We start from the raw sequence: 67,745 nt of genomic DNA, 5'->3' as shown, positions 1-67,745 counted from the left end.
GAAGGGTACATGCCGTTCCGGATCTTTTCCTTCTTTTGGGATCCCATTCTTCCTTTCACAATTCATTGCAAGAGAAATTGTTGAGCTCAGTGAGCGAGGATGAAACATGTCAATCTCGGCTCTCAACTTAGACTTTAGACCTACCACATACTTTCTGCATTGATCTCGCTCATTAACTTTCTCCAAGGATTGTAATTGGATCAACGTTTGCCAAAATCTATCAGTATATGTGGAGATTGTTTCCTTATCGAACTACCCGAAAGTATCCCATTGTTTCTAGCTTTTGCTTTGAAATGTGAGGGAAGGAAATCTCTCTTGATGAACTTTTGAAAAGACTTCCAAGATTTTGGTCGCCTTTTACTATGCTTAGTGATGTTCCACCAAAGTGCAGCACTCTCTACTAAATGATTTGCAGCACATTTAATCTTATCTTTTTCAAAAAATTTCTCCCCTGAAAATTAATCATCTAGTTGACTACTGATCCAAGACAAGTGTGGCTTTGACTGTCCTAATAATAGTATCATCATCAGAATCATCATCAGATGACTCATCATCAGATGAATGTCTCTTCCTTTTGTTACCATTGATTTTCTTTTCCAATCTCTCCCTATGCTCATGCTCATCAGCAGCTAACTGTGCCTGAAGTGTATCTAACTGCTCTTGGAGCTGCTCTTGGAGCATGGGTGGTTGTGGCTAATGTGCCATGATAATGCAATAAATACAAATAAAGTGGAGCGGAGAAAAATAAGGATACTAAGTGTATGAGAATTAAACGGATGAAAAAGTGTGATTCGAGTGTATGATAAGAAATGGATGGCAGAAGATACTAAGTGTCTGAAATATAAAGCAAAAGAAATCACTTATCTCGCTCTTTGATCAGAGGTGAAAAGGACTAGAGTGGGAGATATGTGACCGATGATGTCGCTCATAGTCGTTTTGCGCTCGACTGATCTCTAATTAATTGCTCGGTGATTCGTGGTTCCAATCACCTTCTTGATTCAAGCGTTCAGAATTGGCATTGATCTTCACCTTGTTGAGCTCCGATCGCTAATAGGAGCCTCGTAGCTTGCTGAATTTTCATCTTCTTCTTTCTCTTTTATACGGCCTCGCTGGTCGATGGAGTGGCTTAGCACTTGAGTTGTGGGTCGCCAAATGGAAGAGAGTCTTCTTGAGTTGGCCTTTAGAACGCTTTTTCTCTTCTTCTTTTTTTTAATTATAAAATAAATAAATGAAGCCTTTGAACCTTTGATGCAAGGTTAGGAAGAGAAATGATAATGCGGGCGGCGGCTATACAGAGGTCTCCCCAAGACTTTGCACAGTCGAAGGGGTGCTCGAACCCTCAGCCTTCTTCCACGTACTCGAAGCACCAACCACTGAGCCAAGAGCAGTGGCACGAAATCTATCGCTATCTGCGTCCACACGACTCCACAGAGGTCCAAGGCTTGGAGGCGATCTAACTACTGGTCTTGGTCAGAGGGTACTCAGAATTTCGGAGTCCGTGATGACATGGTGGGCATGCTGACAGAGAAAAGACTCCCAAGTCCCAATTTTCCAAAGGTGGCAACTGACTGCACGATCCCTCGCTAGTGCTGATGCGAATACAAACAGATGGGAGCGAGCAACTATGGCTATTGTCCCTGCACTCTGTGAATAAATGCGCAAACTGAGAAGAGCCTTCCAAAGTCTAGACAGATGGCCTTCGCTGCTACCGCTGCGTAGTCTAACCAAAGAGGCTACCAAAAGTGGCTGCTGTGCGGGCATCAATTCTGAGAAGGCGTCAGCATGAAGGATGGTGTGTTAATAGCTTGCATTATTATTTTTCTTTTTTTTTAATTGTCTCAATCATCAGTAGGTACTAATGAAATAGCTCGTAATCCCTCGTTCAATCGAGATGACGTGATTGGTCGAGGGCACCACCGAATAATTCCGTATAACCTGTGTGCATTAAACTCTCCTAGTGACCCTCAAGCCTTCGTTCAAATTTTGATGCAGAGCTTCCCCTCTCCAAACCTTAGAGTGTACCAAAGCTCTGATACCACTGAAACCAAAAAGCCATCTTCTTTCACAAATTCACCACCTAATCAATTGGAGAAGAAGAAACACAAACACAATCACACTATGAAAGCGACAGCAGAATGGGTACAATCTCCCCCCCTAGATGAGTGGCTCACGCTTCCTCATCTAGAGTATTTATGATATTTCATAAAAGCACCAAGGAGCCAAAATTATCCCTCTCATCCAAAAATGAGGGATTTGCTTTACATAGCCATCTTAGGGCCCAAAAATGAATTATGTCCACAAAATATACTGCTCAAACTTGCAATAATAAAACAAATACAAAATTGGCCCATGGCCATTTATAATGCGCTGTGCGACACCTTGATCAGTACCCTCGCACTAACTCCAATCCTCGCTATGAGTTCCATCACCTGTACTCAAGCCGCCAATTACATTAGTTATTAACAATCGATTGAACGAATCACCGAATCAACTGATCCCAACATAACCGCGCTCAAAGCACAATAATCAAGCACAACACCAATGACACTAGCGACATCAGTATTAACATGGAATCACCCACAATACCGATCATCTAGCATGGCGAAACATAAGCTAGTCAGGCATCCCCAACTAACCACACAAAGTATCCACTAGGACCCCCACCGCGTCCGGTGCACTCCTATGGAGTACTTTGCCATAGTCACACTCGACTCAAAATAATAATGTCCAAAGCAAGATATATCATAAATATAATTTCCGTAACAGAATGGTACATGAAAATAAGGATTATTTGATATGAACTAGGTGGTTGTCTCTGTTTGGTTGTTAAATTAATGGTGGTTCAACAATTTAGTGCATTAAGTGGTCAATTTTTATGTAGATGACCATGCATTGTGCTCTTGCAAGCACCACACTACTGACAATTTGACAAATTTCTATATGTGCATAAGTGTATGCATGCCCAACACATGCATATCCACACATGCATACATCTATACCATACATGCATTAATGCATGCATACATCCATATATAGACATACACAAATCCATGCCTAAAAATATAAGTCTTCTACATTGTGTTAGTTAGTAGATGGTTAGCTAGTAGTGTAGTAGATGACACTTATATGAACCTATGAGTGTGATGGTAATAACACAACATCCATGTCTCATCCATGATTGATAGTTTGGTTCTATTTTGTAGAGCTTTTAAATTTGATATCTAAGGTAATGCTCACAAGTACTTGTACTCGCTTGCTATTCTCACAAAGGACTAAACCCACCCTTGTCTGTTTTTGCCTCGTAACTCACTCTCATCTCCCTCTCGCTTCTCTTCTCACTTCCTCCCCTTTTCCTCTCCCTCATATAGTTGTGTAGTAGCCCATCCCCCACTCTTCTCCTCTCCTCTCCTTCCCCTCTTCCCTTGACTCCTTCCCCTTCATGTCATTCTCCATCCCTACTCTCTCTCTCTCTCTCTCTCTCTCTCCCTCCCTCCCTCATATGTCCATATTTGTTCAAGACCCTTTCCTCGACGAAGACACCATTGTTCATGGAGAGTCTACAAAGTCTTGTTGTTAGATGGAGCACTAAGTGAACGCTTATCTTCCCCCTCCCATTTTTCAAGAGATCTAAGAGGGTCAATGGCACAAAGGTGCAATGCTAACTCTCACCTACAAAGTTTAATGTTTTGGGGTTCTTATCATTAAGACTGACATTCTCATATAAAGACTACTTTGCTAACAACCTATGACTAGGAGATCCCTTCAAAGATGATCTCATCATGGTAAGTCTTCCCCTAGTTTTGTGTTGGTCCATGTAAATCCTTGAAATTATCTTACATGATTGGCACATCATTCAAGCAACAGGATGAGCTTAACATTGGAGATGGAGCATTATCTGAGGGTACTAACAAAGATGCTACTCTGTGCAACAAAGAGGAGCCTGGGATGACTCATTGGATAGTATAGTATTTTCTTTCTCTTCCACAACAATCAAATCTTATATGCAAAATCATGAAAATTCAAAAATAACCTCACTATTAAAGGGAAGTCTAGTGATTCATCTATTCATAATACAGAGCATTCATCTAGAGAGATTGAAAAAGAAATTTATTATTTAAATTATGCTCCCATAAGTACTCTTCCTGTGGTGAAGGAGTTGGTTCCTCTACCCTTGTCTTTTCTAGTGCCTCCGGCTCCTTACTCTTCTCAGCTTGCTTCTCTTTACCATGATTGTTGCGGGCATGGCAATCTTTTATAAAGTGTCTGCCCAAACCACAAAGAAAACATGAGTTCGGGATATTCGTATAGAACACCTTTTGTATTAGTTCAGACCCGTCACTATCAAGCAACCGGATGGCATTGGGAGGATCTATAGACAAGTCCATAAGAACACACACTAGCGGATTTCCTCTAGGACTTATGAATCTCTCCGTTTCTAATCCTAGAAATTGGCAAAGAGGGAGATAGAGCACTTCCAACTGAGGAAAGAGCGACAGGGGAAGGTCTAGAAACTCTACCCAAATGGGCGCTTTAGTAGGCAGAGGTAAGTTTGGATTGAACAAAGGTTCCCACAACTAGACAGAGAGGGGTTGGGTTCCTGATCATCCACGTGCCTTTCTGCACAACTTCTGTCACCATTTTTGCCTTCTCAAAAATAAAGACGATATATCAGTTCCTCAGGAAGCGAATGCTTGTGATATTTAGTCCTTTGCGCGGCCAGAAATTCCTAATCCATCCCTCTAGGAACATCGCAGGAGGACGAGGGCCATGAATGTAACAACAACTGCATAGGAACATAGCCATTTGGTTGTTTCATTTAGCATTCCATTGTGGGCCTTCATTGTCGGAAGCTTACCTTTGAGAGTGCTTCCACCTGTGCTAGCGAGCTTCTCTGCCGGTCCTGTGCTGGAGGTTACGTTTGGCCCTCGTGGTGAGCTGTTCCCACGCGGTTTGCTTTGGGGCTTGTGGCACTTTGAAGACGCTCCTTCCTCCACCTTGAATAGCTCCAACATAGGAGCCTCTCTACACGTCTTGCATGGATGCCCTTGCTTGGGCCTGCTGCACTGGATCTTGTCGTGGAGCTCCATTGGGTTGGCGTGTTGTTTTGATACTGATAAGGTGACTCCTTTAGACTTTTCTATTGTTTTTTTTCCTGAGAACGACGGAAAGCTGTCGGGGGCAGATTTGAAAGCGCTTAGTAGTTCTCTGATAGCTGCTATTCCATCGGCGTTTTGCATGTCACTATCCTCCACTTGGAATGTGAAGCCCATTGTTGTACCATCTTTTGCATTTTCTTTGGTTCGATCAAGAGCTTGCATGATGAGGTCTATCTTACTGTTGTCTTCATGATTCAGGGCTGGCAACTTTAGTTCACTAGAGAAGAGGGGGATTACTTTAGCAGGGTGAGCTCCTGCCCTATCTCTGCCGGGGGAGGCTTTGTCACCGTCATCGCTAGGGGGCACCCTATCCCTACCGCCATCTCTAGAGGACACCATCCTTTCTTCACTATTTTGAAAAGCTTTTATTGACATTAGATTATTAGTATTTAATATTTTAATTTTGTGTATATTGTGAGTGTCATTGTTCGTTACATTGAAGTTTAAATGCTATTGTTTGTGGAGGAAAAAAAAACAAAAGTACAAGGAGGAAATAGAAAAAAATGGTAAAAGAAAGGAGACAAGAGATGGAAACGGGAAAAAGACCTCGTATTATGCATTGGAGCCTTTTTTGTTTGTCTTTTGTTTTAAAAGCAAACCTGCACATGAAATAGAAACTTTAAAGGTAGGCTACCAATGTAAACATACGATAGCAAATCCGAATGATAATCAGTAGAAGATCAAATGTAAGCAAAAAGGGGCCGAAATTTCCTCGACAGTCAGAATACTTCAAGTGCATGTACATACTAAAGGAACTCACAAGACACACCTTTGATGTCTACCATGATTATGTTACATAAATGCGAAGGAAACATAAATGGCCGTTGCATGTGGAGTCCAACCATAGATCTATGATGATTTATAGAGCTATGACAACTACCATTAGGTTCTCGTTCACACACTCGTTCACACACCACCAAACCAAAAACCCTTTTCCAAAATACCTTCATCTTGTAATAACGAAGTCTCTCAAAAGAGAAATTCCACTTGCAAGACACATCCATTCGTCACAAATCTGTCAGAGAAACCATGCGAAATCATCATGAGAGGATCTCCTAAATCTTCTGCAAGCGAAACCATACAGAACTTGCACCATTCCACAAACTATGTCAGTGTACCTTCAATATATAGGAAGAAGATATATGCTCATCATGTCACACACTTTAGAGAATGAAGATGCCATAGCGCTTTTTGTAACATGCCACGTCGAGCAACATACGAGAAGGTGAATATCTCATGCATCACATGCAAGAAGGAGAAGCCATGAGACGTCGTGCCTCGTCCATGAATGAACCTGCAAGCCCCCCAGAGCATCTGAATTGAAGTCACGAGCTGCTGCTACAAGACATGAATGTGCCATTGGAGATGCTGAAGATGGAAGGCAGGCAAGAGGGAGGGCTGCCGGGAGCTGCAAAAGAAGGTGTAGGATTCCCTTATGATGAACCCTAACCTTCTCTACTAACCTCACTTACCCTAGCTAACCACCTAAAATACCTTATCACTAACCCTAAACTTCTCTACTAGCTACACTTACTACTAACTAGCCACTTAAACTATATTTACCACTTAACACACACTTAAACAAGTCATAATCAAACATCTACAAAACTGACACATTCCATAAGCTCCTTGAAGGGCCAAAAAGTAAGAGTGAGATTTTTTTTTCCCACACCCATGGTCCTATTGAGGGGCACACCACACGAGGTCTCTCAACTCACACACGCCACACACCCCCGGTCAGACAGTAGACCATGCCTCTAATTGAGGACTAATGCATAGCAAGAATTGTGGTGTGTGTGTGATATAAATAAATAAATAAACATATATATATATATATCTCTCTCTCTCTCTCTATATATATACGAGAGAGAGAGAGAGAGAGAGAGAGAGAGAGAGAAAATGTATAGCTGAGGGCTCTGCATCTGTTTTTACTGCAATGACAACATCTTTATGACCATCATTTGTACGCAAACGATGAGGGCTTCAGGAGCTCTTGTCAGTGGTGCTGTTGAACACGAGTCTGCTAAGCCAGCTTTTCACCCTCAAAGATTGCGGGCTTTCGTTGTGGCTGCTGTTCTTACCGTTTTCACCAGCTCACAGGTATCCCGACTTGCTGTATTGTGCCCCCGGCCATGGTCTGTTGCTTCCTTAGGTTGGGAGTTTTTCTGTATCGGCCTAGAAATAGACGACGGCTTCTAACCTTCGTTTCTCGGCTTCAGTGATGACTTGCTTCTAAGCCGGCAGATTTTGCAGAAGTTGGGTTTTGCGAATTGTATTTCACATCGAACTAAATTCTGTAGACTCAATATTTTTGAATGATGCCGTAGCTGTGCAATTCACGTTCTGCCGGCAGCTTATTTCAGCACCTGCATGGCAAAAAGATAACTATAACAAATGTCTGCCTTTTCGGGATTGGTGTTCTTGTAAGAATAAGACAAGCTGGAATACATCATATTCATACACCCCATGTAGGGGAACTTAGGACACCCCTAAAGAAAAAACTATACGAAAAGTGATTCTAGTAGAGTAGCTGGGCATGTCTAAGTTTGAAGGGATGTTAGGTGTGTGGACCCTATCCAGACTCTACCATAAGTGAACGAATGGGGCTAGCTTCTTTGAAGCCTTGATGTCTCTCTTAGCTGTCCTCTGCCCTTCGGTTTGCTCTATGGGTCTCCCTTGTGGATGCTGTGAAGCAGTGAGACACCGTGAAATAGTCTGGAGAGAGAGAGAGAGAAAGAGATAGAAAGAGATGGAAAGTCTCCCACGACCTTTGTTGAAAACTAGAACACTTGTCAACACACCAACAAAACAGTCGCAAACCCTGTGACGTTGCCAAAACACTCGATCAAGCAACTACCAGTTACTAAAATTCAAATAAAATCTCAGCCCTATTGTGCATCCACAAGAAGCATGCTGAATTCTTTTAGGAAATTAATACTGGATGATCATAAATTTTATCATGCTCATCTACCTTGACACTATTAGGAAAGCGCCTTGCCAATTCTTCTTTGTGTATGTGCACTGCTAGTTTTGAATCTCTACAACCGGCTGTTGCTGCAACCAAATCCTCCTTTTTAGTTACCATGATTCATGACCCAACAAAATCTGAGCGCATATATTGCTTGCACAGTTTGCAACCGATTTGCCTTTCCTCTGTGCCGTCCCATCTCTTTCATTAAATAGCTTCTTAAGGCACTTCCTTTTTCATTTGAAGCTCAACCTGAATCCCTTACGTCCTTTCTCACCTTTCCATCGACGTCTTCTCTTTTGTTTTTCCTAATATTCTCAACCTGGCCCAGATTTTTGCCATTTCTCCTGCTTGTAGTGGTAGAAGTGAATATCCTTTAATCCTACATGCACGCATGAATACCAAGCATGGGCCTCATATAGGCCAGGAGGGCTGCCTGCAATCAGCAGTCTGTGGTAGGGGCTTTGGTAGGTTGGCTGACAGACTGGCTGTTCAGATCTGGTAAAAATTCTAGCGTAATCTAGCACTATCAAAAGGCCGTGCCTCCTTATTGGGACACAAGTCAGTAAATCGTGTAGTTTAGTCTGCAGCATTCCCTCAGCGTTCTAGGGTACGACTTGGTGCAGTCCTGCAGCTTCTAGGAGAGCTCAAGTGAGTGCATAGGAAGGAGTGTAAGATCTCATGGTTGAGCGGTTTGCAAGAGATACACTGTTATTTTGGAGAGCTTTCTACAACAGTAGGAGCAGCAAACAGTTGACTAAGGAGTGCCATACTTGGCTGTACCAGACAGCAACTAGTGTGCTGCTATGGTGCACGTTTTGTACTTGATATAATCTATCTATATGTGAGTTTACTATGTGTGCCATCTTTCCAGATGTGAAGATACGTGCTTCAACATTGTTTCAGAGCTAGGGAGGTGAATTCCTTGATAAAGCCCAGGTAGTCTGATGCAGATGGATTAGTTGATAGGGAGGATTCTGAGTTCTCAAAGAAAGATCAAAGGGATATGGATGGTGACCTAATTAAAACTTTGTGTCGGAGATCAGGAAGCCAAATGATCATGAGAGATGTGAAGATACTGCTTCAACATTGTTTCAGAGCTAGGGAGGTGAATTCCTTGATAAAGCTCAGGTAGTCTGATGCAGATGGATTGGTTGATAGGGAGGATTCTGAGTTCTCAAAGAAAGATCAAAGGGATATGGATGGTGACCTAATTAAAACTTTGTGTCGGAGATCAGGAAGCCAAAAGATCATGAGGGATTACAAGTAACCTTGGTGGGCTCAGGAATTGAACCTGAGTCGAGCATTGTTCCAGAGGCCACTGGGAGTAGTTCTTGAGCTTCTGGAAAGGGACCAGTCAGTGAGATCTATGTGCAGCAGCTGCAAGGATCTCACTTTAGAGGTTTCAAGGATCAAGGTTGGCACTTAGGGCTGCGAGCTTGTCCAAGATTAGGGCTGGCTGTGGGCTGAAATATGCCCAGCCATAGGCCCATGTAATGGGCATATTGGCCGGAAGAGTCGCAGCAGCAAAGAGGCACCTGGAGCAGGGCCTTATATAGGCCTGGAGAGCTGCCTGCAGTCAGCAAGAGACTCCTATAGTTGGCAGTCCTGTTAGAAATGACCCAACGAGTGTGGTGTGGGGTGTGGAATATCACAAACTTCTTAAACTTATGTGCGTAGAATAGATGTGCAGACTCATCAATAGACAATGAACCAGCTAGATAAAGAAACCACCAAAATAATACATTTCCGTCTGTCATGTGCATGGATTGGTATCTGACGTGTACTGGGTACACAAGACTAGCTCAGGTAGCTTGGGGAGGCTTAGAGCTAGGCCGGCTTGATTCTCGGGTTGAATGGCAAGGGTACGAACTGGTTAGAGGTCTTCGCTATTTTTGGCGCTTGGGGCCCGAGTCTATAAAAGGGGCCTAGGGGTTCAGTTCTCAGAGAACTGATGGGAGCAAGTTCCGTTCCCAGGTGCTAGGTCTGATCCTGGATTGAGTCGCGGACGCGCGTCTGCATCTTAGCGTAGCCCAAGGCCCAGTGGCAGATCCCAGGCTTCACAGCGCCACCTGGTGGTATGGGACACCAGGCTGGTTTGATGATTGGGTGTTCGTGCCAGTAGCTCAGCTCGTGGCTCGGAGGGGACATCTCCTGATTCGGGATCACATCCCGTAGATGTCATGGTTAGGTGGTGAGCAGCCTGCTCAGTTTCTCACGTTGTGTGTGTTTGTTTTGCAGATCAAGGGTTTCAGGAGTGCTGGGATGTGTCAGTTGGTATCAGAGCCAGCTCCTGAGGTAGGAATTTCTGATGTGAATACTTTGGACGATTTCTTCCTCCAGGTATGCCCTAAAATTCGAAATTTGCTGCTGCAAATTCTGGTTGGTTCATGGGTTATCTGGGTGGTCAGGATGTAGGGAAAAGGTAGGAGAAAGAGAGAGTGTGTTTCGAATTTGCTGAAGGGCTTAGGTGAGAGAGGGATGAGCGTCGCTGGGAGAGAGCGAAGGTGCAGGTAGGAGAGGCGATAGAGGAGCTGAGTGGCAGGCGTGCAGATTGTGGCTGGTCAGGGCTGCGTGGGGGTAGAGAACGCAGAGGCATGAGGTTGTGTGGTGCGCCATGGCTGGAAGGAGTTTCGGCCAGGGCAGAGTGATGCGCAAGGGGCTGGAACAGGGTGCGGCTACTCTGTGGGAGGTGATGCTTTTTTCGAAAAAGCACCACCCTCCAAAGTTGGGAGGGTGAGCTTTTCTGGGAAGCAGGGCTTCCTAGATTAGCCGCCCTATTCCCTATATAGCTTGGCAAGGTCTCAAGCTCAGCCATAGCTTTGTGCGAGAAGCCCACCTTGCCCATCATCGTTGATTGCGCCATCAGGATTCCGTACACCTGCGTCAGGCTGTCGTACAACCCGCGCCAGCTGCCATACACCTGCGTCAGCAACCGTACGGATTGTGTCAGCATCCGTACAGATCGCGTCAGCAACCGTACAGTCCACGTCAGCAACCGTACTGTTTGCGTCAACTGTATGGCTAGAAGGAGGATTCCGTACAGTACGGATTACTGCAGATTTTCGTACACTGCAGCCTGCAGCGAATTCAGCAAGAGGAAGACTCCGGGTTTATTGCGCCCGCGGTTCGCCAGTTTCCAGCATCTTCTTTCGTCATCATCTCTTGGGACGGTTTTTCTCTGCTCCACTCTCCTTTCAGCTTCGATTCCCTCAGTTATTTCGCTCAGTTTATATTCGTTCAAATCAGATTTCAAATATGTCTGATCCTGCAAATCCCGAGTTCACCATGGGAGATCAGGATTTGGATTACACTCTTGTGGGAGAGGAAGACCAAGGTCTTTATGACGATTCGATTACGAAGAAGGCCTTCAGTGAATTCACCATTGCTCTGGATGGAAAATTCGAGCAGGTTAATGCGAATCAAACGGGGTTGACACAACAACTCCAAGGGATTCAGGCGACTCTCACCCTTCTGGCTAGCACTGTGCAGGCACTCACGCATGTGGATGCCATGGCTTCAGTGCTAGGCCCGAACATAACTCCAGACCCTTTTTCGGGAGATCAAAAGTCTCGAACTAAGGAGGTTGTTGACACTTGGTTACAGAAGTGGCAGGTACACTTCCAGTTCCACCCATACCCAGATGAAAAGAAAATACAGCTTGCAGCCGGATTCATGTCAGGAAAGGCGTTGCTATGGTGGAAGGAACTCCAACCTAAGCCGGATACATGGATAGATTTCGAAGGGGTCTTCAGGAAGGAGTTCCTGAAGAAGGAGGACGATTATGATATCGTTGGCAAGCTTAAAGCCCTCGATATGTCAAAGCTGAACTTGTCATTTGAAGTTTATCTTCAAAGGTTTCGAGATCTGCAGACCAGGGCCACAAAGATGGATCCAGTGACCTTGTTAGGTTTCTTTGTGGATGGTTTGCCAGATTCGTACAAGTTGCAAATCAAGAACAACAAATGTACAACGTTGCAAGAGGCCATGAATTACGCGCGTATTTATGATGATACCATGGCCGGTGCAAAAGCAACTACAGTTTCCGACACGAGTGGAAAGAACAAACGGAAGTTCTTTCAGCCTACGACTGGTACCGGGGAGACGAAGTCTACGGACAACGCCTCCAAGAAAAACTTGACTCAGGCAAAGAATGGTCGAGCCCGTTTCCTTCGCACATTGAAGCTTAAGAAAGAAGGACGTTGCTTCTATTGCGAGGAGCGGGGCCACACCAAGAATGAATGTCCAAAGCGCAAGAATCAAAAGTTAGTGCTTGGATCGAAGCTCCAAGCGGGTCCATGTACCAAAACCAAGGGAGCGAACCAAGTTTCGATGACAGGTATTTCTGTAAATGTCATTACCTGCCCACTTTATTGTAATTGCACTTTCAATACTTCGTTGTTTGGTTCCCATGATCTTTTCCGAGTTTATGGAGAAGTTATGGACCAACAGGTTCACATTCTCTTTGATCCGGGCAGCTCTCACAACTTTGTTAATTATAAATTTGTGCAGAAGATGGGGCTGTCCACAGTACCTAGCGATCACACCTATGAGGTGCAGCTTCCAGCTGGGAAGCAGTTTTGGGATCGCAAGGTTGAAGCGCTTCCTATTCGGATTCAAGCTTACACAGGGGCTCTTACGTGTTATGTTATGCACCTGGAGCATGTAGACTTGTTAATCGGAATAGAGTGGTTTAAAACCCACAATATTTAGATTGGATGGACGGAGCATACACTTTCTTTTGTAGATAAGGATACCCAATTTTGTATTCAGTGTGATAAAATTCCCTCTTCTCAGGGACCTATTGTATCTGCGATGCAGCTTCGGAATATATTAAACACTTCTCATTATGATGTCTATCAGTGTGTTTTGATTCCGCTTTCTTCATTTGTTGTCTTTGTAATTAACAAAAATGATTTAAGTGTGTTTGAACACCGTGATGTATTCCCTACTCACCTGCCGGAAGGTTTACCTCCAGAACGGGCAGTAGATCATCACATAGACTTAGTCCCAGGGGCTCAACCTATTAGTGTACCACCTTATAGGATGAGCCAGCTAGAGGAGGATGAGTTAGCCACCCAGCTACAGGATTACCTGAATATGGGCTATATTCGCCCAAGTAAATCACCTTGGGGGGCACCTGTCCTCTTAAGAAAGAAGAAAGACTCTACATGGAGAATGTGTATAGATTATAAACGATTAAATAAAGTGACAATTAAGAATCGATATCCTCTACCTCGTTCCGATGATTTGATAGACCGTTTGGCCGGAGCGAAGTATTTCACTAAGATTGATTTGCGTACGGGTTATCACCAAATCCGTATCTATGCTAAACACATAGATAGAACCGCATTCCGAACTAGGTATGGTCATTACGAGTTTCTTGTCTTACGTTTTGGTTTGACCAATGCTCCTGCTACTTTTCAGCAGATGATGAACGATTTGTTTCGGGATTATCTGGGCAAATTTGTTGTAGTGTTCTTAGATGACATCTTGGTATATAGTGGAACGCTTGAGGATCACATAGGACACCTCCGGATTGCCTTAGTTATTCTAAGACAGCATAAGCTCTATGCCAAGATGAGTAAATGTGACTTCTTTATGAAGGAGATCATTTACTTAGGACACAAGATTTCTTCTGAAGGTATTAGCATTGATCTGGATCGTATCCAGAAGGTTTTAGAATGGCCTATCCCTCAGACTGTGAAACAACTTCGTTCTTTCCTAGGATTTACGGTATTTCTACGGAAGTGCGTGCGTGATTATTCACATATCACGGCACCCCTGATAAACATATTGAAAGGTCGTGGACGCAGGTCTACCCAGCCGATCTCTTGGAATGATGCATTGAACAAGGCTTTTGAAACCTTGAAGTTTTCTATCAAGGAAGCACCCGTTCTTGCATTACCCGATCCTACCCGGCCTTATATTTTAGAGGCCGATGCGAGTGATTATGCGATTGGGGCAGCTCTATTCCAAGAGGGCAGACCTGTAGCTTTCGAGAGTAAGAAGCTAGACGACACCCAATATCGTTGGCCCACACTAAAAAAGGAACTTTATGCTGTAGTATATGCTCTTAAGGTTTGGAGACACTACTTGTATGGTTCAAAGTTCCTTGTATTGACTGATCATCAGTCAATTAAGTATGTGTGTGATGGATAAGAATCGCGGGGACGAAAAGCTAGATGGGCAGAATTAATGCAAGATTTTGATTTTGAAATACGTTATCGTAAGGGTTCGTTGAATAGTGTGGCGGATGCCTTAAGTTGTGTTAAGTTTGTAAATGCTCTGTCATTTACGGAAATATCCTCAGACCTATTTCAATCCTTGAGAGGGCTATACGCAACTGATAGTCATTTCAGTTCTTATTGGCAGAGAGTCGAGGATGGGAGCTCCATGGTTGACCAAGACTCAGGGATTGTGCCACCTACGGTACAGGCGGCAGGAGGTCAGTGGATGATTAGGAACGGCTTGCTGTTCCGCAATGAAAAGATTTGTGTGCCAGATGTTCTAGACCTTAAATCCAAGATTCTCTAGGAGTGTCATGATGCTCCTAGTGCTGGACATCCAGGTATACATAGGACTCTGTCTCTTGTGAAGCATATCTTTTATTGGCCTAAGATGCGTGCATTTATTGAGAACTATGTAGTAGGTTGCCGGGTTTGTCAGGTTACTAAGGCAGAACGCCTTAGAAGCGCAGGCTTATTACAGCCATTACAGATTCCAGGTAATAAATGGGAAAGTATTTCCATGGATTTTATTACTGGTTTGCCTCGAACGCGCAAGGGTCATGACTCCATTTGGGTCATAGTCGACCGTTTGACAAAAATGGCTAGATTCTTACCTACTAGAACAACTATTTCAGCTGTCCAGTTGGCTCACGAGTTTGTAAATCACTTGTTTAAGATGTATGGTTTGCCATCTGACATAGTCATGACATAGTCAGTGACAGGGACTCAAAGTTTACAAGTAACTTTTGGACACTTGTTTTTGAGAAGTTAGAAACTACTCTAAGTATCAGATCATGCACAGTCCGATGGCAGTACGGAGAAGGTTAACCAGTTGGTTGAAGACATGCTTCGGGCATATGTATCTAAGAGACAGTCTTCATGGGAAGATTATCTACCTATGATAGAATTTGCTTACAACAGTGCAAAGCATTCTAGTACTGGTTACAGTCCTTTTATGCTTATGTACGGGTTTCAACCTAAGTCACCAGTTATGGTTGGATTAAAAGGAATTCAAAATGATGTTGCTAAGAACTTCTTGCTAGACATGCAGGAAATGTTGCAGTTTGCCAAGGAGTCTATTAAAAGTGCCCAAGATCGGGACATATTTTATGCTAATAGACATCGTTCACCTAGAGAGTTCTCTGAAGGAACGATGGTATATTTGCGAATTCCTAAGGAATCCAAGAGCTTAAGTACTGGTTTGGTTCCGAAATTATCCCCCAGATACTGTGGCTTATTCAAGGTCATTAAAAGAATTGGACCAGTTGCATCTCGACTAGAATTGCCTCCTGATGTTAAAGTCCATCCAGTCTTTCATGTCAGTAGACTGAAAGAAGTCTTGGGTGCGGATGATCAACTTGTTTCTCCTCATGAGATAATAGAAGTTACAGATTTGACTTTTATTCCACACGAACCTGAGTGTATTCTTGAATTTCGTGACAGACAGATTCATAATCGATCTATCACGGAATACAAGATCAAGTGGAAGGATCGTGTTGAGGAGGATGCAACATGGGAGACATTACAAAACCTCAGAGAACATTTCCAAGTTTTTTAGCAAACTCAGGAGTGAGTTCTTAGAGGAGGGGGAGTATGTCATGTGCATGGATTGGTATCTGACGTGTACTGGGTACACAAGACTAGCTCAGGTAGCCTGGGGAGGCTTAGAGCTAGGCAGGCTTGATTCTCGGGTTGAATGGCAAGGGTACGAACCAATTAGAGGTCTTCGCTATTTTTGGCGCTTGGGGCCCGAGTCTATAAAAGGGACCCAGGGGTTTAGTTCTTAGAGAGCCGATGGGAGCAAGTTCCGTTCCCAGGTGCTAGGTTTGATCCTAGATTGAGTCGCGGACGCGCGCCTGCATCTTAGCGTAGCCCAAGGCCCAGTGGCAGATCCCAGGCTTCACAGCGCCACTTGGTGGTATGGGACACCAGGCTGGTTTGGATCTGATTGGGTGTTCGTGCCAGTAGCTCAGCTCGTGGCTTGGAGGGGACATCTCCTGATTCGGGATCACATCCCGTAGATGTCATGGTTGGGTGGTGAGCAGCCTGCTCAGTTTCTCACGTTGTGTGTGTTTGTTTTGCAGATCAGGGGTTTCAGGAGTGCTGGGATGTGTCACCGTCCAAAGCTATGGACACAAGATAGATCCAGAGTCCCATCAATGGTGTGGTCCTCTGATCTTACGACAAGGTACTCCTCCTATCTGCTTGCTATCTCTAGACTTGAGCCTGCGTGCTCCACCTGGAGCGTAAGTAGACTTTCCGCGTCCAAAGATCTTCTCCACCTTGCTGTCTGGAAACCAGCCTAGGTGGGCTGCCACTCAAGCTCAGTCTGCAGCTCCTTCAGGGTCACCTTCACCTCCTGTGGATAGGCCCAAGGTTAGCCTTCTTGCTGCTCCTGTCTGCCGTCAGAGGGCTGCTCCAGATGGCCAACCTGGTTGGCTTGCTGGCCGACTTGGTTCAGCCCTATATAAGGGCCTTTGTGGTGCCCGTTTGGGCTGCTGCCTTTGGCACTGTGGGAGCCTCTTGCAGGCCCTTTGCCTGCCCAATGCCCCCCGCCTTCTTGCAGCCCTTGTGCTGCCCTCTGCAGGCTTCCTTTGGCCTGCCATGCTTCGCCATGTGCCAGCTCTGCAGGTGCCTTTTGCTGCGCCACATGCAGCCTCTGTCCCGCCTCCTGTGCGCCTCTGTTAGGGGCCTGTTCCAGCCCGTACATGCACGCCTTGGGTCCCTCTCCACCATGGGTCTCCTGCCCACAAGACAGCCAAGATGCTGTCTGTGGCAGGCCATTACATATCTGGTCCACCCCCCCGATGCACTCCTCATTTGGGGGCTCACAGATGGGGAGGCAACCATTCCAACAAGTCCCGCAGACCGCAGTAGGCAGTCGGTGGTAGGAGCATGGTCAGGTCGGCTAACTGACTGCAGTAGGCAGTCAGTGGTAGGAGCATGGTCAGGTTGGCTAACAGACTGCTTTCAGCCAGTTTGTGGATCTTGTCAGCCAGATCTAGGGTTATCTAGTCCTATAAAATGGCTCCCTTGGGGTAGCAGAAGTCAGCTCATTCTGCAGCATTCCCTCAGCATTCTAGGGCACTAATTGGTGCAGACCTATGGTCTGTAGCATAGCACAAGTGAGTGCGTAGAAGGGAGCAGAAGAGCTCAACCATGAGCAACTGAAGTCTGCAAGAGATAAGATGTTGTATTGGAAAGAGCTCCCCAGCAGTAGGACAAGCAAACACTGCGCGAAGGAGTGCCATACTTTACTGTACCAAACATCGTCTTTCTAAACATATTTGCTAGCTTCATATCAAATTTGTTACGGAGTCCATCTGGAATGTCCAAAGCATATAAATTGCATACAAATTTAGAAAGTCCAAGGCATGCAAATCGCATGATCCAGTAAAGAGGAAGCTGATAATCATCACTGATGAGAGTCATTATACTTTGATCAGCCTACATTAGTTTTAGTGCTTATTCCGTCTTATACTCTAGTTATTTAAAGGATTACTTTTACCCACGCATTCAGACAGTGAGCAGTCTTGGATAAGAGGGGAACGAGGGAACTGCATCAGCTGTTCTGGCCCTTACTAAAGGGCAAATGCATGAAGACAGAGAATGGGAAAATTTCATTGTGAGGCTGTTCTGGTCCTTTCTAAAGGGCAAATGCATGAAGACAGAGAATGGGAAAACATCATTGTGAGGCAGGAGGGTGGGTATGTCAATGGGATCTAAAGTGGAAAAGAGATGTAGCAGTACACATTTGGGTTTTCTGGGTTGACAGCTGTGGTTGAATGTAGCCTTTTTAAAAAGCATGTCTCTTGACACGTTTTCTTGCATTGTTGACGTGATTCCTCTTCTACTCTCATAGCTTTACTGCTCTGCTATTCCTACATCTTTGCGTTGGTCCTTCTATATTGTCAATAACTGAAGGTCTTAAGTCCTCATCTATGCCTTACACCTTGTCCTTACTTTTTTGCCTTCTGGTAGTCCTTCATTTGCAAAATGTCACATGGCCCTTCAATTCCTTTTGTTTTCCAATCTTCCTGTTTAAATCATAATTGTCCCCATCTCGATTCCAACCTCCTAAGATGTGTGTATAATTATCCTACGGTCTGACATATGCGTGCTTGCTTTTTATGTTTTAAAACTTGTCAGCAAGGATTCAAGTCTTTAAAATTGAACCACATATATGGATAAAGAGGGTTATATCCCTTTGGATATGTTTGTTCACGGGTTGTGTGCAGAAGCTTGATTCCCACTTAGAGGGTGCCATGATGTGTTGTTTTGCTTAGTTTGTACTTTTGCATCTTCTTTTGTGGGTCTTTGTGATAGTAAACAAGGGCAATAATCTTGTAGCCTATGTTGTATCATATTCCTGACGCTAAATTTTTGTCTGCGCAGGGAATTTTAACAACTCTTTCTCAAAGTGGAGGGGGCTACAAGTATGATTATGGAACTATTCCCTTTCTGGCAGAATTGCTCAAGGTTGGATTTTTTACAAGCTTAAAAATTTTTGCTTTTTTAAAGGGATGGGTGTTCTGATACATTCTAGATAGTATGGATTTATGGCTGGTGTCAAAAGTACCCTAAGTACTTATAAGTTCTTCTGTACTGTAATGTCTTTGTCCTGGTTTAACTTTTGTGCTTCTATTTAAAATCTGATTTGCTTTGCAGTTGACAGTAAGTGCATTTCTGTTGTGGCGAGGGAAGGAGGCTGCTTCTGTTCGAAGCACAGTGGACTGGAAGACCCTTCGTCTATATCCCATTCCTTCTATCATCTACCTTATTCACAACAATGTGCAATTTGCTACCCTAACCTACGTGGATACTTCAACTTATCAGATTATGGGAAATTTGAAGATTGTTACCACTGGTATACTCTTCAGGTGCTTCATTAAAATTAGTAAATTGATTTCATGTGGCATTTACTCTAGAAAGAAAGCTCTTCTCATCTATGAAATTGTGTGTTAATTTAAAAGTACACTCACATGGCTACCCCCCTTAGTGAAAGTTAAAATTTAAGCCTAAATCTAATGAAATTGAGCTGGTGCTAATATGAATATTAATTAACCATTATTCATCTTAGAAGTTAGGCATAGTCGCACAAATGCCTTAATGTCATAAAACTAGCTATGATTAATAAACATGGTCGGTTTTCTATTCCTTTGAGGACATGAATATTGTGGTCTGATTCATAACGATGTGCTTGGTATGTACCTGATGTGCTTTCAGGTGGAAGTCCATGGAGTAAAGTAAGATAGAACAGTAGAAATAACTTTTCTTTTGGGAGGGGGAGAGAGAAAGAAAGAAATATTAACGTCTTCTGGAGGCCTCATGGGCCTATGCAACAAAGTACACTAAAAAATAGTATCTCATTCCAGCCACACCATGGGCTTACACATTGATGGGTGCTATACTACGAAACTCAAAATCCACAACGCAATAATCCTGATCCTGAAATTGCAAAGCTAACTCGTCCTCCTCAAGCTGGGTCATCCTATAAGGTGGAATACTAATAGGTTGAGCCCTAGGAACTAAATCTATGCGATGATCTACTGTCCTTTCGGGAGGTAAACCTTCTGGGAGTTGTGTAGGGAATACATCAACAAAATCATTTAACAACGTTCTCAATTCTCGTTGTTCAAACGTGCTTAACTTATTTTGTTATTAACTGAAACAACAAATGAAGAAGGCGGAATCATAACAAACTGATACACATCATAATGAGAAGTGTTTAATATATTCCAAAGCTGCATCGCAGATACAATAGGTCCCTGAGAAGAGGGAATATCATCACATTTAATATAAATTGGGGTATCTTTATCCAAAAAAGAGAGAGTATGATCTTTCCATCCGATCTGAATATCGTGGGTTTTACACCACTCTATTCCGATCAACAAGTCCACATGTTCCAAGTGCATAACATAGCACATAAGAGTATCTGTGTAGTCTTGAATCCAGAGAGAAAGATCGTCGATTTTACGATCCCAAAACTGCTTCCCAGCTGGAAGCTGCACCTCGTAGGTGTGATGGACAGCCCCAACTTCTGCACAAGTTTGTCATTAACAACATTGTGAGAGCTGCCCGGGTCAAAGGGAATGTGAACTTGTTTGTCCCTCACCATAAGCTCGGACAAGGTCATGGGGGCCAACGAATTATTAAAAGTGCAATTACATTAAAGTGGACAAGTAATGGCATTTACAAAAATACCTGTCATCCAGGCTTGGTTGGCTCCTTTAGCTTTGGTTCCTTCGCCTGCTTGGAGCTTTCAATGCCTGTTTCTTTTTTTGCGCTTAGGACAATCGTTCCTTGTGTGGCTCTGCTCCTCACAAAGAAAACAACGTCCTTCTTTCTTGAAGTTAAGGGTGTGTAAGAAACGGGCTTTACCATTCTTTGTCTGAGTCAAATTCTTCTTGAAAGCATTGTTAACTGACTTCGACTCCCTTGTACTAGAAGTTGACTAGAAGAACTTCCTCTTGTTCTTCCCACTCGTATTAGAAGTAGTGGTTCCCTTTGCGCTGGCCATTGTATCATCATATATCTGCGCATAATTCATGGCCTCTTGCAAAGTTTTACATTTATTGTTATTGATCTGGAGTTTATAGGAATTAGGTAATTTATCCACAAAGAATCCCAATAAAGTCACATGGTCCATCTTTATAGCTCTATCATATCAACCATGAGTAAATCGTGGCAGAGAAAAAAGGGCACTGAAAATTGAATTCGGAGGAGAGAGCAATCTAGGAAAGAGGAAACAAGGGTTGGGTTCGAGATTTCAACCAAGCAGCAAATTAGGGACTTCCACAGGAATGATGAAAGAAAGGAATGGGCAAGGCTTGATCATGTCATCACAGGGCCTTCCTAATGCAACATTTCACCCCTCTCTTGGGATGCATTAATATCCTTTGCCCCTAGGCACATTCCTTCCATTAGGCCCTTAGCCTTAGATCCACCTAGTCTGGTGCTATCAATCCTCACCTAGGACCTTGACATTAATTCCCTCCCGATCATTTACATGAAGCGCAAACAAATATATATATTACAAATATAGATACTTTAAGGGAAATGTCGACTTATTCTTCTGAGGTCATGCTACCTCGGCTGGAGCGTAACATTCCTTCCCTCTTCAGACATCAGCGTCCTCGATGATAAAGTCTGGGAACACTCTCCGCAATTGGTATATGGATTCCCAGGTAGCTTCGGATAGAGGCTGACCATGCCATGCAACCAACACCGTGGGTATCTTCCGTTCGTATTTGCATCGTTCCTCGGTCCAGGATTCTTGTTGGTTTGCGCCTCGCATTATCCTCTATCTCCTGAAACAAAACCACACCTTCGATTAGTGAGTCACCTGTATGTAAAAATTTCTTTAAGTGCGAAACATGAAAAACCGGGTGCACCTTACACCCCTGTGGCAATTCTAATTTATAGGCTACCTTGCCTACTCTCTTTAGAATTAACCACGGTCCACAGTATCGAGGTGATAACTTAGCACACTCTCCTGAAGTCAACGACTTCGAGTGCGAAGGAACTCTGAGAAAAACTTTTTCTCCTTCCTTAAATACTCTTATAGATTGGTTCTTATCCGCATACACCTTGGCTCTATTCATAGCCTGGCGGATATTAGCTCTCGCAAGTGCTAGCATCTCCCGCATCTGAACCACAAAGTTCGCGGCACTAGGCACTTTCTGAGGTATTCCAACTATAGTTGGATTTGTTGGTCTATAACCATAGTTCAGCTCAAACGAACTGAACCTGGTAGAGGAATGTTTTTTATCATTGTAGGCAAACTCTAATTATGGCAACCACTTGCCCCATGTATGTTGCCTCAATGACACATATGCCCTCAGCATATCCTCTAAAGTCTGGTTGACTCTTTTCGTTTGACCATCCGTCTCAGGATGATCCCCACTACTCATTCCCAACTCAGTCCTTAGTGTCTCAAATACCGCTGTCCAAAAATGACCGGTAAATTTGACATCTCTGTCTGACACTATGGATCTAGGCAATCCATGCAGACGAAATATATGTCTAATAAACAAATCCGCCACTTTCGGGGCACTAACAGACTCTCTAGTCGGAATGAAGTGAGCCATCTTGGTTAGACGATCAACCACCACAAGGATAGAATCATACCCTCCTTGTGTTGTAGGCAGCCCTACAATAAAGTCCATGGAAATACTCTCCCACTTACTTAATGGTATTTCCAAGGGCTGTAAAAGTCCGGGTGGCTTCACCCGCTCGGCCTTACTTACCTGACACGAGAAACACCGTGTCACATATTCATGAATATGCTTTTTCATCTTTGGCCAAAAGAAATCTCGCTTCACAAGATCATATGTCTTCTCGACTCCTGGATGTCCTGCACACGGGCTATCATGGCACTGTCGAATGACTCTCTGCCTGAGATCATTCTGACTAGGTACTACAACCTTGCCATTTCTTTCTAGCATACCATCCCTTATGGTATATCTTGCATATGTTTGGCCTTTTCTGGATGCCAGGTCATCCTTTTCATTTTCCCCGGGTTTTAACACATGAGCCTTAGGCCATAAGCTCTGGACAAACTCATCCATCTTTTGAGTTTCTCTAATCTCGGTCATTAGAGCACTCTCTAATACCGTGAAACTCATATTGTGCATAATGCGAGACAATGCATTAGCAATCTTATTATCCTTCCCTCTTCGGTACCGAATCGTTAAATTAAACTCTTGCATGAGCTCTGCCCACCTAGCTTGGCGGCCCCTTAAGTCAGGTTGTTTACAAAAATGTTTCAGAGTATCATGGTCCACATCCACATAAAATTCTGAACCATACAAATAATGCCTCCATGTTTTCAAAGCATGGATAACAGCATACAACTCCAATTCATGAGTTGGCCAATTCCTTTGAGAGGGAGAAAGCTTCTTGCTTTCAAAGGCTACTGGCCTTCCCTATATAAAAGGTACTTTATCTGAGGTCAGATCAGTCAATGGCGATACTATTTCGGAATATCCCTTGATATGCCTTCTATAAAACTGGACAAACCCCAAGAATGATCGCAACGCGGTCAGACTCTGAGGGATTGGCCAAGTTAGTATCGCAGCCACTTTCTTCGGATCCATTTCTACCCCCTGTGGAGTAATTATGAACCCTAAATATTCAAGCCTAACCATACACAGTATAGTTTTCTTTTTATTTACATAAAGACTGGCTTTCCTCAAAGTACTGAACACTATTCTCAAGTGTTCACGATGTTCAGTAATACTTTTACTGAATATTAGAATAACGTCAATAAAATGTACTATAAACTTTCCGATATACGGACGTAGTAAATCGTTCATAAGCATGACGAATGTCGCTGGAGGATTGGTAAGTCCGAAGGGCATTACCAAAAACTCATAATGACCAAACCTGCTTGTGAAAGCGGTTTTATGCACATCCTCGGCTCTAATCCGGATCTGATGGTAGCCACACTTAAGATCTATCTTGCTGAAAATCATGGCTCCATGTAATGCATCTAGCAAATCATCAATCCGAGCCATCGGATACCTGTGCTTAGCAGTGATATTATTCAATGCTCTGTAATCTATATAGAGGCGAAACGTATCATCCTTTTTCTTCTTTAATATCACTGGCGAAGCAAAAGGTGAGAAACTTGGTTGAATCTGCCCCAACTTGAGGTATTCTTCCAGTTGTCTACGCACCTCAGTCTCTTCAGTAAAACTCATTCTATAGGGAGGTCTATTTACAGGTTCTGCCCCCGGAATCAGTTCAATCTTATGCTGAACATTCCGCACTGGAGGTAACCCATAAGGTAGTTCATCCCTAAAACATTCAGAGAACTCCTCTGTTATAAGATTAGCCAGCTTGGCCATCTCACCACTTTGCGTAACATCAGTGCTAGCCGAAGAATCATCAACCGGCTCTACCGATGTGGTGCAAAGAAATAAAAACTCTTCTTGAGCTTTTCGGATTTCCATCACGGAAACCAACGGTCCCTGAGGTATATCTTTCTCACCTCGCAAGACATAAAGCAGATCATTCATCTTGAATTGATAAAGGTGCTTTTTCCAATCAATGGTTGGATTCTTCCTAGAATGCCACGCCATACCCAGGGCTATATCTGCATAAGCAAGCTTGGTCATTTCAAAATCAAGCTTCTCAGCATAGTCCTGAATACGAAGCTCCAACTTGGTAACCCTTTGGTCCCATACTTCAGTTGAACTTCCATCTGCCATCCTGACTGTATACGCATAGTTAGATGGACTCGTCTTTAATTTCAGCCTCTTCACGAGCTTGGAGTTAATCACATTGTGAGTTGACGCCGAGTCAAACAACACAATGACATCATGATTGGCCACTTGCCCTTTCATTTTAATTAACTCCGTATCATTAAAGGCTGTATATCCCATTGCTGCGGGCTTAGATAGGATGTTATCAGGTGCACTTGTTACTAGCTTAGCAACAGACACACATAACAAACAAGGTACTAACCTCTGAGAAGATCCCGCTAGTTGAATCTGCATCTCTTCCGCTCTGGGACTTCCCTCCATCTCCACGTCGCATTCTGAGATCACCATCTCAGCCATCCGACGATCTTTGTTACGTGGACAATCCTTCCACTGATGAGGCTGAAGGCAACCAAAACATAAGCCTTCTCTCCTCGCTTTTTCCCTTTGTTCTGGGTTTAAGGGAGACTTAGACCAAGCCCGGGCTGCCATTGGGGTTACTTTCCTTTTCACTCCAATGGTGGTACTTGGTTTAGGAGTTTCAGCCGGTTTCGCCTGCTTGGCTTGACCACTCGGCTGAGAACCACTCCCTCTACTAATCCATTTCTTCTTAAACCAAGATTTCTTCGGATACTTATACTGGGTTCCGACCTGTGCAAACCCACTTGGCCTGCTGCCCTTGGCATCTTCATAGTTCAGGGCTATGGCTATTGCATCATCTAACGTGTTCGCATACTTAGCCTGGACTTCCATTTTTATTCGATCATTCAATCCAAATATGAAATCTTTCACTTGGATTGATTGAGGCAGGGGTTCATCAACCTTCATTACACTCTATCGAAACTTATCAGTGTATTCTGCCACCGATAAATTTCTCCGATGAGGGTTCCTATATTGATCCCAAGCTTGGGATGCTTCGTCAGGAGGTAAGAAGTGTTTCCTGAATTCTCTTTTAAACCCCTCCCAGGTAGTGGATGCTATACCATCTTTTTGTTGTTTAATCCACCACTGATCTGCTGCCTCATTAAACATGTGGGTGGCCTCACGGATCTTCTTGATGTCATTTCTGATTTCACAAATGGCGAACGCCTCGTCCCATTTGTGTAACCAGGTCTCAGTGACATCGGAACTACGGTCGTTCATCCGACCAGAATACTTTTCCGGTCTGTAATTGGCAATATTTGGTACTTTAGCGTTCCTAGGCTCGACCGTATGGACACTAGACTCCGGTTCCATTGGAGCCTTTCCCTTCTCCTCTCGAGAAGGTTTGGCAGACATACTGTGTATCGCTCTCCTAAGTTCAGACTGCCCTGCATTGGCGTGTAACTGCTGCGCTAATAACTGTTGCAAAGCATCCTCAAGCAATGCAATCCTGCCAGATAAGGTATGAGCTACTGGGCGCGACACCTGCTGGGTTGGCCGGACTCCTGACTCACCAGGGTCCCTCCTGGAAGCCCCTTCTTCTGCTTCCATTTAGTTGAATGGGTGTTTTGTTTTGTTTTGTTTTTTTTTAAAAACACCGCTAGAAAACTGTATTTACAACTGACACAATTCAAGGTACTGGCACTCTGACACAATTCCCTATACTAGGGAATTCCTGCAATCCCAGATTCACACTAATTAAGCATTTGATACATGCATATATCTCAAACAGCGCTTTTTCTTATCCTAGGGAAGCTCTTGCAAACTAACTCTGACTGAAGCACATAGGCATAATCTCAAGCATAATCTGTCCTTGCTACAGCATCAAAGCTTCATGCAGGCTAATCACTTACGAGATCCTGTTAATGAAAGTAGAGCATCAACCGACTAAATCAAGAAAAAAACACGGAATTGATGGAGGTCAAAGAGAGCTCCCTGGTCATCAACGATTTCGTCACAGCCTTCTTGGATCCATGCAAATCCAACCAACAGTCTCCCGCACTGTCTACACAATCCCACTGCATGCACGACCCAGGGAAAGGCATTCAGCTTCGCCCTCGCTGTCCAAGTCCTAAATACGTGGCCAGCTGCTCGTCGACTAGGGCTCCACGTTGAGCGAATCACATCGAAGGCCTCCCTTACCAAGCCTTCATTCCGTCGGAGACCCTTCGCCTACGTTCTCTGGCTACGGGTCGCCCATCCACAAATCTCCTCGAAGATGCACACGAGCCACCACGTTGTTCTGCGTCACCTCTGCGCTCCAAGCCTGTCGTCCACTCCAAAATTCAACGATTTCGTCCGTCCTTCAGAATCGCTTTGTTCAGACCGTAACTGGCGAAATGTTCTCTGCAAAGTCTGCCCACATTTTCGCTCTGTCACTAACGAGACGATCTTTCTCTCTTGTATTTCGTCACTCACGGGCTATTTGTGTTGAAGGGTCTCCCCGTTCATGAGCTATTGTTACGCCCATCGTAGACCACGGGCAGCGCCAACCTTCCGTCGTAGACCACGGCAGCGCCAATCCCGTCACCCGTCGCAGGTCAACGTCGATCCTGTCTGTCCATCGCGTGGAGGTCACGAGTAACCGAATTGCTCCACGTTCCTAGTACTTCACGCATCCCACAGGCTTCGCCTAACACCCCGCAATCTCCTGGAGGCAGTGCAGGATGATCACTGAACAGACACGTCGTCTGTCAGATCGAAATCCGTCCCCTCTCTATCTCCTAGCCTTGAGCTCTGATACCAATTGTTAGGCACTACATCTATTTCCTACTGCAGATCACGGGAGCAACACCAATTCTTTCCTCCCGGCCAACCTTGCTAAAGCATACGAGCTGACAGAGAATTACGAATCAGAAAAACATATGTGAATCACACATTCTCTTCTCTCTCTAGCTTCAACAAGCCCCATCTCCCTAGATGGATCTAGATGCCACATGTCATCATCACAGGGCCTTCCTAATGCAACATTTCACCCCTCTCTTGGGATGCATTAATATCCTTTGCCCCTAGGCACATTCCTTGCATTAGGCCCTTAGCCTTAGATCCACCTAGTTTGGTGCTATCAACCCTCACCTAGGACCTTGACATTAATTCCCTCCCGATCATTTACATGAAGCGCAAACAAATATATATATTACAAATATAGATCCTTTAAGGGAAATGTCGACTGATTCTTCTGAGGTCATGCTACCTCGGCTAGAGCGTAACAACTTGACACACCTAACTAGAACCTTCTAGCACACCTACACTCACACACTTCTTGCAGGGACTCAAAGCCCATAGGCACACACACACACACATCAATTTGCCCCTTCAAGGACTTGGTTGAGTTTTCAGGGTTTGGTGAGTTGTGATTTTGCTACTGCAATTTCTTTTTGCCATAAGCTATTGGTTGGCCTCGTGTGCCGTCTCTTTCTTGGTTCACAGGTGCCCAGGCAGTGCTACATGAGTCATTCTTTGGTTGGGTACTTTGCTGATTTTATTTTGGAGCTTTGAAAAGCTTTGTGAATGTCATCTAGAAACCACTCAAAGAGAGTGCAGCTGGGGTGTAGTGTGATTGCATCTAGAGAGCCAATGGAATTGCACTCGGAAAAGAGAATGCCTTTGGATTGAGCCTATGGGTTAAGTGCACTTATGTGATGGTGTTCTATGCTTGAAAGCCTTGCGAAGGCTCAGTGAATTGGGGCTGCGTGCTCAGTTGCAGGGAAGGTCTCCCAGATGCAACTTGTAATCATTTTACTGTGAAATATAAAGAAATACCGAAAGGGGCGCCACAGTGTTTGAGGCCAATCGGATGCACTTGTCTATGTTCGTTGAGCAGGGGCATTCTAGCCTCCATGCCTTTTTCAGTGGTTTTGTTTGTGAACAAATGGGTAAATGCCAAATGGTGATCATGCAATGATTAATGGTTGTGATATATGCTTTGTGAGCTGTAAATAAGTGCTGAAGTGATTAAAGGTTTAGTTCCATTGCCCTCTGTGTGATTAGAGGCCGGTTTCAACGTCTACATATAGGAGGAGTTGAATTAGCGAGCCAACGAGAGAGCACCTTGCTTCCCCTAGTGTCCCAATGAAATTCTCGAGCTGATCTAGGTAGAGGCTAAACAAGGTTGGTGACAATGGACAACCTTGTTTGACCCCAAAGTGCTCATGATTATCTTTAATTACCTTGCACCCGTTCGGAGCATGCTTGAGACGCTCTCATAGAGTGCCATGACTACATAAATGATCAAGAAAGTACATAAATGATCTCTTGACCATACCTTAGCTTGTGCAACTATTCTACGAGGCGAGCTCTCGGCACTGTATCAAAAGCTTTGGAGAATTCCAAAAAGTAGCAATAAACCCTTCGTCTCGGTGCTCTAGCCTCCTTAATGACACCTGAGTGTGAGTATGTGATCTAGAGTTGTGTGATTGGCCAGGAAGCCTACGTGTCCCTCGGCACTGAGTCCTTGGAGCTTTGCAAACCGGATAATCTTTGTGTTGAGCACTCATGCATAATCTTGGACATGACATGTCCAATCATAATGGTCTTGTAGTTTTTGGGGCTCTTGGGATCCTCTACCTTGTGAATGTGATTGATGGTTTTAAGGGTCCATGTGTAGGGAAACTGGTGTAAACCTCTCCAAGCCTATGAATAAAACTACTTGCTCCAGCTCTTGTGCACGTAGGTGATGAACTTCAATGACGAGCTACTCTCAGGCCTTAGGTGAAAGTTGGTGTGCCTGATGAATGTTATGGGGTATCTTATTTGGATGGGTTATGAAGGAGTGGTATGGGGACATCTAGGAGATAGCGGAGGTGAGTCTGATTGTAGAGGGGAAGGGTGGCTGGCTAAGGGGTAGGGGTGACAAGAAAGAGGAGTACTAAAGCATGTTGAGGCCGTCGTTGATGCCGACTCCGATGTCAATGTCGATATTGGTGTTGGTGCTTCTGCCACCGCCAAGGGTGGTGACGAGGATGATGATGATGATGACGGTGTTGCTGATGATGATGATGCTGAAGTATAGCGGAGGTTAGTCTGATTGTAGAGGGGAAGGGTGGCTGGCTAAGGGGTAGGGGTGACAAGAAAGAGGAGTACTAAAGCATGTTGAGGCCGTCGTTGATGCCGACTCCGATGTCAATGTCGATATTGGTGTTGGTGCTTCTGCCACCGCCAAGGGTGGTGATGAGGATGATGATGATGATGACGATGTTGCTGATGATGATGATGCTGAAGTTGAGGCTGAGGCTGAAGCTGCTGAGGCAGAGGCCGTGGTGGCTGCCTTCTATATAGCCATGCTATCTGTTTGCAAACCACTACACTTGTGGCGGTTGTTGATGTCATCGATCTCTCCTTTCCGTAGCTGTTTGAGCTGCTGATTTTTTTGCTTCTTTTCTTCCTCCTTGTCTCCTCTTTTTCCTTATTCCATGGTGCTTTGATTGTGCTGTTTTCTTGATTTTTCCTTCAGTTAGAGAGGAAGCAAGGGCCCGACCCTATTCGTACTTAATAGAAGTCCTTTTCATGAAAAAGAAGAAGAAGAAGCAAGGGCCCATTGCCCTTCCTTCCCATCGTTGTCTTTCTGCTTCTTGGGCTGAAAGGTGAGAGGCCTTTCTTTGAGTGGAATAATCTCTCAATAACCTTTCAAAAGCCTTAAATAGCACCCTCGGTTTCCGTGTCTCCCATGCATCAATCCAAGCATTAGGTGCATTAATAAATGGTCCTCAATAACCCCAACCTGCCCTTCGAACCACGTTCCAAAAGTCCTTTCTTGTTTCCCATTATGAGAGGTAAATGTCCCAGTTTAAGGGCACATTCACACCTGGGGGTGGGTGGATGACCCCATTGGGGTGCCCGTTGGAAGCAACGGGAGAAATCCCAAGATGGCCTTCCTTGTGTCTGCCTCTCTTCTTACCTCGAAAGGTCCCTTCTCAGCCTCATGCCCTGCACGTCGAAATGACCCGAGTGCAGTAGAGCAAAACTGACCTGACGAAGGAGGCGGGCTGAGCAGAGCAGAAATCAAGCAGAACCTGAGCCTGCAGTAAGCCGAAATGCAGCAGGACATCAGCCTGCAGCAGAGGGGAAATGCAGGAGGGCTGATCAAATGCGGAACGGAGGGGCTGAGATGTGAAAATGCATGCTTGGGTGGAACGCGATCAAGAACGCTGGAGGGGGGGGGGGGTTGGTGTTAGAAATGAAATCCCACTAGAGGGTATCCCGTAGCGGAAGACTGGTAGATGGGCCCAGGAATTACATGCGGAAGTGTTTCAGTACGGAATCAAACTCTTTACTTGTGTATACTTCACAACCATAGATGTGTGTGCAGGCCAGTAAATAGACAGTGCATCCAAGACGGATATAGAATCCACAATGATATATTTCAGTCCAAAAAACTGGACACAATACAAAAGAGATGCAGATTCCCACCAAACCGTGGTCCTCCAATCTTACCAAAGCTCTCCTACTATCTGCTTGGCACCTCTAGATCTCTGAGCTCGCGTGCTTCTCTGAGCTTATGTAGACACTCTGTCCAATGATCCTTCCACCTTGCTGCCCGAGTGGTCAGCCTAGATGGGCAGCACTTCAAGCTTAGCTTGCAGCACCTTTGTCCCTTCTTCACCTCCTGAATATTGGCCCAAGGGAGGCAAAAGGCTTTAATCTTTCATATAAAGCCTTAATCAAGGCTTTCCTTCAATCCCTCCGCGTGAGAGGCCGCTGTTTAGGCTGTCTTATCTGCCTCTTTTCGATTGATATGTTGCTCGTCTCTTCCTTCCCCTCTATATAGTTGCGCGGGGCAGAAAGTAACTTCTGGAATCGGGCCCTCTGGAAACTTCTCGAAACCTGGGGAATCAATCTTTGACCTTCGCATGTCCCTATCCCTCCTATGCCCACGCCTTGTAAAAACTAATTAACGTATTTTATTTTTGGGAACATCGTGGGCACCTATTATCTGCTTCTCTGAAGGCTGCTCCAAGTGATGCCAATGGAGGCCCAAGGCCCCCTTTTATAGGCCACAAGACCCTTCCCAACAAAAAACGACAAGCCAGCCCTTAGTGGGCTGATTGGAATCCCCCTACCAGCCGACTGTTCTATGAATGCCCCAAAGGGCTCCCATTTGAGGGCTCTTGCTGGCCCACCTGGCCATGTAATTCAGCTCCGTTCTCTGCCCCAAATCCAGCCTAAGTCTGCCAAACAGCCACACCTCCATCCTGCTGCAGTCCTGCCTCCTGCCGGGCCCCTTCCGGCTTCTGGATCTGCTCTAGACCAGCCCGTACATGCTGAGATAGATGTCTATACAGATGCTGATGTCATCCCTGTCTCATCGCAGCCTCTCTCTTCTGTAAACCTTGCACAGATCCTTTCCATCTGTGGACAGCCTCTGGAAATATGACCAACTCTAATCCAACAGGTGGGATGGCTGCAGAGGGAGGTGTGAAAACCCTGGAGAGGGGGCAGGCATGGGGGGAGAGCTGCAGGGCATGGAGGGAGAGAGCTGGGCGGAGAGAGGGAGAGAGCTGAGGCAGGGGTGAAGGCAGGGAGGGATGGAGCTGTGGGGAGGCAGAGCGGGTGGTGCTGCAGGGCAGGCAGAGAAGTTTATTAATGTCTGTACAGAAGGCCAAAACAGAGAGAGAGAGAGAGAGAGAGAGAGAGAGAGAGAGAGAGAGAGAGAGAGAGATTTGTGTTCGAAGCATTGGAAATCAAATATCTCATCCTTTGTCTTGTTTGTTTTTCATACTCTTGTAGGATGTTTTTAAAGAGGAGGCTATCATATCTCCAGTGGATGGCCATTGTATTACTAATGATTGGCACAACCACTAGTCAGGTAATTCGCGTATGTTTTGCAAGTACCACAGACGAGGCCTAAATGAAGCATGATGTTTATTACTCTTTTAAGGATTTTCACTTTCACAAAAGGCTTAAATGGAGCATGATGCTTATTAGACAAAAGAGGCCTATAAATTTTCCAAGGCACTTTTTAATGCAAGTTGTTTTGTACAGATTAAAGGTTGTGGAGAAACAGATTGTGAGAGATTGTTCTTGGCCCCACTTGAAGGATACGTTTTGGGGATTGTGTCAGCTTTCCTTTCGGCGTTAGCAGGTGTTTACACCGAGTTTCTTATGAAGAGGAATGATGACTCGCTGTACTGGCAAAATGTCCAGCTGTATTCGTGAGTATATCTTCATTGCATGCTTTTCTTTGATGAGATCTATCAGTATGACTGTCACGTGGTCTGTCTGTGTTTGAAGTAGTATATGCTTGCAAACCTATTTAGAACCACGGTGATTGGGCAATGCAAATATTTTATTAGGTGCTAATATCTGGGATGTGAGATACTTTTATGTGATTAAGTGGCAGGACCTGATTTTGTTACAGTGACAGCATAAATTATTAATGGATGTGGCTTTTATTGGCCAATTTGCAAGCCATTTAACCAACAAGATGATGTGATTTTGCTGTCATCTTTTCGCTTGATTGGATGTCCTTTTTATTAATTCCTTGGCATTTTATGGTGTTGGCTTGGACTGTGTGTTTTTGTTCTTGTGGATCTTCACACGTCTTAGGTGGCTCCACTTTGATTTCTTATTGGGCTTCCTCCTTTTTTACCATTGTTTAAGTAAGTGCCAACTTCTTGTCATCATCATCATCATCTTATGTTTCTTTGTTCTCTCTTCTTTTGTCGTAAAAAATGAAAAATGAAGGCACCTTTATCAGATCAGGGCTTGCTCATGTGGTTGCATAAAACCTGAGAGCTTGTAGCCTGCGCTTTGCTCTAGCACGTGACCATCACCGTCCCCCTCTCCTTCCACCTTCCCGCCGCTCCCTTCTTTGCTTGTCTATTTTGCTTCTTTGGCCGTACCTTCCTTTGCCCATGTAGGTCCTCATCCCATTTGTTGGCATTTTCTTCTCCTCTTGGCCTTGCCTTAGGGTCGGTCTTTGGCTTGGCTTGGACGTCGCCCCACCCCGCCTTCCCCCCTTCTTCTTCCCTTTTTCCTCCTTTTGCTGCTAGTACATGATTGCGCAAGCTTATGCTGATGATTCATTCTTCACTCCAATGAACACAAAATCTGATCTCTTTCTCAACTCATGAGTGCTGCATCCTTGTATGGAATAGTTGATGGCTTGCAGGTAAACTTTCAAAAGTCCAAGCTTCTGCCTTTGCATGCTAAGGATTGGCGTAGCTCTTTGTGGCTGGGCAAAATTGTTTTGCCCAACTAGCTTGTTTGTCATCTTGCCTATCCTATGGGATGGACCATCACTCCCCGTCATCAAATAGATTGGGTACTTGCAAAGCTCAAGAAGAAACTAGAATATCGGAAGTTAGCCACTTGGCCTCTTCATGTCCGACTCCGAATTGTACAATCAACTTTGGTGGCCTACAGTTTTTCTTGCCTTTGATGATGTTTGACAAAAAAGACATTACTTCTTTCATGTCCACTCTTATGGAGACTTTTTGGTGCTCAAAGCATGGCCATAAGGGTATCAGACTACTCTCTATTGAGCATAAAGATGCACGGTGGCTTGAACATTTTAAATATTCACATCCATATTTTGGCTCATAAAGGAAAAATGATGCTGCATTTTTTACCGGGTGATCAGCCTTGGGCTGCCATGATGTGTCACCTACTTTCACAGTTGATGACTCTTTTGGGCATTGGCATCCCACTCCATGGGACTTCATTCTTGGCTATATTGATGGCATGGTAAAGGTTGTCCTTTTGTACCTTACATCACCAGGGTTCTGCTACCCGCCCCTTACATCTAGCTGATATCTCTGTGGCTGGTTTATACAGGGTTTTTATGCCGCAATCCTTGGATTTCACATCATGCAAATCAGCTTTGGTCTTTGAATCGTAATGCCAAATGGTAGCGTAAAAATTCCCGCAGCTCTGGTCCTGCAAACTCTCTCTTCGTCAACAGGTTTTCCTATGGCGAGTGATGCTTGGTGTAATTTCTTTTGGCCAACTCTTGGCACGTAGGCATATTGCTCTTGCTCTATGTCACATGTGTTTTGCTCCCATGGAATCCTTGCTCCATCTTTTTTGGAATTGCCCTGTCACCCGTGTTGGAGACCAAGCTTTGATAGGGTCATGTCTAAGGGGGGGCTGGTAAGACTTTGCCATGTGCCAGAAATGCAAGAGTACATCTTATCACGCCATGCAATGCGGTTTTGGCTCTTTCTCATGGCGGTTTGGTCTTGATTCAAGGTGAGATGATTGGAGCGATTCTTGCAGCTGATTTTTTCATGGCGGTGTTGCCCGACGTCTACTCTATTTGTTCGATGGCTCGGTGTTCTTTTGTGTGCAAGTTTTGCTCTCTTTTATTCGTGGAATACAAAGCTTGAGTTTATTGTCTTCCTCTTGAGCACTTTCAAGTTTCATTATCTTGTGTGTTTCAGCAACCTGTGACTTCCTACATTTCTTCAGCAGCACCTCTAGGACTGCTTTCCCACTGCTTGCTTTGGCAAGCTTTTTTGGATCTTCGGCATTTACCCACGGAGGGCGGAGTTTGATCTTTTTTCCACATGGGTTCAATATTGGGCACTTTGGACTCTGTGGAAAGACAGGAACTACCGACTCTTTTGAGAGCCTACTTCTTCCATGTTCTACAATTTCCAGATGTTACTCCGGCAATCCTTTTATGACTGCTTGTTTGTTCGTCAGATAGATTACCTTGTCTTCCAATGAAAATGTCTGATCTTGTATTTCCTGATCTCCACTTTGGGGACAGCCTCTTGTAATATAAAAATACATGGATTTTGCCCACAAACAAAAAATTGTGTCACAATCATGTGAGAGCTCGCAAGGCTACTCTTTTGCTTACTTTTCTTGAGCAGCATCAGCCATGGGCAGGGCACTTATGCTCTCTTGCTTGTTTGCTTCGCTTCGTTTTGATGCATTTGGACAGTGGATTCCTCCTCTATCTGATGTTATCTTTGGGCAGCTACATGGTTTCATTCCTGGTTGCCCATTTTCTACTCGTCTGCTTCATGATTGGCAGCTTCTTCTAGAACATCCACGTTGGTCAAGCCGTCCCCAGATCCCGGAAATACACACTGCTTGTAGAGTATTCATTGGAGCCTTGTCTTTGATCCACTGTTGGCTCATCTTCAGGCTAGAAAGGCTTACTTTCTACATTGACTGGGTATTTCCATGGTGGATGATATGGTGGATGATAGGGGTCTTACTCTTTCTTTTTCACAGGCCAGGAGACAATTTTCTTTGGGTATGCATCACAGGCCTATCTACCGTATTCTCACTACCAAGCTGCTTCCTTTTCAGCCAGTTCCCCGTTTGTTTACCAATTATTGTCTTATGGATTGGAGATTTGATCGAGGCATTCCGGGTTATTCTACTTTCTCCTTTGCAGATCTTACTACCAAGAAAGCTTACCATCTTCTTCTACCACAGCCATGGATTCAAGAGCGTAGTCACTTGGTGGAAGGCAAGTCTTTACTGTATTTGGAATGGTAAGCTCTCGCTTCAAACAGAGGCTTTTCTTATGACGGTGTTTGGTTGGCGCTTTACTAGTGGAGTCTTTCTTGGCTGCCGGGGGCATTACTTCTTTGCATTGTCCATCTTATTCGCATCCGAGGGAGACAGTCTTGCATCTACTCTGGACTTGCCCGATTGCCCCTGATTTTCTTTCAAGATTGGGGACTTATTTTCGTGCCCGATTTCCTAGTAGTTCATTTTGGTTGTTTGGGAGATATATGTCAGACAATCCATTGTGGATGTTTGTCATTTCTTGTGCTCCTCCCTGCATTGCTCCCTTCATGATGCGCTTTTCATGGGAGATCTTCATGCGGCCCAGCTAGAAGTGTTCTTTCACTGTTTTAAGCTTTGTTGTACTAGTTGTTCTTTATTGGAGCAGCTACAATATGTTTTCTTTAAAGTTTTTTAAGCATATGAGTAGTAGCTGTCTCACTTTGAGACAGCTATGAATGTACATTCTTCTTAGTGAAAGGTTCTTTTACCCCCCCAAAAAAATGAATGTGTGTGTGTGTGTAAAGGAGGCATTGTGCAATTGTGGTTGGAGATCTAGTTGAGGGTGTCTTCCTTCTTCCTTGAGCATTTGGCTTGCCCAAGCTTTTCATGCATAGCCCAAGATTGAGCACTAGTTTCCCTGGGTGTCATCTTTGAGTAGCCCAAATACCTTGTTATCGTCGACAGAGACCTTTCCGTCTCCACCACCTTCTCCAACTTCAACCTTACCGATTACCTGCACATGACCACCTTCACTCTTCCTCTCTTGTCTTCAACACTCTCCGCAGAGTGGAAGATTATATAAAAGTTTTCCTAGAAATCACATGGCGCTAATTGAAATCTCACTCCTTTCCTTAATGTGTACACAAGTGAATGTAGAGAGATAGACATAGACGTCGATCCTTGAACAGTGCAACAATAGTGTAGAACAACAGATCATGTATTATAGATTGCTCCAAACAAATGGACAAAACAAACGGGGGTGGTCAGTGTGCCACCATCTAGCAGACAATGTACTTCCTCGATGCGGACCCCAGACCACCCGAAACTGTCATCTACCTCCTCCTGGCACCTTCAATCTCTGTCAGCCTGCTTGCTCTCCTGCAGCTTCAGTGGGCTGCATAGGGAGGCTGCTTCTCTTCTGATGAAGACCTGTAGACTGAGTGCTCCACCGAGCTTGATCTTGTAAACCTTCTGTGTGCAGTGTACTGCTCTTCACCTGTAGGTGGTCTGCTGACTGTACTGCCTGAATCCTTGGTGATCCTGGCCTCTCTGCTGCCCTGGTAGACAGCCAGTAGTAGGGGCTATCTTGAATGTATCTCTCCTTCCTGCTGCTGGACGTGCAGCCAAAACTGAGGCACTAGAAGGCCCAATCACTGGAATGAATAGACTCCCTCTGCTGACTCCGTACTGGTCTGTTGTCCTTTGCATGTCCTACTGCAGCATCTAAGCTTGCTGCCTACACGGTAGCCTACATGCTGCCCATCTGGCATTCCTCTCTTTTCTCTCTCTCTCTCTCTCTCCCCCTGCTGCTACACCCCCCCCATGTCCTCCTCATATGGGGGCTCATAGGTGGGGAGGTGACCATGGCAATCCCTATAGAGATAGATGAGATACTTAGCTAGACTAGACATGAATACTCTTTATGGTCTTAGGGAAGGTTCATTATACAAACTGAAATAAGAAGAGCACAAGTACAGGCGGAGGGGAAGAAAAATGTGTAATCACCTTGCTCATGGCAGTTCTCCACCATGCAAGGCCCTATATCATACTATCCATGTCTGAATTGTGGGTTCCAGCCTCCAGGTTCACATCTGTACTTTAATTTGTTGATATGATGTAATCTATAAAAATCAAATTTCCTCTCTCAAAAAAAAAGAGAGATCAGAAAAAAAGTGCAAGATTTGTTGGAAAGAGGACCATTTGTTGTATCAGTTTCTCTCTAGTGTTGTTCATTTAGGAAGAGGAGGGCTTTTATGATTGTATACTGTTAAATCACATCAAATTTAAGAATTAATTTTGATACCACATGTTGGTAATATTTTAGACCGCTTGAGATGTGCATTCTTTTTCAGCAAATTTACCTTAAGAGCTGATACTATCATGCTTGTGCTCGAGGATGTACATAACCCTTTCGGACAACTTGTGGTGTGATTGGAAATTTTGTAATGCCATTTTCTTCATAAGTGCTCTTATCACATTTTCTTAAATGATCAAGCATAAAGACCATCTTATTACGATTCCAATGCCTCTCATGATAATTTTTTATGTAGGTTTATTTTTGGCCAAGTTGATCCTACAAAGATTAAGCCTATAGTTGAATGGCTTACTCCATGTGAAGTGCAAGATGTAATATCATTTCTTGGAATCTATCATTAGAATTTGACACTTTCTTGAGCACTTTGCTCTGCTACTCCATGAACTGAGCAAGGAAGGGGTTGTATTTGTACGGACTGATGCAGGAAGGAGCATTCCAAGCTCTGAAAAAGGATGTAAGCTCTGAATGAGTGTCGACAACTCCAGATCTGTCAAAGTCATATCCAGTCGAGACAGATGCATATGGTTGATGCAAGATAATCATGCAGCTGTTTATGCTTATGAAAAAATGAGCTAAAGGACTCTGAAACGAATTACAATATATATAAGAAAGAACTCCTTGACATCACCCATGCCTTGAAATTTTGGAAGCACTATCTTTTGGGTGCTGAGTCTCTTGTACACAGTCATCACTGAAGTCTTCTGTAGTTCCTCTCTTGGGGAGACTCTAGATTCGGCAAGGTCTAGCTAAGGAATGGGAACTAAAAATAATCTGTACTTCAATCTCTTGTCTAGAAGTCAATCAGTCAACATCCAACCCCTGAGAAATTCTAAAGTAGCCATGTATTTTTACTGTTCACTAGAAATCCATTCAAGCCAAGGATATATGCTCTAATCTGGGCAATGATCTGCTACTGCATCCTGTATTCCATCTAGCCTAGAGTACTATCTACCACTTGCTGCTGCTGCAATAACAGTGCTTCCTCTGCCTTGTTGCTGTCGTGACCTAAAGGTCAGGCTTTTGTCATTTTCAAATGGTTGGTGCAGCACTCTATTTCATGCTGCTGCTATAATAAATTTTCTTGCCCTCTTGTACCCACCACAAACTGTGCCAGATGATAGGACATGTGCTGGTATGCCTACGTTTGAAAAGCATGACTTCAGTAAGTCCTTGGTGGGATATGTCCAGCTGTTGAGACCTGAGACAGAATTCCATCTTCACATCCTCTTCACATCCTTCTGTTTTAAGCATGCCATAGTAATGTCACATCTCTGCTTACTCTGTGAACTGGCTATTTTCCATTTTAGAGCAGTTTTTGAATATTATGAGCTCAGGTATTATTGCTTTTCGTACTGCCACTGAGACAGCTAGTACTCCGAATATTGAGTGAGAGAAGAAAGCAGAGGAACTTCTCCATACTTCAACATGCATTGCATTGAAACATGATGTAGTGCCCCAGAATCTTCTTTGTATTTTTGCAAATCTAACATGGTCTTGCTAGAGTCGGCTCTTTCATCAAGCCCAAGTCTGGTGTAATGTCTCCAATCCTTACTATAGGTTTGTTTCATTTAAGATTCACTCATGCATTGGTGAACTTTATTTGGCATTCTTGATCCTCTGGCCTAGCCCTCTCTTATAGTCCCTATGTGTTTCATGTGCTCTCGCTGTGTTCATAGTAGATGACTACACCTATGACTGTCTTGGGGTCGGTGGGTTTCTCCTTCACAAAGCATAAATCTAGGTCACTATCCCATCTTTTATTGACTGGCTCATTTTGACGAGGTTATGTTTAAGTTTTTCTTAAAGAACTGAGCACTTTTACTGAGACCACAAAGAAGATTCGAACCAGGGTTCAATTTTACTCCACGAAGAGAGTTTGTTTCTTACTTATATCATTGTAGAACCTGCTCCTGCCTCATTGCCATAGTGCCTTTGAACGAAAACCTTCTTTAGGGATAATCTATTAGAGTTTCTACTTGTGCAAAATTTGGAGCTCACTGTTATCAGGAGTGTAAGTAGATAGCTTTACCCTTTCCTTTTTAGCTACTCTCGTCAGTCCCCTTACTCTAAACAAGTGAAGTGTTTTCGTTTCTTAAACCAGACAATCCATTTTATAGTGCCAAGCATAGGACTGTTTCAAGGCTTTGGATCATTTGCATAGACATGGTCAAGGACATAAATCACATGCTATACAAAGCATCATCTATGTAACCTGGCTCTCAGTGCTTGTGATGATGGCGGGGGTTGGAAGGAAAGTATTGAGAGTTGGCAGTGTTCATTTCGTTTTAGTAACCTACTCATGTTTCCCTCATAGTCCTTTAAGGAAATTTAAGTATCATATTACTTTCTGTGGCTTTTGGGCACAGGACTCTTTTAGTTGACTTCTAAGCCCACCTCAGGGCTTGCCATAGGTGGGTGATATTACCTAGTTGCTTTGGATTTTCAACTTTGGCTCAATTGAAGTTTTTTCCTTAGACCGTCAATCTCTCGGCCAGGATATATCGTCTAGATAGTTCCCCACGTATTTCATGCATTTCATGCACTGGACTTACAGATTGATGTTCCACGAGCTTTTATAGCAGCCTCTATTTGTCGGCTTCTGGGGCACACATGCATGAATTATTCAGATTAACTAGTTTTTCCCAAATGGCAGGTTTGGCGTTCTCTTCAATTTTTTGAGGCTATGGCTCGAAGGTGGTTGGCACAAAATTTGGAGCCTCTTTGATGGTTATGGCATTGTCACATGGCTTGTAGTTTTTAATTTGGGCTGCACTGGCCTCCTTGTTTCATGGATCATGAAGTATGCGGATAACATTGTGAAGGTTGGTTTGTCAATGTCTCCTTCACATCTAGAGTTGAACAAATTGAAGGAAGATACTAGGACTAAAGTGGGTACGGTGTGCATCTTTCTTTTAGGTTTTATGGTGAGAACCTTTCTCCTTTCCTTTCTCATCTTCAAGAAATTTTAGTTCTAATGCTTTCTATGACCAGGTATATGCGACTTCCATGGCAATGCTTCTTACCATGATTTTGTCAATATATTTGTTCAATTTCAAGCCTTCTTTACAGGTCAGTTTTTTCATAACATTATTTTCTTTCAATTTAGAGTTTTCTGTTGCATTCTTATGGATATTTAGATATGTGTGTGTGTGTGTGTGTATTCAGAGAATATTTCCAATATTTTAAATGATATATTTTATAAAACAAGAGAAACAAGGGATTCGTTCAATATTACTTTTGGTTTATTTCTTCTAACTTTAATATGTTCTGATGGTGACAGCTTTTTTTAGGAATAATGATATGTACAATGTCGTTACAAATGTATTTCACGCCACCACAAATGCTGTTGGATATGCCTGTGCAACCGAAAGACACAAACCAACAATTAAAATCTGTAATTGTAGATAATGCCACAGGGAATCAACGGCACTAGAATTTTCTTTCTACGTGATTGTAATGTGCCTTAATTTAAGTCTTCAACTGCTGACATCATCAGATTGAGACATCAAAAGTTCAAGAATTTTAGTTTGTTTAGTGGAAAAAGTTTTCCCTTTTGATATTTAGAAAAGTCTGTCAAAATGAAAAATTGGGTTGAAGCATAATCGCACCATACGTGACCATAGTTGCAACTAACTCTTCATTTTAGGCAAACGTTTTCTAGAAACATGTTTGCAAACTGTAACCTGCAAATTCAGGGCTTAGTTGAGCATTGAACACTCTACATGAATTCCACCCTCCGCATGGTGAATCACAGGCTTTACCCCCACTTAATCTTTAATGACGTTTTACAATCATATTAGCATTTAGGGTGAGGTTTTCTTTCTATGCTATACTTTGAAGATAGGAACCTTGGTTGTATGGGAGTTTATAGTGCAATACAAGGCTGATAACACAAGTCATCAATGCCCATTCTGCTGTTCTTAGATGAGACATATTTTTCAATTGCAAGCCTTGAATCTGAGAAATCAAACTTGAAAGGTTGCATGTTTTCTAATCCCAAAAAGTAAAAAAACAAAGCTATGTGTGATTCTTAAATTTACCAGCTGGAAAGAAAAGAAATATTATATGAACTACATGTATTGTGATATGTCCAGCCTTGTTTCACCTAGGATCAGCATGAAATGTTTTCAAACTTTTGTACGTTGCTTGCAACTGTGTACATGATCATATGTTTGCTTGCAACTATGCTAGATGAAGATGATGGACTGATAAATGTGGAATTTTATCAAGAGGCACTTTAGTTTGGGTGCGATTCGTAATTCGTTAGGAATATATTGATTGGAAATAGGTCAAATCTCATGTGGAGTTAAGGACTAACATGTCAATACGTACAGGAAATACAAAACTTTTTAGTGCAATAGGATATAGCAAATGTACTATCACAAAAAGAGAGAACAATAGACACTCGTTTTTCGATTCAAATCAGATGATACTAGATGTTACTGAATCTATTTCTGAACTTTTGAGAAGGGGCTCAGGTTGCTAAGTAGTTGGTAAAAAATAGAGAGCAGATATTTTCAAATTGTGGCTTAATAATCGATGCTATGTATGGCTTTGTAAGCAATGCGTTAGGTTCAATAGAAGGTATTACTTCTCTAAAGGGAGGGTTCCTAGAAGATTTTAGAATTAGAATAAGCACACAAAATTGTTGATAGCATTCCCTCATACTACATGCAATTAGGCAACCACATCATTAAGCTCCTTAGTATGGGTCACTTGTGATCTAACATATTTCAATAGTGTGGCCATTGTAAGGACTCAGAATCTTTCTCAATTAGTACCTTTTAGAGGATTTTATTGGTTGTCCATTGAGCTTGGGAAGTCAATGTTTTATCCTAGCATATTTTGTCCAATAGAGACACCCTCTTTTTCTTTTTGGTTTCTTGTGATAACTTTCTATAGGAGATTGATAGATAAAGGTCGTGATAATTAAGGATTCATAAAAATTATTCAATTCTTGTGTTAAACATGGAACCTTATATAGTGAACATCTAAGTATGAGCACAAATTAAAATAAGATAAGGCATACTAATATTAAACTTTTTTTTCACAAAATAGGTGTATGTGGCAACTGTACACACCCTCTTGCTATTTTGCACTTAGCCACCAATTCCATCAAGGTTTGGACAAGAAGGTCCATTTGAAAATGGATAGTTTTTCCATAGCCCCTTACCTCGATAACCTTATATGTCCTACTGACTTGTAGACTTTCACTTCACATTTTAAGCAAACCTTAATGTCTCCCAATCTACATAAAGATTCCCAAGGAGTTTATTTGTTGGACATGAGAGATTATACCTTTGAAGTACTCCTTAGACCAGTCACACCATGCCCTTGGTATGCTGGAATGCAGTTCTACAGCTATGATCACCAATCATATTGTATTGTTGAATGACTTAAGGCGATTGAGAGAGAGGTGCATACATGAGATGTCTACGTGTATACTATATTGCAATTTCGCATATATGATCACCAACCCTATGGGGTGAGAGAGACGAGTGCACAAGAGATGACTAATTGTATGTTATGCTGTATTCTAAAGAAACTAGAATATATTTAAGTTCATATTTTAGGGTTAGGATTAGGATTATGATTTATCCCATGAACCTTTCAGTTTATACCATGCGCAACACCCCCTCTTAATTGCATTTACAAGTTGTGGAATGTAAAGTAAAAAATATGCTCTAAAAATAGAAAACCAAAAAAATTCGAAATTGTGACGAATCCTCAAACCTCGAGGGCCTCTCTTGCGCTAGTCCACCCAGCCACGGATTCCTTCGAGTCACATCAACTTACTTTCTTTTTTCAGTTCCTTCTGGAATCCTCCCTCCTAGCCTAGTGCTTGCCAATGGTGCTCTCTTGAGTGCCATGTGTCCATTTGGACCTTAGAGTCTCTATGCCCATTTAGGCCCTACTGATGCACTCCGTATTGCTGCAAGCACTATCGTGCCCTCTGGTTTCCTGCTTCACCGTAACCACACTAGATAATACTGGGATTACGGCTGACGTAACATTCCCTTCCCCTTAAGAATGGTTTATGTCCTCGAAAACAAAATTGGGAAGCTTCCTCTGGAGACTGGTTACCTTTTCCCATGTTGAACTCTCTTCAGATCTATCTTTCCACTTAACCAGATATTCTTTCCATATAGTCTGTCGCGTTCTTTTTTCTTGCGTATCAAAAATTTTTTTGGTTCATGTGGTAAAGATGATAAGTTCAACGAGGACTTCATTTCCAATGAGATTATCATCAGCTCCTAATTTTCTTTTTAGCCTACTAACATGAAAAACTGGATGTACTCTACATCCCTCAGGTAAGGCTAATTTGTAAGTAAGTTCTCCAATCCTCTTAAGTATTGTGAATGGTCCACAATACCTAGGGGACAACTTCGGACATTTACCTGTTTTTAGAGATTCTGAAGATTCAGGTACCTTAAGGTAGACTTTCTCATTTACTTCAAACTCCAACGAGAAAGTCTTTGGCCGCTTGAACCTTCTCTTTTTCAAGTCCCACTGTCATTGGGGCTCTAGGTTGAAATCCATACATAATCATGAATGGACTAAAACCTGTAGCTGAATGTTTGGCACTGTTATATGCAAATTCTATTATGGGCAAATACTGTTTCCAATTAGTTTTCCGTTTATTTACATATGCTCGAAGCATATCCTCAATGATTTGATTGACCCTTTCAGTTTGACCATCACTCTGTGGATGATCCACGGTGCTCATATTCAATGAAGTTTCCAACCTCTTAAACACAGTTCTCCAAAAATGGCTATTAAATTTGCTATCCCGATCACTAACAATACCGGTTGGTAACCCATACAATCTATAGATATGCTCCACAAATAGCCTAGCTAATTCTGGAGTTTTAACATCTTCACTGACAGGAATAAATTGAGCCATCTTGGTCAATCGATCCACAATTACCCACACAGAGTTGTGCCCCCTCTGTGTTCTAGGTAGTCCCACAATGAAATCCATGGAGATACTTTCCCATTTACCAGATGGAATCTCCAATGGGTGTAGGAGACCTCCTACCTTAAGGCGTTCAACCTTATTGACCTGGCATTTTTGGCACTTCAATACATAATCTTGGACGTCCTTACCTATTCCAGGCCAAAAGAATTGTCTTTTCAGAAGTTCATATGTCTTCTGAATTACCGGGTGTCCAGCACTCGGACTATCATGACATTCAAAAAGAATTTGGCGCCTAATGTCATTATCATCCAGGACACATACTCTGCCCTTATAGAGTAGGTAGCCATCTTTAATAGTATATTTTATCCACTTGAGTCCTTTATCACCAACCTGTGGTGTGTCGCCATTTCCATGCGACTCCTCAGTGAAAGCCTCTCGATTAGTTGGATCCCTGTTTTTAATTGCTTTCCATATTTCAGAGAAGTGAGGATCAAATTCACATTTTCCTTTTAAGAACTCTAGGAAATCATTATGAAATTGAGTAAAACTCAATTCATTAACAATTGGCATTCGGCTAAGAGAGTCTGCTACCACATTAAACTTCCCTTTCCTATATGTCAACTGTATATCAAACTCTTGCATTAACTCAGCCCAAGCTCTGGCTGATTACAAATCCATTTAATGCTTTCTTGATCAAAGATGATCTCAAATTTTGCACCATATAAATAGTGCCTCCACTTCTTTAAAGCATAGACTATAGCATATAGTTCCTTCTCATATGCCGAGTAATTCCGTTGGGCACGATCTAGCTTTTTGCTTTCAAAAGCTACTGGTCAACCCTTTTGTATAAGTAATGCACATTTCTCACAAGAGATCTATGGAACTCAACCAGAAGATCCTAGCCACTATAGTTACCTTTAATTTTTCAAAACTTCTCTTTTGAGGTTCATCCCATATGAAGGTGCTTCCCTTTCCCTTAAGCTGGTCCGTCATCGGAACAGCAATCTTAGCATAATCTTGGATGAATTTCCTATAGAATCCTGACAAACCTAAGAATATCTGTAATTCTTCTAGATTTGTAGGATGTGGCCATTCCAATATGGCCCTTACTTTGTCAGGGTCCATACGAACCCCTTCTTGGGATATTATATGTCCCAAGTATTTCACTTCTTTTGCAAAGAATTCACATTTGGATTCTTTTGCAAAGAGTGAATTATCTCTAAGCAGTTGGAACACTTTTTGCAAATGTTCCAAATGTTTTTTTCTGGTTTTACTATAAGGATATCGTCTAGAAATACTACAGCAAATTTTCCTAGATATGGCCTTAAGACACTGTTCATAAGTGTCATGAAAGTTGCTGGAGCATTTTTTAATCCAAATGGCATTACTTTAAATTGATAATGCCCATACCTAGTACGAAATGATGTCTTAGGGACATCTTCTTCCTTAATTCGTACTTGATGATATCCTGATCTTAAATCAATTTTAGTAAAGTATTTTGCCCCTTGCAATTGATCAAAGAGCTCATCAATGCGAGGCATAGGATACTTATTTTTTATGGTGATTTTATTTAGTGCTCGATAATCTATGCATAAACGCATAGTACCATCCTTTTTCTTTACCAGTAAAACTAGTGCAGACCAAGGTGAACTACTTGTTTGGATTTGGCCTTTTCTAAGATATTCCGTTAACTGTCTTTTGACCTCATGTTCCTCCGTTTGACTAAGCCTATATGGAGGTTTACAAATAGGGGTAGATCCATGCCCAAGACTATACAGCCAAGCACTACATCTATTCAGTCGAGATGCATGATTTGGAAATCCAAGGCATCCTGATAGCCTTGAATATCCATCTCTACACCATATATCATGGTGTCCCAAACTTTTTTATCACTGCCCTTCGCCAAAGAGACCACATATTTATGGGCACTGGGACTCTCAGGCAATTTTAATTTCTTAACTAACGAGTAGTTTAAGAAATTATGTGTTGCAGTATCATCGACCATCACTCTTACTCTTTGCCCCTTAATTTTTCCATGCATCCTCATTAAATCATAAGGACCAAAGGTGGGTTGCCACATTGCTGATGATAGACAACACATGTGGGTGCTATCCTCATGATAGACCTCTACCTCAGTGTACTTTTCAGTACCATTAAGCGGTAACACTTGCACCGCATGCACTTGTTTTTGTGGAGGTCTATTTGGGGCTTTAGCTCCCGCTGGTTTATTTTTTGGATAGTTCCAAGTAGCATGGTCTTTGCCCAGACATTTGAAGCAAAGATTTTCTTGCCTGGCCCTTTCATAATCCTCTTTTTTCAAGAGGATAATTTTGTGTTTGTCGATGGCGCTTCGTTGGAGCGTAAGCTTGTTGTAGCTAGGAGCTAGAAGCTGGAGCCGCAACACAGCCTGTGGCTGTAAATGCGACCGTCCACTAGAGGCAACTACTACGCGTCGGTTGCATGGAGCTTGGAGCTAGGAGCTGCTGGTGCCGCGTTGAGGGAGTTGCAAGGTCGATGGAGCAGGGACCTCCGATTGCTTTGGCCGTTGGTGAAGCTTTCGTTGATGGCGGCTGGAGCTTCGGTTGGAGAAAACTGAAGAAGGTCGACTGGCTATAGAAGGAGCCGCTACTCGGTTGAGAGGCTTGGAGAGGCTTTGGTGCACCTGAGTCGCTTGCTGGAGTGTAGGCTTGTTGTAGAGGCATCGTAGGATATCTTTAGAGTCGCCATAGGACTGGAAGGAGTGTTGCCTCGGCTAGCTGTAGATAGAGTAGGCTATAGAGACGCAGGCGGTTGAGGTCTTAAGCCTAGCTTTGTGCTTGCGGAGCACTCAGGTAGAATAGAGTAGAATACGAACTCAATCTCGCTCTCAATACTAGCAGATATATTTGAGATGAAAGCTCTTCACTCTTGCAATGAAACTCTTTCAAAAAACTCTCAATGAAACCTCTTCTCTCACAAGAAGCAATGAACGGAATCTCTCGCTTTTCTCTCAAAACCAGTAGAGCTTCGGCTCTTTCTCTCAAACAATAGGATGTCTATTTTCTCTATTTTCTCCTTATCTATCTCTCATAAGGATACACTCGAAGAACTCTTTCACACGATTCTCTTGCAGAGATCACTCACAATCTCTCTTGCTTTCAATCAAGGAATTCTCTTAAGAACAATGACGGAAATTTCTTTCAATGGACGGAAATTCTCTCAACGGAAGTGAAGGGAAAAAAATCTCACAATCACTCAAGAGAACTCTCAATCTCACAATCTCTCTCACACTCTCAAGAAACTCAATGTCTCAGCGGAAGACAAGGGAGCTCTAATACCATGACAAAATATGAAGAGGGGAGAGGAGAAGAGTGGAGATGAGGAGAGAGGGCACAGCTAGAGAGCACACCACAAATGACTAACTGTACACTAGAATTAGTTGAAAAAATAGAATATATACAAACCCTTTTAGGGTTAGGGTTAGGGGATCTAACCCTTTCCTTTATAGCACTCTATAAGGTTAGTGCTATGCACATATGATCACGTGATGGTGCTATGCACACATGATCACATGATGTTGAGCGTGAACTCTCAACACTTTCTTCCTTTCTGGTTTTATACCATGGCTTTGAATTCTTGAAATCTACAAAACACTTCAGATTTTTCTTTCAAAAAATAGACCCAACAATATCTGTTGTAGTTGTCGATGAAATTCAAGTAGTAAAGTGAACCATTGATGTTGGGGGTCTGGGCATTAGGTCTGGGCATATCCCCATACATCTGTATGTATCAAATCAAGGATACCTCATGCTCAAGAGGTGCTTCTGCCAAAGTTGGTTCGCTTTTGTTTGCTGAAGCAGCATGTTTCACAAACTTTTCCAAGAAACTATAGCTTAGGAATCCCAATTGCCATATTCTAATTCTTGAGATCTAACAAGCTCTTGAAATTGACATGACCATATCTCTTGTGCCATTTTGCTCAGATAGTGGCATCTATTGCGGTTGAGCTGACATGGCATGCAAATTCGGTACTATAGCTAGCATTTTGTACAAGCATCCTTCCTTGACTCCTTTTCCTACTAGCTAAAATCTTATGGATTTGTCTCTGAGAGTGCATTCATCTTTGTCAAAGATGACTTGATAGTTGTGTTCCGTCAATTGACCTACTGACAAGAGGTTCTTGCTGAGATTCAAAACATGGAGTACATCTTTCACCAATACTTTCATACCAATGAAATTGTTCGTAGGGATAATGCCTATCCCTTGAAATGGATTTGGTGTATTATCTACTGTTGTGTAGATGACATTATTTTGACCTTCTAATGGTTTCATCTTTGTGAACCATTCATGATGATTTGTCATATGACTGCTTGATCAGATGATATGCGTACTTATTGTTCTACTACAAGTGTGGAGTGTAGCTAGAGATCCTGCTGTAGGTACCACTATTGGTGCTATGACAACAGGTGGAGTAGAGGTACTATTGGCTGGATCATCCAATGGTCTACGTGTAGATCCATTGACATACTCCCATTTTTCCTGAAGTATAAGAATGGTCTTCATTCGGTATTTCCATATGTAGTAATTAGAGTTGTCTAGCTTAGCAGATGCCTCTAGATTGAGGTTGCTAGATGTATGGTGCAAGAAATGTACTCAAAGTGTTGTGAAAATCACTGTCTGAATCAACTGCAAAACACTGACTGTGGCAAGTGAAATTTGAACTAAGGTAAAACTATAATATATAGTCCTATCTGAATTACAAGACTTGTGGCAAATGATGCCGGGAATAGCCAAGAGCCTTTACAAGGCTGAAATAAAGTGCACAATGTTGTGAAATAGCCAAATAGGTTTTAAGATGATGGCATGTGTGTGTGAAATCAAATCATGTGCTATTTGCCCACTGATCGATCGGCAATGCCTTTGAACACTCCAAAGTCTGTTCATTGAACTGATGAACATCAGGTTTTAGGTATTGTGATGATGTGAAACCATATGTGAGCATAGGAACTGACTCTGAGTAGGAACGAGTCATGAATTTTGGGCATGTCTTAGCAACTTGGAGAAATTCAAAGCATCTCCTCTATGGCGATCTAGTCTACTATGATCTAGATCTATACAACCATCGATCGATAAAAGAACAACAGCAGTTGCTTCGACCTCAAAGCTCACGGGAGGCAAGCCAGTTGGTCAAAAACTGAGAAGCCCGCCTACATGCCCCCTGAAACTCTATAGCCAATATGATCGTCAGAATTGATCCTTCATTGATGGACGTCCAACCTACAACGACAAGGTGCCTCTAAAGATCTGCACAAGAAGCCTATACCACAAGCAGCGCTCCAAGATTTGACTCTACAAGCTCATGAACACGCTCGCTTCTGCTCCACTGGCACATCCCTTGGTAGACACACCCCTGCATGTGACCCTGAGTGCCAAATCATCATTGAGCACTTTGCACCCTTTTTGCCCCTCCACCTAGATCAAGTCGTATCTCTTGATCTAGGAAGAATTTGAGGGTGCTCCATAAAGGAAAATTGCTCAATTTTTTGTGATCTACACTCGTCACATCACATGCACATTTCAGTGCAAGTATCACTCACTTTTCAGCCTCGCCATCAAATCCACTTCCTACATGCACATCAACCTCTACATTGATGCATCTGACCGAGCACATAAAAAGAACCAAAGAAAAGAAATTATTTGTTGCTACTGAATATTGTGTGGTTGGCACCCATAGTCACTAAAGGTTGTGTGGCCAGTGCTATTGTGACATTGCGTCGTTCAGTGAAGTTGTTGCTCTATGGATCATTGTGTAGAGGAGCTGTCGAGTGTGGGTGGTCTCACTGTCATGTAAGCCAGTGGGAGGAGACGGCTGGCTATGGTTGTAGAGGCCACGCGAGTTCATGCTACATAGATGGGCAGAGAAGGCATATGAGTTGAGTCGTTTCTTCATGGCTATGGGCTAGCTATGGTTGTAGAGGCCATGGGAGTTACATTGCCTTGTTGCAATTTGTGTATTGAGCTACTGTTTGGCATAGGATGCAGTCATTGGGCTTGCTATAGAGGCTTAAGGCAGGCATCTCTTATGCTACTAGATAGTCGACTTGTTGATCGACAAGCATGGAGCTCAACTTGCTGGTGTTGCTCATTCTTTGCTAGGAGTCAGCTAACTACAGAATTCGAGGTGGTTTGTAGTGTGTGGCTAAGTCATTGGGCTATTGTTGAGAGTTCGCCAGGAGCTTAGATCGTTGATGTTGTCTTGTTGGGCTTTGAGGTGCTAATGTAGAAAGTGTCCAGCATTGTGGTTGCCTTGTTGCATACGAGTTTGAATCAAGATCTGCAGGTGCTATATTAGCTAGGTCGAGTTGCTTGCAGCTCAGCTTGAAGGCTAGAATATAACTGATCTCAATCTCTCTAAAGAATTCTTCTCTTAGAAATAGACTCTCACATCTCTCTCTTTGTCAATGTATGAAAACACTCAAAATCTCTCTTTCTCAATAGAGATGGACCTCTCTTAACTCTCTTAGATCTCTCACAATATGAAGAACCACTCACTCACGAAAGAATGAATGGAATAGAGAGTAGAATGAATCTCTCAATGAAACTCTCACAAAATCAATGGAAGTCTCTCTCTCTCCCTCACATGGATGGACTTATGTGATGAAAATTTCTCTCAAAGGATAAACAAAATTCAAACCTTGGCATGTTTAATTAAAGGTGACATCGATATTACAGTCAAAATGTCATTATCAATGAAAATATGGTCCACGTAAATATCGATAGAAATTCATCGCTTTCTTTTCTAACGCTTTCCATACCAAACTTAGGAAAAAAATTTAATGTACTTTCCATCAAAGGGAGTTGGATTCTTATAGTGCATCCTTGTAACTTCCCACTTGATTCACTACTTAACGCTGACAAAAAAGCCTTCTCATAGTACAAATTCTAAGATAGCCGCATCGTCTTCATCATCATGCATAATAATTCCATGTTTTTTGCACTATATCCTCCTGCTTACCAAGTTAGCAACTCCTCTACCTTGGAAACTACGTGGTTCGTCTACAGTATGCTAGAGGATATCCTTAGAAATGTCACGATTTGGAAGCATGCCTTTAATACAACAGCCAATTCTGCCAAAACAGTAGTAATGACAAGTCAACAAAAAGAAAAAACAAGGGCTAAGAGAATGGAGTTCAAATGAAGAGAAGGATGGATCTATGGGAAGGAAGGGTCCGAGTACTATGTAGAGTTGGAAGACGAAGTAAAACCCACAAAGGTTTTATTAAATTTTCATTTCATTTTTGTGAACCCCCTTCCTTTACCATCTCTCCCCTCTTCCCTTTCCACAAATTAATGATTTGAGGACTTTCTTCATGTTGGGGGGACGTATTTGAAATTTGTTTTTTAATCGAGGGTCCGTATTTATAAGTGCTCACCCCAATTTGAATATATTTCTAGTTTAAAGAGTTTATAATATTCATTTGAGCTTATATTTTAAGAGCTTTCTTAGTTTTAGTATCTATAGTAAGTATTCTTAATATCTACCACCACTCCACTCCACTCCACACACACACACACACACACACACACACACACACACACACACACACACACACACACACAAGCACGTGCACGCGCATGCATGCATGCCACATGCACACACACATGCACACTCACATGCACACGCACATGCACATGCACATGCACATGCATGCATGCATGCACGTACACACACACACACACACACTTACATTCCTAACCCGATTAGCACACAAATTCAGTTATGGGAGTAGGTGTTTAATGCCTTATTTCCTTATGATTCTTTGTTATTTAACCATGGGTGACATGAAATATCTAGGCTTGTCCTCCCTTATATGTCATAATAAGTCTACATAGAGTGCCAAAATACCATTAATGAGCCAAGGTACATGATCTCTTTCTCCTCCCTTGGATACCCCCTACATACTCTAATGGTAAGTACCTTGTTCCATTGGCCTTTAATATAAGGTCAAACATTCAAGCTACCCCCTGTGAAGATAGTGGGAGAGAGGGAAGGATCTCACTTGCGGCTTTCTCACATACACAATGGGGGAATACACACAAAGGTGGAGGCTGAAAACAGTTTTCCTCTTCTTAGTTGTGAAAGCCAAAAGAACTCAAGTACAAAGAAATAGAAGAACCCTATATGTGGGTCTCAAACCAAACTCAACTAACTAAGGTGGCATACTAACTGAGCCACGAACTAGAGTAGATAAGGATAGCTGTCATCCAGCTATTATTCGTGGGCGGTGTACCAACCGCATCTGCAGCTAACAAGTCGATGACATAAATGCACAACGGTCACCCTGGCATATCGCGAGTGGAGCTCGATATCTCAACACTCCCCCTCAAGCTCAATCCCAATCCTTGCACACCAAGCAGGTCTCTGAACTTGCGCAGCTTCTCTGTGCCCAATGCCTTTGTGAATATGTCAGCTACCTGATCCTCTGTGCTGACATAAACTAGATCAATAAGACCTAGTAAAACCTTCTCCCGCACATAGTGATAATGCACCTCAATGTGCTTTGTTCTAGCATGATAGACTGGGTTATTTGCTAAGTGTATACTGCTCATGTTGTCACAATAAATGACAACTGGCCCATCTATAGACTGATGCATATCATAAAGTAGCTTATGCAACCAAGCTACCTCACATGCAGCCATTGCTGCACCCTTGTACTCAGCCTCTGTGCTCGACAAGGCAACTGTAGGCTGTTTCTTGCTGCTCCAAGTGACTGCAGCACTCCCAAAAGAGAACACATATCCACTGGTAGATCGTGTATCAGAAGTACTACCAGCCCAATCAACATCAGTGTATCCATGCAACTGTATCTGAACCCTAGCCTCATAGAATAGTCCATACTGCAATGTGGACTTCACATACCTGAGCATGCGTCTAGTCGCATCCAAATGCGGTTTCCTTGGAGCCTGCATAAACTGACTTACCAATCCAACAGCATAGCTTAAATCTGGCCTAGTAATAGTCATATAAATCAAACTTCCTACTATGCGTCTGTACATAGTAGGGTCTTCCAGAAGCTCACCTGCATCTGTGCTCAGCTTCACATTCTGCTCCAAAGGAACTGAAATAGGCTTACAGCCTGTCATCCCATATTTGGACAGCATGTCCAATCCATACTGCCTCTGCAAGAGCTGTATCCCACTTGGTGATCTAATCACCTTAATGCCCAAGAAATAACGCAGCTCTCCCAAATCCTTCATCTCAAACTTCTACTTCAATAGCATTTTCACATGAAGGATATCTTCATCACTATCACCTGTGATGATCAAATCATCAACATAAATGACAAGTAGCATAATCCCTTTCTCTGTTTTTCTCACATAGAGTTAGAAATCTGCCTTGGAAATTTGAAAGCCAATAGTGACAAGATACTGTCCTATCTTATCAGACCATGCTCTAGGTGCTTGCTTCAAGCGATACAAGGCTTTCTTCAACCTGCAAACAAACTCAGGATGAAAAGCATGAACATAACCTACTGGCTGCTCCATAAAGACCTCTTCTTGCAAATCACCATGCAAGAAGGCATTCTTTACATCCATCTAATGTAAAGACCATCCCTTTGATGTAGCCATAGCAATGACTGCTCTTACAGTTGCCATCCTTGCAACCGGACTGAATGTTTCTTCATAATCAATGCCATATGTCTGTGCATACCCCTTGACAACTAATCTTGCCTTGTATCTATTCACAGAACCATCTGCATTGTGCTTGATCTTATAAACCCACTTACAGCCAATTGCATTCTTGTTTTTAGGCAAAGGCACCAATTCCCATGTAGCATTGGCTTCCAAGGCATCCATTTCTTCATCCATGGCTTTCTCCCATTTTTCATTTCCCATGGCTTGCTCAAAAGAAGTGGGTTCTAGTTCCTGTATCACTTTGACCATATAGGCATAGTGAATGGCTGTAAATCCATCATATTTCAGCCTATCCATAGGAGACCTAGCTCTGGTAGACCTGTGCAAAATAGGCTCACTTCCAGGTGCTCTCAAAACATCCCTGGTCTTCCTTACTCCAGGTGTAGCAATAGAAGGAATACCCAACTCATCATCAATGCTCTGTTCTGAGCCACTGGATTCACCATCCACATAAGAGTGACTTGCATTCACATCAAACATGGGCTGATCTACCTTCTCTTTTCCTTTTCGTGATACCTGCGTACCACTATCTGCATTTCTTTGAGGAGATTCTCCTGATCTCAATCTGCATGTCCATGGCGAAGTATGTGAACTACTGCTAGAGGACACTACAGGTCCACTGATATTTTGTGACTGCTGCATTGAATTCTATGTAGCATTACCATTTTGTGCATCTACATCAATCATCACATTTACTGGTGCTATAACTCCAAGAACTAGTGCAATCGTCTCTCCAAGACAAAACCTTGAATTCTAGGCAATGAGATACATCGTTAGGTTAGAGACTACACACTCTCCCCCTCCATCTGACCTTAGGCATTTTATTTGCAAGCCTGTTTCTTTTTCAACCATAGCTTTAAAAGCTTTGAAGTGCCCAAACACTTCACTTTTTTTCATAAAATACACCCAAACTTTTCTGCTGAAGTCATCAATAAAAGTGACAAAATAGTGACAGCCTCCAATAGATGCAGCTTTAGTAGTCTACACATCAGAGTGGATTAATTCCAATGGCTTTTTACTCTCTTGAACATGCTTAGGAAATGGTTTCCTTGCCTATTTTCCAAATTTACAGGCTTCACAAACCTTATGCATTTCAGCAACCTTGAATTTAGGCAATCCTGCAATAATGTTTTGGGCTTGCATTGATTTAAGTCACTGTATATTAACATGACCAATGCATTTATGCCAGATATTAATATTTGCAACTGCACTGGTCCCATGTGCAAACATTGCTGCACTCAATTCAGGCATGTCCGCATCCAATGTAAACATCTTGCCCTTCTTCTTCCCGTTTGCTATCAAGCGACCGTTATTTTTCATATCCTCAACAAAGCATCCATGAGGATTAAATCTAACCTCCAAACCCTGCTCAACCATTTGACCAATAGAAACTAGGTTCTTGGTGATGTTCGGGACATGAAATACATTAGACAGGTATTTCTTTTTCCCATCCTGCATAGACAAAGGAATTTTACCAATCTGCACAATAGGATGTGCAGTATCATCACTAGTCTCCACAAATCCTGGTTTTTCCATTTTCCTTGCATCCTGCATCCATTCTGCATGACCTGTCATGTGGTTTGACGCACCTGAGTCAACATACCACACATCATTTCGTTCTTCTACACTTGTCACAGAATTGGTCATGTGCTGCACAAATAGATGCTCATTTCTGTCATCACCCTGTCTATTAGAAGATGCATAATTGCCTTGCTGCAATTTTCCATTCATAATGTCATTCTACTTTTTGTAGCAGTCTTTAGCCATATGTCCCATTTTTCCACAGTAGTAGCATTCAACATTGTTGTTTGCATTTTGGCCTCTCTGCCATCCACCATGGCCTCTTTGGCTCCCCCTGCCTCTAGAGTTACCACGTCCTTTTTTTGAGTGCCCGCAAAGAACTTCCGCCTTCAAAACGGGCCCCGAAATGGCCCCGAAATGGCCGCAAAGAACTTCCCCCGTAGCATATACTGCACTCTCGCCACATCGCGAAGGGCGTCTCAATCTGAGACAGTGCACTCTTGCACTTCTGGCTGTGCTACCTGTAGAGATTTGCTCCCAAACTCGAAATGGGAAAGCAACACTGGTCCTCTTACTAGTACACCACGAACTTGGTTTGCTTTCTTGAGCTCCTTACCACGAACAAGGCTCTGATACCATGTGAAGATAGTGGGAGAGAGGGAAGGAGTCTCACTTACGACTTTCTCACATACACAATGGGGGAATACACACAAAGGCGGAGGCTGAAAATAGTTTTTCTCTTCTTAGTTGTGAAAGCCAAAAGAACTCAAGTATAAAGAAATAGAAGAACCCTATATGTGGGTCTCAAACCAAACTCAACTAACTAAGGTGGCATACTAACTGAGCCATGAACTAGAGTAGATAAGGATAGCTATCATCCAGCTATTATTCGTGGGCGGTGTACCAACCGCATCTGCAGCTAACAAGTCAGTGACATAAATGCACAACGGTCACCCTGGCATATCGCGAGTGGAGCTCGATATCTCAACACCCCCCCGCTCTCGACCTTCTTCTTGTTGCTCACAATCTTGGCTGCAATTTGACATTGGATAGCAAGATGCCAAAGCTCCTTTATTATTGGACTGACAAGGACTATATTCCCTTGCAAACTCAAGTTATGGGCACTAGTCAGCTTGGCATTGAATAGAAAGAAGCCAAAGCTCCTTTATTATTGGACTAGCAAGGACTATAGTCCCTTGTAAACTCTTGTTTTCTCCTCTTTCTCCCTGCACTCCATCTCCATGTTCCTCCTGAGATGTAGTCTTCTCAGGCTTCTTCCTTGTGATCATGATCTCGGCTACTATCATGCTTCTCTCTTACCTTTCCTCCCTGACTTTCCTCCATCTAGCTCCCATATTCTTTCCTCTCCTCTCCCCGTATACCTTGAGTCTCGACTAGTGAGCTCGATCCTGCAAGCCTTCCTAGTTTCCTCTCATCCCTTACCCTAGCTAAGGTTGTGCTACCTGTTGCTCCTCTTCTCACATCTAGTAGTGATGGTTTTGTTTTATTTGCCCTCCTACCCTGCATTGCCCCTTACTCCATCGTCTAGATTCAAACACCCATAGATGGATTGTGACTTCCATCTTGATGTCCCTCTTGTGGTTTGTGGCAAACCCTAGCTATCCTTCATTTAGGCAACTTTGTACTTTTTAATTGGCCATTGATGCGCCTTGACTGGGTGGGTATTTATGCTTCCTCACCATTACGAATTGTCATGAGAGCTTGCATTCATGAGCAACACAAGAAAATTGTCACCATAGGATGTGGCCTTAGGCCACTTCATGTCATAATTGATCATAGTTGTCCTACTAATGTTATGCGACTTTAAAAAAAAAGCTCCTGTGAGCTTCCCCTCCTCCCCCGCCGTACCTCTACCTCCCCCTAGCCCCTCCTTGCCTCACCTCTCCCGCCCCTACCCCTCTGCACTCACCTCCCCCCTCACCCCCACCTCGCTCTGTCCCCCCTTGCCACGCTCCACCCCCCCGCCTGCTACCCCCCCCTCCACTCACCCCCGCTCACCCCCTCCGCTCCACTCCCGCTCACCCCCTCCGCTCACCCCCTCCACTCCACTCTCGCTCACCCCCTCCGCTCCACTCCCACTCACCCCCCTCCGCTCACCCCCGCTCACCCCCTCCGCTCCATTCCGCTACCCCCTCGCTCCACACCCCCCGCCCCGCTACCCCCTCCGCTCACCCCCGCCTCGCTACCCCCGCCCTGCTACCCCCTCTGCTCCCCCCCGCCCCGCTACCCCTGCCCCGCTACCCCCTCTGCTCACCCCTGCCCCGCTACCCCCCTCCGCCCCAGCCTGCTACCCCCCTCGCTCCACTCCGCTCACCCCCGTCGCCAGTCTGCCCCCTCACCCCTCGCCTCTTGCCCTGCCCCCTCCCGCCTCTCCGCCCTCCCGTTCCACCTCCGCCTTCCCCTCCCGCCCTCACCCCCACCCCCCCTCCGTTCATTCGCCCCACCCCGCCCCCTCCGCCCCTCCATTCCCCCCCGCCCCCGTCCGCCACCTCGTCCCCGCTCTGCCTCTCCCTCGCCCCCGCTTCCGCTCCCGTCGCCCCACCTCACCAGTCTCCATACCTCCACGCCTTCACCTCGCGCCACCTCCGTTCCCGCCACACCCAGGCTCCACCCTCCCGCTTCTACCTCCCCCCATTTTTGGGTGACAGCCTCTTCCTCATCGGAAGCCTCGCAGTTTGTCTTGGCGGTATGGCGGCTCCCTGCCCGGAACCGGAGGCCCAGACGGTCCCTCCCTCTCCAGATGCCTACCGTGTCATCCTGACTGAGCAGCAATCATCTCGGGTTCAGGAGGTTGCCAATGACTTTGCTCTTACCTCTGTTTATGGCAGAGTCATTGGACATTCCCCTTCTAGATCAGCCATCACCAGTCCACTCTCATGCTAGAGGACGGCCATATTGAGGAGGTGGCCCTTATGGGAAGGGGCATCTTCTGGCTTTAACTCTCCAATGCGAAAGCTGCGAGCAACCTGATTGCTGGCTCCCCCACGTTAGTGGACGGAAAGATTATCATGATAGTTCCGTGGTACCGTGGATTCAGCGCAGCAGATTTTGATGCCCGGTTCTGTATACCTCGCCATCCAGTGACGCTAGTTTTTCCTGGTCTTGCTGCTGAGCTGCGGCCGATTGTTAGGGACCTGGGTTCCCACTTCGGCTGGGTTATGCACGATACTTTCGCCGATGCGGTGACTACGGCAGGAGCCCCCCGAGTCCGTGTGGCTATGGCAGATCCTACGACTCTCCCGGCTGTGATCGAGATCGTGACAGGTGTCGGCAGCATCACCCAGAGCATGGTAGTCACCGAACAGCCAGGACAGTGTCTGAGGTGTCACGGCTTTAGACACCTGGCGGCTGCCTGCCCACGTTTTGCCAGCTCTTCTCGGCCTCCCCCGCCTCCCCCCTCTCCGCCCCCTCCTCCCCCCTCCGGGCAGCCACGCCAGGAGGAGCAGAGGCAGTCGGAGCCCGGACCAGAGATTGCTGGCGGCTGGACTGAGGTTAAAAGAAAAAGAGGAAAGAACAAGAAGATTTCTGATAAAGGCAAGGAGGCAGAGGTTCCTGTAGCTGCACCTCAGAGACCCGATAGGCAGCTGCCCCAGGGACATGGGAGAGCATCTTCTTCGATGGTAGCCCACCCTCCATAGCCTTAGGTCCCCCTCTCTTCCTCTCCCCAGCCTCTCCCCATCCAGCCCCAGCCATCCCCCAACTGCACCCCTTGTCTCCCGACCCACAGCTTCAGCCCCCTCGTCCTCCTCAGTCTTCTCCCCCTCCTTCTCAGCCCCAGTTCCAGTTGCAGCCCCATCCCTCCCCCCCCCGCCTCTTTCAGTTCTCCCGCAGAGCTAGCTGCTCCGACGGTTCCTCAGCCGAGGGCAGTTCCTGCTCCCCCTCCTTCTTCTCCTCCGCCAACCGCCCCTGAGGAGTCTGAGCTGCCTATTCCCTAGCCTCCTCCCCCTCCCCCTCCCCCTCCGCTGGCAGGACACCCGGAGTCTACACCACCACCGGAGCAGGCTTCTCCGTCCGCTAGCCCCTCAGTGGTAGACTCTGATGGGCCTCAGCTTCAGGAGAGAGAGCTCCCCCGCGACCCCTGGGACTACTTGGATGTGGCCGACCTCGGGACCTTCCCTGCTTGCCTCGACATCAGTATCTTCCTGCTCCGCAAAGGGGCGGATGGGAAGATAGCTGCCTTGGCCCCTAGGGATGGCCCTAGCTTTGGTTTCATGTTCCTCAGCGACGGCACCGAGACCTGGACAGACGACTCGGTCTGGGAGGCTCTCAGGGAGCAGACGCATGCTCAGATTTGCTCCTGGATAGGCCCGTCTGGTGGGCAGCTTCTCGAGACTCAGTGGTCAGAGGGTGACGTGCGCCTGCGGTGGCACTACGCCGCCAAACGATTCAGGCTGATTGTGATCCTCAGGCCCCCCCTGTCTTGGCCCCTCCCCCAAGATGTCAGAGCCTGGACGCCTCAGAAACTCCATGCCTTCTACGGGATGTCCACCTCAGAGATCTCAAGCTGGCTCGAGAAAGCCTTCGTTCATGGTACCAAAGGCCTCTCGCCTTTGCTGAAGGTGTTGAAGGACGGGCAGGATGACCCCGCCTCCCCCTCCAAACCTTCCCATAAGCGCCAGCACGTCTACTCCGAAATGTCAGCTTCTTCTTCAACCTCGACCGCAAGCAGACACCGCAAGCAGACAGTTGTTCGCTGCCTCCCAGTCCTCACCATGAGCCTACAGCTCGTATCCTGGAATGTGAACGGGTTTCACTCTTCTGGCACCCGTGGTCCCAGGAAGCTCATTTTGAGACAAGAACTTCAGCCAGCAGTGATAGGATGTTTGGATGTACTTCTGCTCTAGGAACACAAGCTTTCGATGGCTCACTCCCGTAGATGCGGGAAGATCCTCCCTGGTCGCTCTCACACTTATTGGGAGCCCTCGATCGACGCACTGGGGAGGAGTGGTGGTGTCTGTACTTCCGTGGGAGAGCAGCTAGCCTAGGGAGTTTTCGGTCATGGCACATTGATTCTAGGTCGTGCCCTCTGGGTAGGTCTCGAATTGGAGGGCTCCAGAGTTGGAATTCTCAACATTTATGCTCCCACAGATCTCCATTGTAGAGCCACCTTCTGGAGGACACTTACAGGGATTCTCCCAGACATGGATTCCTGGATTGTTGGAGGTGACTTCAACAATTTGGAGACCTTGGAGGACCAGCAGGGCAGAGGACCGGAGTTTACAGGTATGTCTCAGGCAGAGCAGTCCGCTTGGGACTCTTTTATCTTTGCAATAGGAGGAAGGGACTGTTGGCAAGACCCGTCCTTCCGGCGTTGGCACGAAAGCTTGGACTTCTCGTGGGGTTTCCGCAGGGAAGGAGGCAGACTCCTGGAGAGGTTGGATAGATTCTATGTTAGTGATTGGGCCATCAGCAGAGGCGGTCAGGCCGGTATAGTTCCAGGGACGACACTCTCCGACCATGCGCCGGTGCTCTTATCATTAGATTCGGCAGCTCAGGCCCTTCCCCCCGCTCATGCTGGATTCCCGACTCCATTTTCTCGAGGGAGGACGTGCGCAGCAGTATTTGCGATCTTTGGGATAGAGACTGGGGCAAGTGCACAGATTTGGTTGATTCGGTGGCACAGGCATTGCAGGAGTCTAGCCAGATCTGCCAGCTTGTAGCCCTATAGGTTCGATAGGAGTGGTGGGGTAGAGAGAGAGCCCTTCGGAGAGACCTCGCCTCCATTCAGCAGCTCCAGCAGGCATCCCCGGGCTCGGAGGAGCTTCGGACCCAAGCCCTTCGAGCCAGATCCCTTCTTGAGGAGACACTCCAGCGTCGCTCAGAGTTTTCCTATCATGCCTCTCTCTCCTTCTGGGCTCGGAAGGGTGACCGGATGTGTAGGGAGTTCTTCAGGACACATGGCCAGAGAGCTGCTAGTGATCAGCTTCGGAGTCTCAGGACAGCGGCGGGACACATCGTCACGGATCCGGGAGAGGTCTTGGGATTGGCCACCGACTTCTACAGGACCCTTTTCCAGCAGGAGCCGCTTGCTCCTCGCACTCGTCGTGCCCGTGAGGAGGTGTGGAGACACACTCCTTCCTTGGTCCAGCCTAGCATGCAGGCGACACTGTTGGCACCGTTTACCACGGATGAGATGCTGGAGGCCTTGATGGCCATCGATGGACAGAAGTGCCAGGTGAGGATGGGCTATCCCGGGCATTCTTCACCTCCTTCTGGGACCAGCTCCATCAGCCCCTCTTAGCAGCTCGGATTTTTAGCAGCGGTTATATGCCAGAGAGCCTCTCCTCGGGACTGATTTGCCTCATCCCGAAGGGAGGAGATAGACAGGAGATCCGTCAGTGGTGCCCGATCACTCTCCTTACCACTGCCTACAAAATCCTAGCCAAGATGATCAGCGCCAGAGTTCGGCCTCTACTTCCAGACCTCATTCACGACACTCAGACAGGCTTTGTCCAGGACCGCAGTATCCTGGATAATGTCTTCACCTTTTCAGAGGCGGCGGAGTGGGCTCAGCACAGCGGATCACACCTTGCCATCCTACTTCTCGACTTTGAGAAGGCCTACGATCGGGTGGACTGGTCCTTTCTGGAGGGGACTCTGGAGCGGCTAGGTTTCCCAGCAGGTTGGATTCAGGGTATTTCACCTTTGTACAGGACAGCCTCTAGCAGAGTCATCATTGTGGGTGAGCGTTTTAGCTTGGAGAGATCAGTGCGTCAGGGCTGTCCCCTTGCCCCTTACCTGTTTCTCTTCTTCGCCGAGGCTATGACTTATTACCTCCGGGCGAGGTCTACAGGGATTAGGGGTGTTCGTCTTCCCCTCCGGGAGGACACGGAGCTCTTGGACTCGGAGTACGCGGATGACACAGCCCTATATGTCCAGGACGATGAGTTGATGCTGGAGAGGGTGAGGATGGCCCTGGAGGTCTTCTGTTCAGTTGCTGGTGCGAAAATCAACTGGAACAAATCAGTTGGTTTCCTCACAGACCCCGGGGCACGTTCTCAGTGGGGGAGGTTTTTGGGTTTCAGGTGGATCCCGCGGGGACAGACAGCTAGATACCTAGGTTTTCAGATCGGCCTGGACATCACGCCAGCTCAGCAGTTTCTCCCGGTGCTAGATTCCATCCGACGGAAGCTGGCCTTCTGGAGCACTGCTAAGCTTTCCCTTGCAGGTCATGCCTTGGTAGTCAACCAAGTCCTCCTTGCCACAGCTTGGTATGTGGCTCCCTGTTGGTGTTTCTCGAGATCCAGTGTGGCACAGCTTAGGAGGCTGGTTCGGAACTTCCTTTGGTCCAGGGAGGATGGCCTCAGAGATACCAGATCCAGGGTTGCTTGGCAGACAGTTATTCTTCCGTAGGCTGAGGGAGGCCTGGGAGTCATCGATCCAGAGCTGCAGAGTCAGGCCTTGTTAGGCAAGTTAGTCATCCGCGGTTTGACCCTGGGGGGGCAGACGTGGAAGATGCTACTTCAGCAGGGGGTCGGTTCTTGTGTCCCGCGACGAGGTGGAGAGTGGCTCCCAAAGAGTGGCTCCCATCCCTCAGGTGGATCTTTTCTTCCACCCCGCTTACTCAGCCCCGTTCCCCACTCGTTCGTAGCCTCCTCATGGTTTGGAGGCGGCTCCGTCTCAGTCTCATTCAGTCTCCTCCCCGCTGTACATATCAGGTGGGATGGTTAGATGAGGGGGCCAGCCCGCGGTCCCTTCGAGTTTGGAGGGACACGTACAGATATTTGGAGATGGCTGATCTCGCAGACGCAGCTGGAGGTGCTCGTGGAGCCCAGGCGAGATGCACGGAGATCGACAACGTGATCCAAGCTGATTGGTTGGTTCCACCTGAGCCTCAGATCCTCATGCCTAGTTACGACCGTTGGCTGGGACAGTTCACCCCCCATGGCATCCCACTGGTGGTCGCAGGACGTTTGGACAACTCCTCTATTTCTTTCTTTGCGGTTATGGGGGATGGACGACTCAGGAGAGAGGATGCACTCATCGACCCCCTACTCCCATGGGAGAGGGTTCGGATCGTAGGCCTTTTGGGGAAGGTCTGGCGTACCGATCTTAGCATTGAGCAAGATCAGCTACAGCTTTGGCGACTCTAGCTCTGGGAGGGGCGGGCCTTATCAGAGCTTGAGTGGGACCCAGGAGAGTGGAGCTGGCCAGAGGTTGTGACAGCCGACCTCCTTCTTTGCCTACAGCATGACTTTGAGCACGACTTTGGGCAGCAGGCGAGTTCTTGGGAGGATGCAGAGCCGCCCCCCCACCCAGCGGCCCAGTTGGTACGCATAGGGTATTTCCAGGTTCTTTTTGCAGGCCTTCTGGAAGGCCTTGTGGGAGAGCTGGCGGCCGCGGAAGCGGCCGCGGAAGATCTCCTACTTCCTGTGCGAGCTGGTTGAGACAGATAGGCTAGGACGGATGCTGTCAGATCTGCCATGAGGTTGAGGAGTCACCAAAGCACTGCTTGTGGAGCTGCACTCGCGCCCAGGAAGTGTGGCGGTGGACTTTCGGGATTCTCACTCACGCAGCACCAGAGCTAGGCTTGATCACATGGGGCGCGTTCTGTTGGTGCAGCACCGCACCTGGTCTACATCATTTATTCGAGGCATGCCAGCAGGACCCCACTTTCCTTATCACGCAGGGTACATGGGGGCTGCTCGAGGGTATCCCGCAGCACCTAGCAGAGGCAGATATAGGAGTTCAGGAGAGGCAGCCAGTTTTGGAGATTATTAGCAGCATAGCAGGGTGGCACATTTGGACCTCGCGTTGCACGCAGATCCTCGGTGGCACCTCCTTATCGACTGCCCAGATCATGACTGATATTTGGTGCGAGATTATTCATACCCTCAAAGGCCAGTGGGACCAGATTCAGGGAGATTGGTCAAGAGAAGCGGAGACGCTTCCTTCGGACTTGGAACACTCAGGGCCTCTTCTTCGAGCAGACTTCGCAGGGCCTTCGGTGGCGCTGCTTACCACCCCGATGGCTGTTCATTCATACTCGCCTTATTCCGACATGAGAGAGTGATTTATTGTGTTACCTTTTAGGGTTGTGTCCGATTTGTGAACGCAGCCCATCAGCTACAAGCTGACCTTTTGTATCTTGTTCTCGAAGTAATATAATTAGCATTGTTTTTTCGGCAAAAAAAAATGTTATGCGACTTGGTTTTCCACCGGAATCTCACTAAGTTTTTTGTTCAAAAAATTGATGCATGCATACATCTTATACATTTGGATTGAAGTCTTGATTGTCTATGTCTGCCTAACCACATGAAATAATCTATTCCTACGGTTCTTGTGCATTTCCTCATAAGCCTATATTGTTAGGATCGAAGTATAAGCATGCTTATTAAAAATACACTGAAACACGCTTGAGAAATAGGGTTGACCCACTTTTCATTTAAGCTATGATTAGATAATCCATAGCTCTCAAAATAAGAGCAACTGCAACACTAGCATTCAAAGAGTCCTTAGTGTCCCATGCAGTGCAAGCTATTAACGTGGAACGTCTAAGAAGAATATATAACTCATCAAATGCAAGACATAATCATGCAAGGTGGCATGCAACTCATCATAGACAAGGGCACATATGGGTGGAGACAAATGAAAATGATGGTGTAGACTCTTCCAATGTGGATGCCCATGCATAAGTTTCAAAATTTCTTTGTAATTTTAGTTATGTGATTTGCAGTAAAGCCAATGTATAATGGCCATGAGTTGCAGTATAAATGAGAAATTTTGTGTTATTGGATGTTAATTATAAGTATTTATCTCAAGGCTGCACTAATTTTACTTTTTTTAGAGTTTTTATTGAAACAAGTATTTTTAAAAATTAGGGTTTTGGGCCCTATATAAAAGAATGGGCCCTCATTTTCATTTCATTGTTTAAAGAGCTCTCCACTCCCACACCACCTCCCACTTGCCCCCTTTCTCTCGCACACTCTCTCTATCCCCCATGGCCAGTAGGCCCAAGATCAAGGCACCACGGAGATTGGCACAGCCAAACCCACCTCGGAAAGAACCTTTTCAATTCTTGCAATCACACTCTCACTCTCTTATTGGGGCTTCAAGTTATATGGATCAATGATGTATAGATGCACCAACTTTTCAATTATTCTCACAATAGCATTAAGTGCACAAATGTGTGCTAGCTCAAGAGAAATTTCAAGAATCGGGCTCCATGATGGATCTTTCCGTGGAGCATCCCTATCTGGTGCCTTAGTTTGATCTATCTCTGCAAGTTCAGAGGCCCATTTCTTTTTATTCTTTTTACCACCCTTTGCGGGTCCTCTCATTTGCATGCACAGTGGATAAGGATGGCTTGTATTTGCTCCATGTGCCACATTAAACATACATTTAATAGTCTCAAGGTCAGCAGCTAGATGCCATTCTACACGGTAGGATCCATAGCCCTCAACTTCAAGTAGCTCACCATTGTTATGACCTTTGATCACACTTGGGATATCGGTTTGGTTAAAAAACCACTTCAAAATTGAATGTGACTCTTTTGGCACCTGCAAAAAAAATCTCACATGTTATTTCAAAATATTCTAAGTCTTTTTACACTATTGCATTAAAATTCAAATTTCCATCATACCAAAGGCAGCCAACCACCAAATCTCCTATTTTGATTGCACACTAAATTGTCTTACATCATCAAGCTCAACTTCAAGGTCTAGTATTCTATTCATCATTGTCAAACTAACTCTATCTAATTTTTTACCTTTGACCACCTCACTTTCATTAAGCTTTAGTACAATCTTCAGAGTCCCATTGCATTCCTCCATAGGCATATCATAAAACCTCACCATGGCTTGCAGAACTCTTCGAACATCCATCACAAAGTTATTGTTGACTATCAATTCCAATTCTTTAGACTCTCCAGCCTTTGTTTTCAAAGTTAGTGTACTACATACATGCTGGGGCTCACCGACTAAATCAAGTACACCCAAATTGAGTGCATGCCTGGCCTTATTAACATCAGTCAGTTTAGGAAGCGGGGCTTAGACTTTTGCTCCCATAGAAAGACATGCTGTTTTTAAGCTCTTAAATATGAGCCGATATGCCCTTGTATTTATCCCTGCAGTATCACAAACTCCCTGTGCACTAGTTGCATTGAAATGCTCCATAACTTTGTTCATTGACTTAGATGTTATAACTGATTTTAGACTTTTAAATTTTGGATGTTGTATAACAGACTCCAACATTTTTTTCATAAACACTTCACCCATAGCATCATAGTGTTCATCATGGATAGACATGAGTTCTAAAATACTCCTACAAGCTCTCACTCGCGACGCTTCCAATGACCACTTTTCTTGGATATTTCATCGATTGGTGGATGCAATTTCCTCTTACGTAGTCTTGGACCCATCGGAGTATCCTTCATATCCACACTTCTTCCTGCTTGGCTCAGATCCCTTTTTTGCTTGCTGAAGAAAAGAGGGTTGCACAATTTCATTCTCTATAGCTTGGGAATCTGTAATGTCAGCTAGCCCTGCAATAGCTATGATACTATGGAGAGGACTAGATCATGTGTCCGAGAACAAAAATAAATCTATACTACCCCTAACCAGAACAACATGATCTGCAGTAGGACAGATGGGCCTCATCTTCACCATCTGATTGAGGACCCTGAA

General features: G+C 44.6%; 1 protein-coding gene across 2 annotated transcripts; it reads left to right on the top strand.

Moving 5' to 3' along the window:
• Positions 1 to 7,045: 7,045 nt before the first annotated feature.
• Positions 7,046 to 41,745, top strand: LOC147903299 (Nucleotide-sugar transporter family protein). 2 transcript variants are annotated; one of them, XM_087372603.1, is made up of 8 exons: positions 7,046 to 7,256; positions 18,750 to 18,833; positions 19,023 to 19,234; positions 32,207 to 32,285; positions 32,462 to 32,631; positions 40,639 to 40,807; positions 40,977 to 41,054; positions 41,266 to 41,745. In XM_087372603.1, exons 1-8 carry the CDS (start codon positions 7,107 to 7,109, stop codon positions 41,416 to 41,418), a joined length of 1,095 nt encoding a protein of 364 aa, XP_087228729.1. In that variant the 5' UTR covers positions 7,046 to 7,106; the 3' UTR covers positions 41,419 to 41,745. The 2 variants fall into 2 exon arrangements, with proteins under 2 accessions (XP_087228729.1, XP_087228727.1); XM_087372601.1 differs by having other exon boundaries at positions 40,639 to 40,877.
• Positions 41,746 to 67,745: the final 26,000 nt, after the last annotated feature.

Source organism: Dipteris shenzhenensis, chromosome 3, assembly GCF_047967505.1.
Source record: "Dipteris shenzhenensis isolate YYH24624 ecotype China chromosome 3, Dip_SZ_1.0, whole genome shotgun sequence".
Classification (NCBI taxonomy): Eukaryota; Viridiplantae; Streptophyta; class Polypodiopsida; order Gleicheniales; family Dipteridaceae; genus Dipteris; species Dipteris shenzhenensis.
This window is presented reverse-complemented; position numbering and strand designations above follow the sequence as displayed.

What these genes read in the sequence shown, in the direction of transcription:
- LOC147903299 (XM_087372601.1), top strand. Translation starts at nt 7,107, where the DNA reads ATGACCATCATTTGTACGCAAACGATGAGGGCTTCAGGAGCTCTTGTC. An exon ending in ACCACTGGTATACTCTTCAG is followed by an intron (nt 19,235 to 32,206) that starts GTGCTTCATTAA and finishes ATACTCTTGTAG; the next exon opens with GATGTTTTTAAAGAGGAGGC. An exon ending in CAAAATGTCCAGCTGTATTC is followed by an intron (nt 32,632 to 40,638) that starts GTGAGTATATCT and finishes CCCAAATGGCAG; the next exon opens with GTTTGGCGTTCTCTTCAATT.